This window comes from Leucopleurus acutus (genome assembly GCF_964270905.1).
Source record: "Leucopleurus acutus genome assembly, chromosome: 18".
Classification (NCBI taxonomy): domain Eukaryota; kingdom Metazoa; phylum Chordata; class Mammalia; order Artiodactyla; family Delphinidae; genus Leucopleurus; species Leucopleurus acutus.
The window spans coordinates 43,021,307-43,093,395 of NC_139160.1; positions in this window are offsets into that span (position 1 = coordinate 43,021,307).

Sequence of the window (72,089 nt, forward strand, 5' to 3'; positions counted from 1 at the left end):
ACCAGACAACTACACTGGTGAATACTATCAAACAGTTAAAGCAAAATTATTACCAATTCTCAAACTCTTCTAAAAATTAGAAAAGGAGTAAACTCTTCCAAAACTAATTTTATGAGGCCAGCATTAACCTGATACCAAAACCAGACAAGGTCACCAACAAGAAAATTAAATTGCAGACCAATATCTATGATGAACATAGATGCAAAAACTCTCAACAAAATATTAGCAAACTTAATTCAACAATACTTTAAAATAATCATGCACCTCAATCAAGTGAGATTTATTCCAGGGATGCAAGAATTTTTAAACATCCACAAATCAATGTGATATAGCATGTTAACAAAGTGAAAGATAAACATTATATGGTCATATCAATAGATGGAGAAAATGCATTTGATAAAATTCAATACCCGTTTATGATAAGAATGCTCAAAAAAGTGTGTATAGAGGAAATGTACCTCACATAATAAAGGCCATGTATAACAAGCTCACAGCTAACATAATAATTCTCAAAAGTGAAAGACTGAAGCTTTTTCTCTAAGATCAGGAACAATACAAGGATGCCCACTCACCACTTTTATTTAACACAATACCGGAATTGTAACCAGAGTAATAGGCAAGAAAAAGAAATGAAAGGTATCTACATTGGAAAAGAAGTAAAACTGTCACTATTTGTAGATGACATGATATTATATATAGAAAACCCTAAAGACTCCACCAAAAAACTGTTAAAACTAGTAAATGAATTCAGTAAAAGTATATGATAAAAAATCATATACAAAAATCTGTCACAGGGCTTTGCTGGTGGCACAGTGGTTTAGAGTCCGCCTGCTGATGCAGGGGACGCGAGTTCGTGCCCCGGTCCAGGAAGATCCCACATGCTGCAGAGCGGCTGGACCCATGAGCCATGGCCGCTAAGCCTGCACATCCGGAGCCTGTGCTCTGCAATGGAAGAGGCCACAACAGTGAGAGGCCCGTGTACCACAAAAAAAAAAAAAAAAAAAAAAAAAAACCTGTCACATTTCTATACTCTAATACAAGCTAACAGAGAAATTAAGAAAACAATCCCATTTACAATTGCATCAAAAACAATAAAATACCTAGAAATAAATTTAACCTAGGAGATAAAGACTTGTATACTAAAAACTATAGGACATTGATGAAAAAAATTGAAGACATAAATAAATGAATAGTCTTTGCTCATGAATTGGAAGGCTTCAAACTGTTAAAATCCATACCATTCAAGGCAGTCTACAAAGTCAATGCAATCCCTATCAACATTCTAATGGCATTTTTCTCAGAAATTAAAAAAAAAATCCCGAAAATTTGATAGAGAAGACTCCAAAAGACCTCAAATATCCAAGAAACCTTGAGAAAGATGAATAAACTAGAGGTGTCATGCATTTGATTTCAAACTTTATTACAAAGCTATATAATTATAGCAGTATGATATTGCCATAAAACAGACATATAGATCAATGAAACAGAATCAAAAACCCAGAAATACACCCACACATATATGGTCAATTAAATTATGAGAAATATGTTAAAAGGATAGTATCTTCAACACATGGTGTGGAAAACCTGGAGAGCCATATGCAAAGAATGTAACTGGACCAAAATGTCAGTATAGCCAATAAACAGTGTTGGGAAAACTGGACATCCATATGCAAAAGAATGAATCTGGACCACTATCTTACACCATACACCCTCAAAATGGATTAAATACTTGAACATGAGACATGAAGCACTAAAATTCTTAGACAAAAACATTGGCAGTGAGTTCCTTGACATTGGTCTTGTGATGATAATTTTTTTGATTTGACACCAAAAGCAAAGGCAACAAAAGCAAAAATCAACAAGTGAGACTACATCAAAGTAAAATGCTCCTGCACAGCAAAGAAAACCATCAACAAAATTAAAAGGCGGGCTTCCCTGGTGGCGCAGTGGTTGAGAGTCCGCCTGCCGATGCAGGGGACACAGGTTCGTGCCCCGGTCCGGGAAGATCCCACATGCCGCGGAGCGGCTGGGCCCGTGAGCCATGGCCGCTGAGCCTGCGCGTCCGGAGCCTGTGCTCCGCAATGGGAGAGGCCACAACAGTGAGAGGCCCGTGTACCGCAAAAAAAAAAAAAAAAAAAAAAAAAAAAAAAATTAAAAGGCAACATACATAATAGCAGAAAATATTTTCAAATTATATCTGATGAGGGGTTAATATCTAAAACAATAACAAAAAAAACAATTCAATTAAAAAATGGGCAGAGGATCTGAATAAACATTTTTCCTAAGAAGAGAAAGAAATGGTCAAAAGTCATATTAAAAGGTGTTCAACATAATCTAATCACCAGGAAAATGCAAATCAAAGTAATGAGATATTACCTCACACTTGTTAGAATGGCTGTTGTCCAAATGCCAGGAAATAACAAGTGCTAGTGCAGATGTGGAGAAAACAGAGTCCTTGTGCACTGTTGGTGGAAATATAAATTGGTACATCCACTGTGGAAAACAGTACTGAAGTTTCTCCAAGAATTACAAATAGAACTATCATGTAATCCAACAATTCCACTTCTGGGTATTTACTTAAAGAAAGCAAAAACACTTGAAAAGGTATCTTCATGCCCATATTCATTGCACTATTATTTGACAACAGCCAAAACATGGAAACAACCTAAGTGTCCATCAATGGATGAATGGTTAAAGATAAGGTAATATATACATATAATGGAATATTATTCAGCCATAAAAAAGAAGGAATTCCTGCTATTTGCAACAACATGCATAGAATTTGAGAGCATTATGCTAAGTGAAATAAGTCAGAAAGACAAATACTGTATGATCTCAGTTATATGAGAAATGTAAATGAACAAAGAAACAAAACAAAACAAAAAAACAAGCTAGTAATACAGAACAGATTGGTGGTTGCTAGAGGTGGGGTTGGGGTGGGAAAAATGCATGAAGGGGATCAAAGGTACAACTTTCCACTTATAAAATAAATAAGTCATGGGATGTAATGTACAGTATGGTAACTATAGTTGAATCGTACTGTATTGCATGTTTGAAAGTTACTAAGAGTGTAGATCTTAAAGTTCTCATCACAAGAAGAAAAACTTTTATAACTATGAATGTGATGGATACTAACTAGACCTATTTCAACAATCACATTCTTTATATAAGCATGCGTAGTGGTGCATTCATTCCAGTTTGAAGTTACTGTGCCACTTTTTGTACTTCCAAACTATACAGAATGTAAAAGATCTAGGCAAGCAAATATAGGCCTTTAATTGTAATATGTGTGACTATTAAAATTAGACTAAGGTTAAAAAAAATGAAAAGACTAAATCTTATCATATCTACTTATGATATTTCCAAAGAAATTGTAGAGTAACTTTAAGACTTACTTAAGTATTTAGTGTATTTATATTCATTTTATTTCACTTTGATTTGAAAAGTCTATCATGTGAGAATGGAGGCTTTTAGTTGAATGAAATGTCATGCAAGGATATGTCTATTTTGGACCTTTTGTACTGAAAATATCTTAAAACTATGGGCTTGTCAGGAGGAAAATAGCTACAGTATTAAAATTCTCTATTACATCTGATGCTGTAAAAGCTCTGAATTTCCATGTTTACTATTGATAAAATATTTTGTGAGAAAACAAAATAACTTATAAAAGCCAATTATATGCATGGTGTCTACTATATGAAATATTGATGATATAAATTAAACATGCACCATATTTTTAGCATATTTTAATTTACACAGCTTTATTTTTTGCAAGTTGATAATACTATAGGCATTTTTAGAGACATAATTGTCAGCTTTATTGAGGTATAACCTTGTCTCGTTATTTTTGGCCATGCCACATGGCATGCATGATCTCAGTCCCCCGACCAGAGATTGAACCTGGGCCATGGCAGTGAAAGCCCAGAATCCTAACCACCAGGCGACCAGGGAACTCCCTAAATTTTGTTTTTAAACTCACAGAGTGTTACTGTACTTTTTGGACTATATGTGAAATATCCCATTTAGGGAATTGCACTATTCACAGAGAGAGAAAATTTAGATCAAAACAATTAGGTCTGATTTGAATTATTCAAAACATACAAATCCATATCTAAATGGAAATGACTTAAGCTTCCTTTCTAGGAGTTTTAATATTCTAAAAACAAATGCCCACACTCTAAGATGATTAGTCTGTATGGTATGTTTCCTTTCAGAAACAGTTTAGTTAAAAGAAAATGAACAGGGCTTCCCTGGTGGTGCAGTGCTTGAGAGTCCGCCTGCCGATGCAGGGGACGCAGGTTCGTGCCCCGGTCCGGGAGGATCCCACATGCCGCAGGGCGGCTGGGCCCGTGAACCATGGCCGCTGGGCCTGCGCATCCGGAGCCTGTGCTCCGCAGCGGAAGAGGCCACAGTGGTGAGAGGTCCGCGTAACGCAAAAAAAAAAAAAAAAAAAAAAAAAAAAAAAAAAAAAGAAAATGAACAGATATATTATTAACAAACAATTTTTAATTATTCAAAGTCCACCATGTTTCTATCAAGATTTCTGGAGTTTTCATGTTGGATGCATATCTATTATCTTCCTACTCTGGACCCAAAGATACACTTCTTGAAATACTGACAGCACAGAAAAAGCACAATTAAAATACTACCATCAAGGAACTGGTGGTAGTATGATAGCTGAAACAGTAAAAACTACAAGTTGAATATTTTATTATACATTATTACATTCACAAAGAAGATTTACCACTCAGGTTCTATGTTTCTGAAAGTTTTGAAAGTTTAGTAACAACTGAAATACCCACAAGGTAGTCTTCTCTGCCATTTCTAGTTCAGGTGCATTTTATTGTGTTATATGGTACCGAATTCATCCCTGTTACTGTTCATGTGGACTTAGATTGCAGGAACTAATTGTTAGAAATTCTGTGTTACTACTCAATATATAGTTAGTTTAGTGAGAGTTACAATTTTAATGAAAAAGACACATTATTTAAAACAAGTTACAATTTAAAATTAGGTGAACTAAACAGCATTCACTTATTTAATAAACATTTAATATCTTTCATCTCTATAATATTTACTCACATAGTAGTGAATAGTGCACTGTATTCAGTGCACTATTGTAGATATCTACAGCATTACCCACAATACTCGTTTTTCATCATAATATTATAGCTATTACCTAGAATTATATAATGATAGTTTTGAATGTTTTAAATTCATGGAAAAGAGCTAAAGTGTAAGAGACAAACAAAGAAAAAAAAACATTTTGTGACAATGAAATGCTTGGAGAAAAGTAGAGAATAAAATTTTAAATTCATGGATAATGCAAAGAAGCAGATCATTTTGAATAAATTCAAGGGAATCCTTTAAGTGCAATGATGTTCCATGCTCAGTACACAGGGTGTAAGCCACAGAGCACTTGTTAGGACTGATGAGGTCTGGCCTTTCGAAGCATTTAACATCAGAGTGAGAACACTGCTGTTAGCTTTTAAAAAGATGATGAAGTAGTAAAATTTCATTGTTGTTAGTACACTTTCTCTCAAAAAGATATGGAACAAAACATTTGTCCAGAAAGCACACAAAATTACTACCTAGACTGTCTACATATATCCAAATGTCTACTGGTTACATCTTTTGGGGGGCTTTTTTAATTTTAACATTTTGTTTTTGTACTTTTAAATCAGGCTTAATTCTTGAAGTAGTACTTGAATTGACAAGATGTACAATGTCTGAAAAAAGAGACTCCCTTATTTGTGTTATTGCTTTTATTATAGGTAAGTATAAAAGACAATATAGAATCCTTCAGCTCTAGTGATTGACATATTAGTTAAGGTATGTGTTTCGTAGTGTCGAAGAGGGACTATCATTTATTTCTACAAAGGTAAGCATGTCATTTAACTACGTCAGTAAACAAGCAGATTTTATGTGAGTTACCCAAATTGTCCAACTTTAGTAGGTAAAAAATTTCAGAGTTTGTGGCTCCATCATGAAGACCACTGAAAACAATGAATTGGTCATGTCATTGTTCAGCTTGGCAGCTGCATGGAGAAATACTTGTAGTTACAATTGTCTCAGAGAGAAAAAGGTTCATTTACTTCTTGCAGAGAATGACAATCTTTGTTGTATATTTTCACTTTCCAACTTCCTTTTAGAACACTAAGTCCTTCAGATACAAAAATGAAAGGACACTGAATCAAAAAAATTAATGAGAATGAACAATTAAATCTATCAGTGAGATGTTATGGGCTGCTTTATATAGGAATAAAGGGAGTCATATGTGCTTTCAAATTCCTTCATAGTTAAAAATTTCTACTCAGGTCTCAGTTCTGAGTTACTGGGGGCAATAATTTATGTCTTTTTAACTTAATGAATATAGGGGTGAACATGTAGCCAATTAAATAATGAAGGAATTACCTAGTAAAGGAAACAAATATCTTTTTTTCAGAGCTGGAAATTGACTAATGGTTTCTTTCTAACTTTTATCTTATGAAAATATTTGTGAAGATAAAATTATCAAACAAATCTGGTGTTCATTTTAAATCCTGTACTAAAATAATAGTCTTTATATGACACATAATTAGCCAAAGGCACTGTAAAGAAGCAATTTTTTTTAACATTTTATATGGCACATAGTATAATGAAACGTGAAAATATTCCATGAAAGAAATTGTCTCTCTGTTTTTCATATGTATTAATCCATAAGCTAAAGGAAAATAAAGTTTGTTTTGTATTGATATCCTTTACTCTCTTCTTTTTGACACCATTACATTCCGGGCAACCCTAAGTAAATTATTCTGCAGAAGGATTACTTTTATATCTTTGGGTCAATAGAAAGCTTTCTGGTTCAAATATTTATTTCACAGTTACTTTATTCAAGACAGGCAATGCATTCTGTGATGCCCATGACAGCAGAAACTGGAAAGAGTGTTAGAGAAAAAAAAAAAATTGCAAACGTGAAAGTGGCTTGTCTCTAAACTAATAATTATACAATTAATCACATTAAGGCATTGTCACTACTCTAGGAATTGGTAGCACTGTTTCAGCTTAGGAGACAGGTTAGTATAATTCTTTATAACTGTTGGTATTAAAATCAGTGCTGGCTAGCAAAGAACAGTAACTTATGCTAAAAATTAATTCTTAACTTTGGGTTTAAGGTAATGTATGTATTAAGACCCCGTGTACTGGACTTGTGAGTCTCTCAGTGTATTGTCTTATTTACAGTAGTTTCCCCACTCTCTCTCACAGTGAAAAGCACATAACACATGCTAAATGTCTGTTTGAATAAGTAGAATATTAGACAACAAGAAGTTAATCAAAAATTTCAATAATCCGTTATTTAAAAAAATGATTGTATGGGTCACAATTTATTGCCTGATCAAACAGCAATACATAATGGAAGATGAAAGAAAATTGAACTTTTAATGGTTTCTTTAAAAAAATTATTCATCAGAGGTCATATAGGAACATTAAAATAAATATTGTCACTTTGGGAATAATTAAGTGATAATAATAATTAAATAAGTGAATAATTTAAATAAAATAAATACTATAAATGTGCTTAACTACTTATTGCACATGGGATAATCTATCATTTGGATAAAAGTTCTTCTCATCATTCATAACTCTGTTTAATTCCAAAATGAGAGTTAACACAAAATATGCCCATTTGGCAAAAACAGGGCATTAACAAATCTTCTAATTACCATTCCTAGAATGCTTTAGAAAAATAAACCATCTGTGGCATTTTCCTTGACTAGAGGTAATCACATTAATCCATAATTTTTTACACTTCATCCACTCGTGTTAATGAAACTCATACGCAATGTAAAATTTTATATATATGAATATGGCAAAATGTTTCATTATTTGTTTTGATCTCTGTTTAAAAATTGTTGTGGGTATCTAACACAATCACAATTGAAACAACTTTCTAAGTTAATATAGCAATACACTTTCACACACATGGAACTATTTGCCTCCTCTTAATCCTTCCAAAAGTTTCTAATTATAGTATTAGATTTTTTCCCACCAATTTAATGCACGGGTTTCCCTTTCATCTTTACCTCTAAGATTCACATTGTGAAACTATGATATATATTGCAATAGATAATATGGCAAATTCTACAAAAGATACCATATTAAAGTAATTCTATATATTCAAAGTTAAAACCTGTTATAATAAAAAAACATTTTTAAATTTAGTCAAAAATATTTGACACTTTTTGCATGAAAAAATAAAATGATTCCCTACATGTACACTGAGAAATTGAAAATTCAGTGATTTTGAAATGCTGGGACCAGCTATATAAGGAAAATCTGGGAAAATTGTAAAAATTTAACTCCTGGATTTAGTATATTGAAGTGGATCAGGGAGTCTACAAGGTTTAATGATTCTGAAATGTTCCATTTCCCAAACAGCGTTATTAATTATTGTGCTATTGATTCTCATATCTCCTTCAAATTAAAATGCTATATATAACTTTAAAATACTTCATTAAATTTCTTCAAATTTGTTTTCATGTACATTTGTGTTGTTGATGTTATTGTAAATATTATCTTTACCAAAGAAAGAATATGATTGTAACAGATTTTTGTTAATTTTTTCAATTAATTTTTTTAAATCTTATTTTATATTGAGGTATAGTTGATTTACAATGTTGTGTTAGTTTCCAGTGTACAACAAAGAGGTTCAGTTATATATATATATATATATATAATCTCCATTCTTTTTCAGATTATTTTCCCATTTAGGTTGTAACAGAATATTGAGTAGAGTTCCCTGTGCTATACACTAGGTCCTTGTTGATTATCTATTTTGTACATAGTAGTGTGTATATATCTATCCCAAGCCCCTAATTTATTCCTCCACCCCCACTTTCTCCTTTGGTAACCATAAGTTTCTTTTCAAAGTCTGTGAATCTGTTTCTGTTTGTAAATAAGTTCATTTGGATCATCTTTTTATATTACACATATAAGTGATATCATATGATATTTGTCTTTCTCTGTCTGACTTACTTCATTTAGTATGATAATCTCATGGTCCATCTATGTTACTGCAAATGGCATTATTTCATTCTGTTTTATGGCTGAGTAATAGTCCATTGTGTGCATGTACCACATGTTCTTTATCCACTTCTCTGTTGATGGATATTTAGGTTGCCTTCATGTCTCAGCTATTGTAAAGAGTGCTGCAGTGAACATTGAGGTGCATGTATCTTTTTGAACTATGTGTTTTTTTTTTTCCCACATATATGCCCAGGAATGGGATTCTTGGATCATATAGTAGCTCTATTTTAAGTTTTTTAAGGAACATCCATAATGTTATCCATAGTAGCTGTACCAAGTAACATTCCCACCAAGGTGTAAGGAGGGTTCCCTTTTTTCCACACCCTCTCCAGCATTATTTATTTGTAGACTTTTTGATGATGGCCATTCTGACTGGTGTGATGTGATACCTCATTGTAGTTTTGATGTTCATTTCTCTAATAATTAGTGATATTGAATATTTTTACATATGACTGTTAGCTATCTGTATGTATTCTTTGGAGAAATGTCTATTTAGATCTTCTACCCATTTTTTGATTGGGTTGTTTATTTATTTATGTTTGATATTGAGCTGCATGAGCTGTCTGTTAGTTTTGGAGATTAATCCCTCATCAGTAGCTTCATTTGCTAATATTTTCTCCTATCTGTGAGTTGTCTTTTCATTTTGTTTATGGTTTCATTTGCTGTGCAAAAACTTTTAAGTTTCATTAGGTCCCATTTGTTTATTTTTGTTTTTATTGACATTACTCTAGGATGTGGATCCAAAAAGATCTTGCTGTGATTTATGTCAAAGAGTGTTCTGCCTATGTTTTTCTCTAAGAGTTTTATAGTATCCAGTCTTACATTTAGGTCTTTATTCCATTTTGAGTTTATTTTTGTGTATGGTGTTAGGTAGTGTTCTAATTTAATTCTTTTACATGTAGCTGTCCAGTTTTCCCAGCACCACTTATTGAAGAGACTGTCTTTTCTCCATTGTATATCTTTGCCTCCTTTGTCCTAGATTAGTTGACCATAGGTCTGTGGGTTTGTCTCTGGGCTTTCTATCTTGTTCCATTGATCTATATTTCTCGTTTTGTACCAGTACCATACTGCCTTGATTACTGTAGCTTTGTAGTATAGTTTGAAGTCAGGGAGCATGATTCTTCCAGCTCCATTTTTCTCTCTCAAGAGGCTTTTGCTATTTGAGGCCTTTTGTGTTTACATACAAATTTAATTTTTTTGTGTGTTAGTTCTGTGAAAAATGTCATTGGTGTTTTAATAGAGCTTGCACTGAATCTGTGATTGCCTTGGGGAGTATAGTCATTTTGACAATATTGATTCTTCCAATCCAGGAACATGGTATATCTTTCCATCTGTTTGTGTTATCTTCGATTTCTTTCATCATTTTATATTTTTCAGATTACACACCTTTTACTGCCTTAGGTAGGTTTATTCCTAGATATTTTATTCTTTTGGATGCAAAGGTAAATGGGATTGTTTCCTTAATTTCTCTTTCTGATTTTTGTAGTTAGTGTGTAGAAATGCAAGAGATTTCTGTGTGTTAATTTTGTATCCTGCAACCTTAATGAATTCAGTGATGAGCTCTAGTAGTTTTCTGGTACCATCGTTAGGATTTTTCTATGTACAGTAACATGTCATCTGCAAACAGTGACAGTTTTTACTTTTTCTTTTGCAATTTGCATTCCTTTTATTTCTTTTTCTTCTCTGATTGCTGTGACTAGGACTTCCAAAACTATATTGGACATTCTTGTCTTGGTCCTGATATTAGAGGAAATGCTTTCAGCTTTTCACCATTTAGTATGATGTTAGCTGTGGGTTTGTCATATATGGCCTTTATTATGTTGAGGCAGCTTCCATGTATGTCCACTTTCTGGAGAGTTTTTATTATAAATGAGTGTTTAATTTTGTCGAAAGCTTTTTCTGCATCTATTGAGATGATCATATGGTTTTTACTCTTCAGTTTGTTAATGTGGTGTACCCCACTGATTGATTTGCTGATATTGAAAAATCCCTGCATCCCTGGGTTATATCCCATTTGATCATGGTGTGTGATCCTTTTAATGTATTGTTGGATTCGGTTCACTAGTATTTTGTTGTGGATTTTTGCCTCTCTGTTCATCAGTGATATTGGTAATTTTCTTTTTTGTGTGTGGTATCTTTGTCTGGTTTTGTAACAGGGTGATGGGGGCCACATAGAATGAGTTTGAGAGTGTTCCTTCATCTGCAATTTCTTGGAATAGTTTGAGAATGAATGGTGTTAAATCTTCTCTAAATGTGTGATAAAATTCACCTGTGAAGCCATCTGGTCCTGGTCTTTGTTTTCTTGGAAGTTTTAAAATCACAGTTTCAATTTCAATACTTGTTATTGGTATGTTCATATTTTCTTTTCTTTTTTTTTTTTCCCCTGTTTCAGTCTTGGGGTATTGTACCTTTCTAAGATTTTGTCCATTTCTTCTATGTTGTCCATTTTATTGGCATATAGTTGCTTATAGTACTCTCATGATCCTTTGTATTTCTGCAGTGTCAGTTGTAACTTCTCCTTTTTCATTTGTAATTTTATTGCTTTGAGCCCTCTCCTTTTTTTACCTTGATGAGTCTTGCTAAAGATTTAAAAATTTTGCAATCTTTTCAAAAAACAGATTTTAGTTTCATTGACCATTTCTAGTGTTTTTTAAATCTGTATTTCATTTATTTCTCTTTGATTTTTATGGATTCTTTCCTTCTACTAACTTTGGGTTTTGTTTGTTCCTCTTTCTCTAGTTGCTTTTGGTGTAAGTTTAAGTTGTTTATTTGAGGGTTTTGCTGTTTTCCTGAGGAAAGATTTTATTGCTATAAACTTCCCTCTTAAAATTTCTTTTGCTGTGCCCCAAATATTTTTGATCATTGTGCTTTCATTTTCATTTGTCTGTAGGTATTTTTTTGTTTTCCTTTTGAATTCTCCAGTGATCCATTGGTTGCTTTGTAGCATATTGTTTAGCCTCCATGTGTTTACTTTACAGTATTTTCTTGTAGTTTATTTCTAATCTCTTAGTGTTTTGGTGGGAAAAGATGCTTGATATGATTTCAATTTTCTTAAATTTACTGAGGTTTGCTTTGTCGGTCAGCATGTGATCTATCCTGGAGAATGTTTCATGTACACTTGAGAAGAATGTGCATTCTGCTGCTTTTGAATGTAATGCTGTATAAATATCAATTAAGTCCATCTGGTCTAAGGTGGCATTTAAGGCCTGTGTTTCCTTATTGATTTTCTTTCTGGATGATCTGTCCATTGATGTAAGTAAGGTGTTAAGTCCTCCACTAATATTGTGTTACTGTCAATTTCTCCTTTTATGGCTGTTAGCATTTGCCTTACATATTGAGGTGGTCCTATATTGGGTGCATATATATTTTCAGTTGTCATATCTTTCTTGGATTGATCCCTTGATGATTATGTTGTGTCCTTCTTTGTCTCTTGTAACAGTCTTTATTTTAAATTCTATTTTGCCTGATATGAGTATTGCTACTCCAGCTTTCTTTTCATTTCCATTTCCATGGAACATCTTTTTCCATGGCCTCACTTTCAATCTGCATGTGTCCCTAGATCTGAAGTGGGTCTCTTTTAGACAGCATAAATATGGCTCTGTTTTTTGTATCCATGAAGCCAGTCTGTCTTTTGGTTGGAGAATTTCATCCATTTACATTTAAGGTAATCAGCAATACATACATTCTTATTGCCATTTTGTTAATTATTTAGGATTTGTTTTTGTACGTCTTTTTTTCTTCCTTTCTGTTTTGTTTCTCTTGTCTTCTGATTTGATGACTAACTGTAGGGTTGTGTTTGGATTCTATTTTTCTTTTTTGTGTGTGTATCGAATTTTGTTTTGCAGTTACAATGAGGTTTTGGTATAGCAATCTATATATGTATACAAGATTATTTTAAGTTGCTGATCTCTTAATTTCAAATGTCTTTCTAATAGCCTGCATTTGTACTCTCTTCTTCTCAGAGTTGAGCTCAAGTCCTTCTACTCCAACATGTTGTCTCCTCCCTAGATTTTTTAAAAAATCAATCAGCACTGATTTGATCAAATATTCCTGCAAAGTGTGAACTCTGGGCCCTCACATAGGTAGAAATAATAATGCCTCTTTCCTGGTAAAATAAACACTGAATGACTCATGTGAGATTCTACTCACCACCAGTGAAAATATTTCAATATCTAATTGCTTTGTTTACTAAATTGTAAAAAATAAAGATATTACTCCTTCATATACCTGTTTTTACATATACACAACTGGGCCTACATTGGACTCTCCCTAGAAATGTTTTCTGTCCAAACCACAAAAAAAAAAAAAACAGCTGTTAAGGAATGGGTGTCAGCTGGGCGCAGTTGAATAGGTCAATATATTCTGTCTTGATGTCATCACATTTTCTGCCTTTTAAAGAAAATTTATTCGTAAGTTAATAAATGATTGTTTAATGAAATAATTTGAGATAAGTGTATATATAGTGATTAGAGGGACATGAGTCATTGTTATAAATAGTTTGGTTGTATAGTGTAATAGGGAGAACTCTGTTATTGAAGTCAATGATGTGGTTTAGGACCAATCTGCTTCTGTGAACTGGGGAAAGCTATTTAATCTTTTGTAGCCTAGTTTCCTACAACTGCATAATCTGGATCTTAATAATTCCTTAAGGGAAATTAAGTGAGACTTACATGAAAAACACACAAAGTTATCCAAAATGGGTCCTGGCTTTTGACCATAATCATCACATCATATAACAAGCATTGGTGTCAACTGCACCGAAGACAAATTCTTCAAACCTAACCCAAGAGAAAACACATGTTGTAGCTCAATATGGATGTTTCTTGTAATATATGTTTGCTGCACATCATCAGTGTCCATGTTTTGTTAAAAATATGCCTTAATATTTTATAACTATATTTGTGTCATCAGTGAGGAGAATTTAGAATTATGTTTTCATATCTTTATCAAATATTTCTAAGCATAATATTTGCCTAATGGATATAAAATTATCTAATACTGTTGGCAATAATGTGACATTTCACTTCTCATCATGCATTAGATGGTTTTAAATAAAGATATCTTGACTTATAATGCATTCAATATAGATATATTTAGAATTTATAATTTTTCCTTTAGAGAAAAATCCAGATTGGTGTATATTTTGACATTGGATTGCTACATATTTATTTTAGATTGTAACTTAATGTGTTCCAGTATTTGTTAAACAAATCTAGTTGAAATCAAATGTTTTATGTTATTTCCAAGAAACAATGTTTGTAAACTCATAAGTAATGTCATAACTGATTTGATTATGATATGTTACAATTAGAAAGAAGTAGATTGATAGAGAATTATACTTCTGCTTTGAATCAAATACGAGATTTGACTCATTCTCTATCCTAACAATATTTTATCCCTTCTTCTCTGTCATTGCAACTGAGATATTCAACTTTGTATATTATCAGAAAGACTCCAAACTAATTCTTCAGGCCATTGCCATTGAGGAAGTATTAAAATGTAAAATAAAGGTTATTCTTGTGACTAAGAGGAGTTCTGAACACTGTTAGCCATTTGGGTTTAATATTGTTAAATGAAGCCACATTACTGCTGTAACAGTTGGCTGTCTAATAGACTGGAATATCTCATCTGGAATATTATAACAAGATGTTCTTTGAACAGTCTGTTGGAAAACGATAGCTCGATATAGCTCAGTTAAGGTTCAGTGTGATCACTTTAATTTGCCTTCTTTATACTATTTACTTCTGCAAGGGTAGCAATGAAAGCTATGCATCACACCCTTATCAGTCTCTGGCACCCTGACTCAGTCAGGGTTTTGATTAGTCCCCCAAAATAGTATGTTTTACTGAAAGATATCTTGATTACCAACAAAAGGAAGCAGGATGGAAAATAAAGTTGGGATAAATTGCTCAAATACAGAATGGAAATATAAAGCCTATTAATTCAGTTACATTTCAGAGTCTATTAAGCATTGGTCACTGAAGAACTGGGTATGTTGTATTTACAGTTTTAGTGTCTATTCTCAAGGCTTATGTGTATCTAAATCTAACATTTGGATGTATCATTATTTTTTAAATTACAGAGGGTTTTTTACTATAAAAATGTATTTTCTGGTTTTGTAATTATATATTTTTATTTTACCATTTCATTTAGAATAAAAATAGTAAATAATTTTAAATTTTATTTCTTTAAATTTGTATATCAGGTTTTTTTCAGAATAAAATATATTCACTGTAAAATATGTTTTTAATGTAAAATTCTGTGTATAGAAATTACAGATTTTTACAGATTTCTGTACAGTACTAATTAGGAAAAATATAAAAATTTCAGTATCACTTAATTATGACAATACAATGGATTTTTTTAACATCAGTACCATAAATTTCATAATGAGAATCTTTTCATTGAAAAGTTACGTGTAATTTCAATGACTCATATCTACTTAAGATTTATGTTCTACTACCTCTTCCAGGTTACTCTACATAAAATCCTTCATATAATAGTAGTGGGCAAATTAAACTTTCCAGAAATCTAATACATACTGTATTTCTACTTTCAGGGATAAAGAAAATCTATGCACTAAAAATTTATGTTATTTTACTGAAATTTTAAGAAGTTATTCTTTTTTTTGGTGTTTTATCATTCCCCAAATTGCAGTGAAGATGTTTGGTTTGAGACTAATAATATCCCTTGCATTTTAAGACTAATTTAAAACTTCCTAGTGTGAAATATTCATATTTTGTTGATACATCCCTGAAAGAAAGCCAATCTGCAAAAATGAACCAAATTAATCATTTCTCACTCATTGAATCTGACTTGAAACTATTCATTCAGCAATATTTGTTGAGTGTCTACTATGCTCCAATCATGCTTAATACTGAAGATTCCAGATAAGGAGAAATGAAAACAGTTCTTTTTTCTTAGCGATCTTTGTGTTATTAGTAAAGAAGACCGTGGTAAGAATAGCACACTGAGGAATCGGTGATTGAAGACTGAGTAAACTGAAGAAAGGAAAGCAAGAATATAATTTGATGAGGTAGTATTACAAAATATTTTAAAACCTTTCTGAAGAAATGATGCTTGAGCTGACATCTAAAGGAAGAACAGCATTTAACTGGGTGAAGTGTAAAAGGGCAATGTGCAATGGGAAGCATTACAGAGGGAAAAATTAGTAAGGACAAAAATCCTGTGGTGTGAGGAAGCATGGTACCCTTGATCTACTGAAAGGAGGCTGTATGCCCTGGGAGGAGAGAAAATGGAGGGAGAACTCTTACACAACTCTTTCAAAAATGTGGTCATTAAGCTGAGATGAAAAATGAAATGACTCTGGACAAGAACTTGTAATCACGTGTTTTATGTTTCTCAAAAAATTGAAGAAACATGAACATATTTGAAGGTCAGTGGGACAGATAGTGTAGAGAAACTCTTGGAATTTATAGGACAAATATGATTGATAATATAAATTTTCCAGGAAGAAGAAAGAATAGAATCCAAAGAGCAGTTGGAAGGACATGACATTAGATAGGGAAAGGACCAATTACTCTTTCATAACAGCAGGGAAGAGGGCCTACTGGTGTCATTTCTATAGCTCTTTCTTACAGTGAGCACCAAGGCTAATGGCTTGAGGTCCTGGCCCCCCCTTCCTGGGGTGACATCAGTCTAGCCCCTGAAATCTCCTCACCTGAACTGGATGTTGGTAAACAAAGAGATTGCTATTTCATGATTTGTTTGGATATTTTCTATAGAGATAAATGTTTTTGTTCTTATAAATTATACCTCTCTTTAATTCCTAATTATGTCTAGCTTTTCATGGAAGGACGTTCCCAAGGAATTGAAACTTAATAAGATGCAACAATAAAATTCTCTGTGTTTAAAAAAAGAAAATATCTATTTGTAAAAAATTCCTCCTTGAACTAAAAATTTTAGTCATATCTCTTCTTTCTTCTTGGAGATATTAAATATCTGAGGTAATGACAAGTGCTGCTCTGTGGCAGTTTTGATTTATGCTAAGGTACTAAAAATTATGTTTCTTCAGGGAATGTCACTGAAATATAGTGCCGCTTGAAATGCATATGTAAAAATAGATTTAACTATATATTCTTTGTAAAAGTTCAAGGTGTAATTGGAGATTATAGTTAAGAATGACACAAACATGATCAGAAACTATTTAAATTAGAGGACAACTCTTAATAACATTTTCAAAGTCAAAGCTTTTAGTAATTGCAGATAGTTATGATATTGATCATTTTATAACTTATCCTCTAATAATAGTGAAATAAAATTCATAATAAAATTTAGAATATATTTGTTCCTTAGTAAAGTAAAATGGCTTTAATTCTAAATTAGTGTTTTTTTCAGAAAATGTTATTTTCTCTTTGAAACTATCAGTATAGCTTAAGAGTTATTTCATTTCTCCATTATACAAGCATCATTACACAAACTGCCAAATTTTACAGAAGCCAGAAATACAAGTTTTATATACTTTTTGTAATACATTTCTACAACTTTGACAGAGAACATCACATATTGAGCAACTCTAACACAAAGACTCTAATTCTTTCCAGGACTTTAATTGGGATGTGTAATTAAGACCAATTAAAATATTGCTTTTAAAATGACATGTTTTACCATTTCCTCCTGAATTAATTGATACCCTGCAGCCTGAACTTTTAGAAGAAGATTGGCTTCCTGTAATACCCTATTGAACCAAGTTCTTGCCCAATACCTAGACAGCTGACCCTGCAAGACTGCAAGACTTGGATTTCAGCTCCTCAATCACATTATGTTACTTCCCCAGCAATGATTGTTGATGTGGTGAATCTTCCACTGGCTTACTATATCTTATAGCTGTACAAAAGTGTTTGTATTTCAGGCCCTCCATCATGCTAAACAAAGACTGAGTACTACCCCCAACCACAAAAACTAAGCTGGCAGTGAGTTACAGTGTGGCATACTAATTCATGATCACACCAAGGCAGGGGCAAGGGCTTCCCTAGATGTGTAGCTTAAATCCTCCTCAGCTACTTGAATCTGATATCCAGCCCTTCTGGTTGCTGTGAGCCACCCCAGAGTGGAATAGCCACTGGGTGGAGGGATCACATACCTGTTCCTCATCCTGTTTCCCCAGTAAATAGTGTCCCAGCAGATCTTCTATATGTGCTGCCTCCCCATGTGCCTCATATGATTAATAGTCTCCATCAGTCATCTTTCAATTCACCAAGATATATTAATATGCTCTATGAATGAAAATATAAAAAGGGTCAAAACAGTGCAGTTATGCTGAAAGGTGAAGGTCATCTCCTATTGAAAATGTAAGAAAGTTTGCTTTCTTACACTAACAAGGCCAAACATGACTTTAGCAGAAACCTACAATTCTAACCAAGGGATTATGTATATGCTTTCAGAAAAAGGACATGAAACACGTGTTCCGATGAAAAGACTGCACAATAAACAATGTCAAGAAATACTTAAATGGTGTTCTTGTCCTCATCCCTGCTTATACAAACCAGATAATTCCCCTTCTCTGGAAGTGTTAAACAGGATGTATGAGTTACAATCATTCAATCATACAGCAATTAATAAAATATCATCAATTTGCTGTCCTCTCTCCCTTGCCTGTCTTTATATAGAAGCTTGGAAATGCAAATTCTTTCTTTCCTTATCTCCTTTGCAGAAACAATTATTGTCAACAAGATACTTCAGGACATCTGAGGATCCTCAAGATGATTTCACATTCTCAGTTAAAGAAGCATGTCACCACTCTATTCTTATCAATTTATTCTGATCCTTAGATGAATGTACTGTCTGCAGCTGGACAAGATCATGTTATCACAAAGGAAATTACTGATTCTAACTTTGTTGAACTAGAGAACTAATTGAAACATTTGCTTTCTTTAGAATTTCTTGTACAATTGGGGATGTTACTCCTATATTTTTAAGTCATTATTGGTTGTATTTTCTCTCTTTCTGTGGAACTATGTCCTGATTTGTACAATTATAGATGTAAAATTTTGTACTTTTTTGATTATCTTTGAACTTGATAAATGGCTTAATATTTGTTCTTGACAATTTATGTTTTATCCCTTTGTCAGCTACTTTCATGGCACACATATTTTACTGTTGGATTGTAAGGATGTCCACTAAAGTCTTTAAAATTTACTTTTGAAATTAATGTTTATGATATATCCTTATACACAGTTTAACAAACACACACACACACACACACACATATATATATATAATAAAATATGTATAAGTTTTACTCTGAAATTTAACAAAAAACAAATTGTCAAGTTTTAAACACTTTGACCAAAAGTAATATTAGAAAACAAAATCATTTTTGTGTTAAAAGAGGTCAAGAATATAATGGAAATTACTTTGCAACTGCTAGTTAGAGCTTTTATAACAGTACCCCAATTATACGGAGCACTCATATAAGCTGTTTTTTTTTTTTTGTAATGGGCTTACAGAATATCTCAGGCAATTGCTAGTTTTCCAAGCAGTCCATTTTCCTCACTCTATGTATGAATTTATAAAGAATTGATATGTCAATATTTTCATACTTTTATTGACTTTAAAGGTCAGCTGTGGTCAGCAGCAATTGAAATAGTGCTAAATTGAGCTGTCATATGAATTGTAAGGCATTTGATATTTATACAAGAAATGTACCTTGAAAAATATAAGTATTAAGTCATGCTTTTTTTCTTATTTGTGTAGAAGCAAACAGAAACCTTATTAATAAAATTATTCAGAATGTGATTCTGTACTAGTAGACTTTTTTCAAGGACTAAAATCACTGTAGTCCCCAAAGACAAATTTCTGTGTGAGAAAATATAACAATAACCCAAACTCACTACTAATTTGACAAATATTTACTGAGCTCCAAATATATATCAAGTACTGTGTCTCCCTTCAAAACTTCTATTGTCTTTTGGAAGATAGGCAAAAAGAAATAAGCCATTGTATACTCTTTAGAAGTAGAGATGATGTTTTGGAGGCACATAAAAGGGATACTGAATCCAGTTTTGGAAATGAAAGCTAGCAGAAGCAGGAGATAAGTGGATGAAAAGGAGTGAAAGGGATGAATAGACACTGTCGTGAGGAAACAAAAAGGTATAATACATTCTAGCAACTGTACACTATTCAATTGAATATATTACCTCACCAAAGGGAGATGGTGACAGATGAAGAAAGGGTCAGGAACAATTCATAAAAGGCTTTGTATACTATGCTAAGAGATTGTACTATGCCTATAGAGAACTAGAGGACTCTAAAAATGTTTTAAGATGAAGAATGAGAGGATCAGGTTTATATTCTTAAATACCACTTTGATCACAGTATAAAGCTTAGATTTTAGGTGGTGTGGAATTAGGAGAGAATAGACTAGTAGCACCAGTCAACAGACTGTTACATTGATTCCAGTGATAGGCAGCTGTCACCTAAATTAAATGGGTATAAACATAAAGATTTGTGAGTGGATTTGCAAGCTAAAAAAGAAAGCAAAGGGCTTCCCTTGTGGCGCAGTGTTTGACAGTCCGCCGCCAATTCAGGGGACACGGGTTCGTGACCCGGTCCGGGAAGATCCTAAATGCTGAGGAGCGGCTAGGCCCGTGAGCCATGGTCGTTGAGCCTGCGTGTCTGGAGCCTGTGCTCCGCAATGGGAGAAACCACAACAGTGAGAGGCCCGCATACCGCAAAATAAATTTTAAAAATTTTTTAAAAAAAGAAAGCAAAATATCTGAAGATTTTTATTTTCTTTGTTATATAAAGCACAAGTTTAGTATGGTGAGAGATAATAGATAAGACAGACTGAAAAATAGAAGTGTGGGAGAATGGAGAGATAATTGAGTAGTCTGGAGTGTTCTACCTCATGTCATAAAATGTGATTTTCAGATGGGACTTTCCAGTATCCTTTTCCCTAAATACTAACTGATATTAAATAGTCATTGTTTTTATTTTTGTTTGTTTGTTTTAAACATATGTCAATTTGGAGACACATTTGGTGTCAGGCATTTAGCCTTTCATGTACATTTTCTCATTTAATGTTCTTAATAACTCTGTATTATTATTATTATATGTTTCAGGTGTACAGCATTGTAGTTCAACATCTGTGTACAGTACAGAGTGATCACTACCACAAGTCTAGTTACCATTCATAACCATACTGCTGACTCCATTCACCCATTTCACACTCCCCCAACCCTCTTTTCCTTCTGGTAACCACTAATATGCTCTCTGTATCTATGGATTTTTTGCTTTATTTTATTTATTTGTTAACAACTCTGTGTATTAAGAGTTATTTTTCTACTAAAGCAGAGAAGTCTTGCCCAAGTCTGTATATGTAAGTGCCAGAGGAGAAACTTACATGCAGTTTTCTGATTCTAAATCATTTGTGTCTATAAAAACTTTGTAGGTGCTAAAGTAAAAGTTTTCTCTTCCTTTTGAACTCTCTCTCTCTCTCTCTCTCTCACACACACACACACACACACACAAGCTAAGATCCATGACAAGATGCAATAAAAATATAACAATTCTATTTACACCTGATCTGGGAGAACTCATTTTCATTCTTATCAATATCTTTCATTGGATAATATGTCAAAGAATTTTTCATTACATGAGAAATGTGTGTGGGAACCTCTACAATGCAAACATAAAACAAAAATCTGGAAATTTCTGTAGTAAGTTAGACAGCAGCATATGGTTCATAATATTTTTAAATGAATTACAGCAAATCAATGTTGTTATAACTCCATTCAGGTATTGATGTTGGATGTTATACATTTAATTTTCAAAAATGTTACCAAAATCATCGATTATGATTTGGAATAACAAAAAGATGAATTATGAGACTGCTTTCTTTTCTATAAAATGATCAACAATTTATTTAACATTCATTCTCTAAGTAAATGTGCACTGAATGTGGAAGACAAGTTTGTTGTACAAGAGAAGACTTCTGCTTTTTTTTCCAATATAGAAAGATGTATGAGGAATTTCACACATGCTGAAAGTAACTCATACGAGGTGGTGGTGCTGGGGAAGGGATTAGGCATAAGTTGAGAGGTTTCATTACCAATGCCCAGGGACTGGGTGGTTAAAAACAAGCAAAAACCAGGCCTTCCTTACTAGGATAATTTTGATCACCCAGGTTCACATGCTAATGACTAGGTCATTAGCAGTGATTAACCATCTGACTTACCTAGCACGTAAGTTCAATTTTGATTCTTGTGTTGTTAGTGTTTAAGAACATTAGAAAGGAAACATGTGGAATGATACTGTCATAGAGGTGAATCACATCTAGACAATATTGTAATTTTATAATCCTAAATTCAGGCAACAGCTCTAAGATGGCATTTAAAATCTTTCTTCTCTCTATTCCTACTTGCTATCATTTGTAATTAAGATAATTAAACTTTCTAGAAAAGAAAATTCTTGAGATTTGTTTGGATTTAGGGTGGACATGTGATCTGGTGACGGCTGGTGTTAAGCAAACATGAAGTTGTTATGCTGACTCTAACATGGTGCCAAAAACACTTTCTCTACTAGGTGCCAAAAACACCTTCTCTACTAGGTTCCAAGAGTATTTAGTATATCTGGCACTAATTTGCTAAAGCATCTATTTATGTTTCAACCAAATCACAGTTTTCCATAGTCATAGCATTAGAGGGAACTTAGAATTCATAAAATAAAACCTTATTACAGTGTAGATGGCTGATTCATAAAATTCCTTAAATATATTCACCTGGTGTCTGAACAGCTATAGCCAAAAGGACTTTCAAAAAATTATTTTCTTAATTGTGAAATATTTCTAGTGACTAGAAAAATGATCCTTGCACAGAGCCAATATTTCTCTTTCCAGTTTCCAAAAATTTATCTTGAGTCTTTTTTTATATCTACCTAAAATATTAGCATATACAGACATTAAATTTTCTCTTTTCTCTATGGAAATATGGGAAAGGGAAAAAATATTCAGTTTTAGAAGTAGAGAATACACTTGAAGGAGATATACTAATTATATCAATGAATCCACTCTCCCTGCATAAAAAGTGAGAAAAGTGTAACTCAAAGTACTAGAAAGTGAAAATCATTTTAAAAAGTACACTCGTTTATCTATTTATTTATATTTTGAGCACTTAATGTTTTTTCAGGTGAATAAATGATGAGAATATTAATTTTTCTGCATGAAACTGATCTATATTTATTAAAATAGTTAAATATTGAAGAACTCCTAAATTCACTCTCTCCAAAATCCTATAATCCCTTATAGATGTATGGAGGTTTTCAATTTCAAAAAAGTACCTCTTATGAGATGCTTTTTAAAGTGCAATTTAAATAACTTTAAGAAAATTTGATATATGATCATTTGTTCAAAAATTGATTAAATGTTTGTTTCTTGCTCTATTTGGCAATGTGATACCCAGACAAAAGATAGAAAAGTTAAGTCTTGTGTCAAAGATTTAAGAAAATGTAATGAACTGTCACTATATGTGTAAGTAAAGTGGTTAAAATCTTACTGTCTGCTTAGGAAGTGATCAATACTCTAAATATTTTACAAATATTTACTCAATTATTCCTCAAAGCAAACTTAGGAGATAGGTAATCATAGTATCATTATTTTATAGACAGAAACTAAGAGACAGAAAAATTAAATAACTTGCTCAAGACCACACAGACAGAACATAATAGAATGAGGCTTTGAACACCAGATGAATAATTGAAGACTCCAGGGCCTAATCTATTAACACTATGCTTGAAATGATACAGGTAAACATCAGATATCTATAAACACATACAGAAGGATGCTTTCATAAAGGATACTTTATATACTGGCAATCAGAGATCTTTTCTTGAGGACTGTGATAAATAAGTTGTGGTTAAAAGGACAATTAAGTAAAAAAGAAATGGAGAAAGACATTACAGACCAAGGGACATTGTGATGCAGGTCATCGGGTCTTGAAAGAACTTAGAATATCATATTGTTATTAATACTACAAAGCAGGGACAAATAAATGATAGTTTTCAGAAATGAATACTGTATTACATACTTGAAAGTTGCTAAGAGTAGATTATAGATATTCTCACCATACACATATATAAAAAGGTAATTATGTGAAGTGATGAATGTGTTAAATAACATTATTGTGGTAATCATTAAGAAATATATATGTGATTCAAATCATTAAGTTGTACACCTAAAACCTACATAATGTTACATGTTAATTGCATCTCAATAAGGCTGGAAAAAAAATGGGAAAAAAGGCAAAAAGTTCTCAATTGAATGTACTCCATTCTGAACTATGTCAATTATTTTATTTATTAGCATTTATCTAACAAAAATTTATAAATAAGATTCTATACCCACTCTAATGAATATGTTTATAAATATATCAAATTCAGAGGTCTTCTTAGTTGAATACAATAAAGAATGATGCTCATATAACAAGCATGATTCACAACCTAGAGACTAGAGTACTTACTCCATTTTTAAAAAAACATCTAGAGTATTTCCAGTTTTCTTTTCAAGAATTCAAAAATTTACATACAAATTTTGGTGTGACTCTTTGAATTTATGTCATTAAACAGAAAATATTATCAATAAAGATCAATTTATATTTTATATATTTATATTATAAATGCATATTTAAATAGAATAAAAATCATAAAATTCAATAAAACCTCCTCGGGTAAAATATGAGTTACTTTATTTCAATTATAAATGGTGTTTGGAACTGTGCAAGCTACTGTAGTGAATAAACTGTCACGTAGTTATAAGAGACTTTGCATACTGAAACCTCTTTTATAAATGACTTTGCATCTAAAACTGCATAGGTACTCATCTTTTGGCTTTACATTCATTCCTATAAAATAAATATTTGAAAATATAGCTGTTCAATTCTTGAAAGTTATTTTTCTTTAATTTAAAAAGGCTGCAATGTCATCAACTGATTATAAAAGGGTAAATGATAAAATATGTTGAATTAACTGTAAAATTTGTGGGCTAATATTTGATTCTAGATCATTTAGTACACACACACACACACACACACACACACACACACTTCAGTTCAAAGAGAACAGGTTTTTTTAAAAAATTAATTTTTGTTTTTGTTCTCCTCATTCTTCGGATTGTTGCTATAGCTTCTCTAGCTAAATAAGTATTCTTTAAAACTGGATCATTGATTCCCTGATTTCAGTGCCATTTGTTTTATCTTTATCTTTACTCTTTCATCAAGTAAACACACAAGTTTACTTGATTTTTTAGATCTTTCAGTTTATGGCTTGTATATGAGGCTATTTTTCTCTTGCTTAACTAATAAATGATGAACTAACTATCTGCTGAATCGGAATCATTTTACACTGATACATGAATGAAAAGAAATGTTCATTACCACTTATACATAAGAATATCATATGTCTGCTGAGATTTTGAGCAATATGTGACAGCTTTCTTGAAGGAAATATCTATACATAAAACGTATTTATGAATTTAGAATAATATATCTGAAAAAAACTATTTATCTTTGAACTCTGCAAGACAGCATTTTTAAGAAATATACCATGAGATTTATCTTGTTGAAATAGTAATGAAGATGGGAGAGGATCAATATAATTAGATAACTGTACCCAAAATGGAAAAATTATAAAAGAAGATATCTTGGAACATCAAGGAAGAAAAAGGAACAATGAAAATAGAATAAATGTGAGTACATACAATATGTTATCCTTTTCCTTATGAACTTATAAATCATATTTAATAATTAAAACAAAAATTATACCACCATCAGGACAATAATACTTAAAAGTGTGGAAGAAAAAAATCTAAATGAAACTGAGTTTTCCACACATCACACAAAGTGGCAAAATATTTATGTAAATTGAAATACCCAGAGCAACCACTATAGAAATATACTCAAAATCACAATAAATAAATGAAGACAGAATCATGAAAAAAAAAAAAAAGTTCAAGTAACCCTCATGAAAACAAAGCAAAAGAAACAGTTATACATACCAGAGAAAACAGATAGAAAACAAGTAAAAATGGCAGACTTAAGCAATAACACATCAATATTTATTTTAAATGTAATTGGTCATTAAAATACACCAGTCAAGAGATAGATTAGCAGAGTGGATTAAAAAGTTCGATCCAGCTTGCTACTTATAAGAATCTATGCTTAAATTCAATGGCATATATAGCTTAAAAGTAAAAAGGCAGAAAATGATATAGCATGTAAATATTAACCATAAAAAGCAAAAGTGACTATATTAATAAGTAATAAAATAGACCTTATAACAAAGAAAGTTACTACAGACAAAGAGGGACATACATAATGATAAGAGAAAGGATCAATCCATCAAAAATTCAAAGCAATCCTAAATATGTACATATCAAAAAACAGGTCCCCAAAACTTTTGAAGCAAAAGTTGATAGAACTGAAAGGAGAAATAGACAAATCCACAATTAATGCAGGGGACTTCAACAACCCCCTGTTTGCGACTGATAAAGCTACTAGACAGAAGATCAGGAAACATTTGGAAGAGTTGAACAATGTAACAAACCAACAGGATCTAATTTGTTATATATAGCACACTCCACACAATAACAACAGAACATACATTTTTTTGAAGTGCTGATGTGTTATAGATTGAATTGTGTCCCTCCAAAAAAAGATATATCGAAGTCTTAACGCCCAGCACCTCAGAATGTGATCTTATTGAGTAATAGGGTTATTGTAGATTCAATTAGTTAAGAAAAAGTCAAACTGGAGTAGGATGGGACCCTAATTCAGTAAGACTGGTGTCCTTATAAGAAGGGTCAAAACAGAGAGAAATGCAGAGAGAACATCATGTGAAGATGGAGAAGTGGAGTGATGCATCTAGAAGCCAAACTAGGTCAAAAATTGACAGCAAACCACCAGAAACTAGAAAGATATAAGGAAGGATTTCCATACAATATTTCAGAAGGAACATGGCACAGCTAAATATGTTGTTGAAATTCTAGTCTCTAGAACTGTGAGATAATACAGTTCTGTTATTTTAAGCCAAGCAATTTGTGGGACTTTGTTATGGCAGTCCTAGGAAGTTAATTCATCATGGAAGATTCAACAAGAAAGACCATATCCTAGACCCTAAATCAAACCTCATAAAACAAATTTAAAAGAATTTACATCCTAGAGAGTGTGTGTCTGATCATAATGTAATCAAGCCAGAAATCAACAGAAAGATAACAGAACATTTTTAAACATAGGAATTTAAAAAACATACTTTTTAATAATCCATGGGTAAAAGGCATTCATAAAGAAAATTTTAAAAATAGATCTTAATTAAAATTAAAATGAGACATATGAAAACATGTGAGATTCATCTAAAGTAGTGCTGAGGGGAATTTTTATCACTAAAGGCTTACATTAGCAATAAGAACAGTTCTCAAATCAATAACAAGTTTTTACTTAAAATACTAGAAAAAGAAGAGTATAATAAACCCACATTAAGCAGAAGACAAGAAGCAATAAAGAGCAGAATTCAAGGAAATTGAAAATAGGAAAGCAGTAGAGAAAACCAAGTAAACAAATGTTCAAAATAAAATTTTAAATTTGATAAAATTCCAGCAAGAATGACAAACATACAAATTGAAAAGACATGAATCATCAATATTAGGATTAAGAGACATATCACAATAGATTCTGTAGCTATTAAGAGAAAGATAAGGGGATTCTATGAATGGCTTTGAACTCATAAATTTGAAAATTTGAAGAAATGGACCAATTCCTCCAAGACCATCAACAAACAAAACTCAACCAAGATAAAATAAATAATACAACTAGTCTTATAACCATTAAAAAATGTATTTGTAATTTAGAACTTCCCCTAAAAATAAACCCCCAGGCTGACATAGTTTCACTGGAAAATTCTACCAAATATTTAGGGAAAATTGAGAACAATTTTATGTAATCTCTTTGAGAAGATACAGGAGAGACCACTTCACATCTCTTTTTATGAGGCCAATATAACCTTCATGCCAATACTAGACAAAGAGTACAAAATACAAAATTAAGGAATAATATCTCTCATAAACTTAGACACAAAAATTCTCAACAAAATATTAGCTAACTGAATCCAATAATGTATAAAAAACATTATGCACCATGATAAATTGTGATTTATCCCAGTTATGCCAGGCCAGTTGAACATGAAAATTAATGAATATAATCCATCATATCAACACTCTAAAAAGAAAAATATGATCATATTAATTAATGCAGGAAATCATTTGACAAAATCCAACACCCATTCATAAAAAAAAGCTCTCAAGAAATTAGAAATAGAGAGGGATTATCTCTTCTTGAAAAGGGAATTCTATAAAAGCCTCCAGATAAATCATACTTAATGGTGAACAAATTTTTTCTCTCTGAGATTGAGAACAAGGCAAGGTTACCTTGTTCAACTCTCACCATTCCTTTTCAAATTATTGCTGGACATTTTAACCAATTCTAACAGGCAAAGAGGAAAAAGGCGTACAGGTTATAAAATGATGAAATCATGTCATTATTTGCAAATGACATGATTGTATACGTAGATAACCATAAGAAATGTACAAAAATAAAATCAGTGAAATAATAAGTGACTTCAGAAAGGTAACAGAATATAAGATGACACTCAAAAATCAACCCCATTACTATATTACTTTATACTAATGTTTATATATATATATGCACACAAAAATACATAGTTATATATAACTATATGTTACAATACTAATATATCACAATGAGCATGCTGAAACTGAAAAAAAAAACAGAATACCATTTACATTCACTCCAAAGAAAATGAAATACTTAGATATAACTTAACAAAAGAGGTACAGGTCTGGTATGCTGAAAATTACAAAATACTGATGAAAGAAATAAAATAATACTTAAATATCAATAAAAGGAAAGAAATAATTTTCTCATGGAGGTTGGAAAACATAGTAAAGATGTTATTTTTCTTTATGATTTACTTACTTCACTCTGTTTGACAGACTCTAGGCCCATCCAAGTCTCTACAAATGACCCAATTTTGTTCCTTTTTATGACTGAGTAATATTCCATTGTATAATATGAACCACATCTTCTTTATCAACTCATCTGTTGATGGACATTTAGGTTGCTTCCATGTTCTAGCTATTGTAAATAGTGTCACAGTGAACACTGGGGTGCATGTGTCTTTCTGAATTACGGTTTTCTCAGGGTATTTGTCCAGTAGGGAGACTGCTGTGTCACATGGTAGTTCTATTTTTAGTTTTTAAAGGAGCCTCCATACTGTTCTCCATAAATGCTGTATATTAACACATATATGTGTAATCAAGCAAAATGGTGCAGATGAACCTATTTGCAGGGCAGGAACAGAGATGCAGATGTAGAGAATGGATGTGTGGCCATGGAGGGGAGGGGTAATGGGATGAATAGGGAGACTGGGATTGACATATATACACTACCATATGTAAAACTGATAGCTAGTGGGAACCTGATGTTTAACAGAGGGAGCTTGGCTCGGTGCTCTGTGGTGACCTAGATGGGTGGGATGTGGGGGGGAGTTGGGAGGGAGGTCCAAGAGGGAGTGGATCTATGTATATATATAGCAGATTCACTATGTTGTACAGCAGAAACTAACACAATATTGTAAAGCAACTATACCCCAATTTACAAAAGAGTGAAATTAATGTTATTTTTACACAAACCGATCTATACATTTAAGGCAGTTTTTATAAAAATCTCAGCAAGGGGCTTCCCTGGTGGGGAGTCCATCTGCTGACGCAGGGGACGCAGGTTTGTGCCGCGGTCTGGGAAGATCTCACATGCCGTGGAGCAGCTGGACCCGTGAGCCATGGCCGCTGAGCCTGCGCGTCTGGAGCCTGTGCTCCACAATGGGAGAGGCCACAACAGTGAGAGGCCCGTGTACCGCAAAAAAAAAAAAAAAAAAAATCTCAGAAAGGATTTTGTAATCATTGACAAGCCTATGCCAAAATCTATATGGAAATGGGAAAGGGATAAGTCCTAGAAGAGCTCAGAAGATCTTGACAGAAAAGAACAGAGTGGGAAGAATCACTCTACTTGATACACTACACTAACTGAGACAGTACGGTCTTAGCAGTGGAATAGACATATAGATCAATGAAACAGAATAGAGTACCTAGATATATCCACACAAATATGTTCAACTGATATTTTGACAAAATTACAGAAGAAATTCAGTGGAGAAAGGATAGTCTTTTCAATAAATGATGTTGGAGCAATTGAGTATCCTTGGAAAAATGGAACTTGACCTAAAATTTATATCTTATACAAAAAAATTAATTCAAAATGGATTATAGACTTAAATATACAATAGAAAACTACAGAAAATTTAGGAAAAAGTAAAAAACACTGGGGAATATCTTCAGGATCTAGGGCTAGGCAAACTGTTCTTAATATTGACACCAAAATATGATCCATTAAAGGAAAAGAAATTCAGTAAAGTAGACCTCATCATAACTAAAAATACTTGTTCAATGAAAGTCCAATGTGAAGAGAATGAAAAGACAAGCTACAGAGTTAGAGAAAATATTTATGAGTCACATATCTGACGAAGGGTTAGTTCTATAACATACGCAAAAAAGTCTCAAAACTCAATAGTAAAACAAACAACAAAAATCCAACTAAAAATGTTCAAATGACAGAACAGATGTTTTATTTAAGATGATATACAAATGGCAAACAAGCATATAGAAACGTATTCAGATTTATTAGCCATCAAGAAATGCAAATCAAAACCAAAATGAGATATTGCTATACATCTATTAGGATGGCTAAAGTGAAAAAAAAAGTGACAAGACCAAATGCTTGTGAGAATGAGGAGAAACTGGATTATCGATATATTGTTGGTGGAAATGTAAAATCATACTGCCTCTCTGGAAAAAATTTGTCAGATTCTTATAAAATTAAAATTTAATTGTCACATACCCAGCAATTGCAATCCTGGAAATTCACCCCAAGGAAATGAAAAACGTATGTGTACCAAAACACCTGTATACAAATGTTCACAGTAGCTTTATTTGTAATAGCCAAAAACTGGGTGGGGAGGGAATGTATGTTCTTCAACAGTGAATCGTTCAACTAGTACATCCATCTCATAGAATACTGCTCAGCAATAAAACGAGACAAACCACTGATACACAACACAACTTAGATATATCGCCAGGGAATTATGCTGACTACAAAATCCAGTCCCTAAAGGTTACATAATGTATAATTCCGTTTACCTAAGATTTTGAACTGATGAAATTATAAAACTGGAGGACAGATTAATGGTTACCAGTGCTTTGGGACAGAGGAAAGCAAGGGGGGTGGGAATGATAAAGGTGCACTTATACAAGCATAACAGGAGGAATCCTTGTGGTGTTGAAACTGTGTAGTACCTGACTGTTGTGCTGGATACAGAGCTCTACACAGGTGACAAATGCATGTGGAACTTAATACATACACACACGCATGCATGCATGTAAAAACACATGAGAATAAGTAGAACTGAAAAGATTTGAATAAGATTAGTGGATTGCATCATTGCCAATATCCTTCCTGTAATATTATAACCATAGTTTTGCTGTTACCATGGGGAATTGGAAAAAGTGTACAAGCGATCTCCCTGTATTATTTCTTGCAACTGTACATGAATCTACAATTATTGCAATAATTTTTTGAAGCTTTTTTAGATTATGAACCTCAGTTAGGCAAAGAAATTATCAAACTAACAAAATAACTATAAAAAATTCTATAGAATAAGATGAGATATAATATACTTCAGGCAAATTCTAATAGTTCAAATGAAAGAGAATAAATATAATTTATTGAAACAGCCACTATGGAGAACAGTATGGAGGTTCCTTAAAAAACTAAAAATAGAACTACCATACAACTCAGCAATCCCACTACTGGGCATATACCCTGAGAAAACCATAATTCAAAAAGAGTCATGTACCGCAATGTTCATTGCAGCTCTATTTACAATAGCCAAGACATGGAAGCAACCTAAGTGTCCATCGACAGATGAATGGATAAAGGAGATGTGGCACATATATACAATGAAATATCACTCAGCCATAAAAAGAAACAAAATTGAGTTATTTGTAGTGAGGTGGATGGACCTAGAATCTGTCATACAGAGTGAAGTTAGAAAGAGAAAAACAAATACCGTATGCTAACACATATATATGGAATCTAAATAATAATAATAATAATAAAAGGTTCTGAAGAACCTAGGGGCAGGACAGGAATAAAGATGCAGACATAGAGAATGGACATTTGAGGACACAGGGAGGGAAAGGGTAAGCTGGGGCGAAGTGAGAGAATGGCATGGGTATATATATACTACCAAATGTAAAATAGATAGCTAGTGGGAAGAAGCCTCATAGCACAGGGAGATCAGCTCTGTGCTTTGTGACCACCTAGACGGGTGGGATAGGGAGGATGGGAGGCAGGAGATATGGGGATATATGTATACATATAGCTGATTCACTTTGTTATAAAGCAGAAACTAACACACCGTTGTACAGAATTTATATTCCAATAAAGATGTTAAAAAAAAAAGAAAGAAAAGAAAACAGTGGGGGAACAGAGTGGTTGGGGCACAAAGAAGAATGACACTTCTCTGATTGTAGCTCTTCTTGTTGTATCATTTTATGCCAGATATTAAGGGAGTTCTTTTAACAATGTTTGGCAAATAGAAACATAGGAAACAGCTAGACGAGTCTTCCACTTGCCAAATCTGAGAAACATTTGAACACCACAATAAATTTGGACAGTAATAAACTAGAAACCATTCAAAATAAGAATTCATGACTTCAAATTAATGATAGACACACAGACAGTTGGATGGATGATAGATAGATGATAGATAGATAGGTAGATAGATCAGTAAAAAAAAATAGAGTGTGAGCTTACAGATGTTGATTGCTGATTAGTAAATGTAGTGGAATTGTAGCAATTGGGAAATCATTTTTTAAAATATCACAGTATAGGCTGGTATAAGCAAGAATCATCAGTGGCTGCTAAACTCAGTGGAAGGGATGAGCATCAGGATATTTGTATCATCTGAAAGTGTCTCTGCACTGAGAACATATTACTTTTAAGGGAAAAATGTTATCCAGTGTATACTTGGGATAACACCTTGGTCATGCGGTCAAATAAATTTTACCATTAAGGATCATATGGATATTGTGTGTCTCCCTTCAATTATCTTGCTTGGTTCAATTCTCCAAACTTCAGTGAGCATGATTAATAAAAATATTATTTGACAATATCACATTCTTCTGGTGGTTTTCATGCATTCAGAATTAGATTCAACTTCCTTAATAGGGCTTAAAAGATATTTCAAGACCTAGAATATTTCTGGACTGCTTTAGATCAATTTTCTACTTTGGTGTATTTTGCAATCAATATTGAACTTCTTTTAGTTTCTAGAATGTGTCATGTTCTTTCTACTTTACCTTTTCTCATACAGTGTTCCGTCTGCCAACAAAAATCTTCTCTATACTCCACACTTCATACGCTATTGGAGCTCTCCTTGAATCTACAATTCCTCCTTAGAATCCCAATGAGTCTCCCATTCCCCTGTTTATAGTTTCTCTGTAATGAAAAACTATGTCCTTTTCCCAGTGTATGTTTTAATCACCTCCTCTTTACCCCATTGCTGAGAGAGGGAATCCCACCCTAAGATTATGTCACTGTCTGAACACATAACATCTAACCCTGGATTGATGAAGTAGACAGAGGTTTATTAGTCATATCTCCTCACAGGTCATTGTTGGGGACATTGTACACCATGCAGAGTCACACAGAGGCTGCACTCAGGAACAGAGTGAACAACCAGGGGCTATGTGAGGCAGGCTTTGCAGTATCAAGAGGTGGAAGTGCCCCTTGATTTCCACAGGAGGATGTGATTGGTTTGAGTGAATAATTCTGCAGCATGGCAGGAAACTGAAACCTTCCACTCAGGAATAAGTAGGAACTGCACCTGGTCCATATGATAAGGAGTGCTACTCGACCAAGGGACCTTATCTATAGGAGCAGAGTGGGGATGGGAACTTGTTGTTAGGCCATTCAAATCCTCCCAATTTTTCCAGATGTAAAGGGAGTACAGCATGTTACTTATTCAATAAAAATGTATAAATTTTAGTTTTCCTTTCTCCCCAAACCATGATACCCCCTTGAAAACGCCACTTCTAATCAACTCAGCCATCCTCTGCACTCCTAAACACATGTGGCCCAAACTGTGATTTATAAAAATAATACTTTATACTTTGTGTTTCAGAAAATTTATATTGAATTTACTTATACTCTCAAATCAACTTGTAATCTATTTACCAAAATGTTTTCCAATACATATTTATGACTTATTATTTAACACAGGTTGCCTATAATTTTTGATATATATGTAAGATGCAATAATATTACAACCATCTAGGGTTTAATTTGCCAAAGCTTCCTGATGATACTAACTTGCCCTTTGTATTATACTTAGCATATTGCTGATTTTTTTCCCCAAGAGTTGAATGGATTTTGATTTACCATCATTTGAAATATTTAACTATACAACTACATAGAAGTTCTGAGTTTAAGTCAAAACTAGTTGCAATGTACATTTGCTCTATGTATCATTTACAGTGTTTGAAACCTCTGAAATGAAATGTACAGCTTCTTGCCTTATGATCACTTTTTCATAAAGACTTGAAACACTTTTGAGTTGTGCTTTGAGGAAAAACAATTTAAATATATTTTCAAGATGAGTTTACTGACATTTCAAAGATGGCATCTTAGACATTTCTTTCAAATAATTTTGTGGTACATGGGCCTCTCACTGTTGTGGCCTCTCCCATTGCAGAGCACAGGCTCCGGACGCGCAGGCTCAGCGACCATGGCTCACGGGCCCAGCCGCTCCGCGGCATGTGGGATCTTCCCGGACCGGGGCACAAACCCGTGTCCCCTGCATCGGCAGGCGGACTCTCAACCAGTGCACCACCAGGGAAGCCCTCTAATAATTTTTTAACTGACTTATTTACTTATTCCACTTGAATGTATCACTGAAACAATCACAAAATTTATTGAAATTAGGCTGACTGTGATGATAACCTGACCAATCAACTCCTCAAAAAATATCCAAACTTTATCTCTCAATCATTCACTAATACTTCATTAAATAATTATTAAAGTGTTTCTGATCTGGACATATATTCTGTTGAATGTTAGGAACAGAGTGGCAAATAAGTCAGATACGACTCATTTCCTAACAAACTCAGGTCAGTAGAAATATTAATTTAGAGAAAAATTTCTTAGGAAGATTTCATTCTACTTAGATTTTTTACAAGGACAAGCCACAATATTAAATTTATAAAAGTATATTAGCTATAGGAATCCAACACCAGACAGTGGAAGATGAATTGGATATATTCAAATATTCACAGCATTAGGATACATAGATCCCACATAAATATCCAATTGTATTCCTCCTACTCTTAGTATTAATTAATGTTCTTAAAAGAAAATATCATAAAATAATTTAATTTAGGGTAGGTCATTTTATGTCATTAGCATCTTTTGATATTTTATTAGAACATTTACGAATAAGTAGAACCCACCAAATTTTGAATAATGTTTTATTTCCTTATGTTGCCATTATAATGGTGATTATGTCCTGAAATGTTGTAAAGTATTTCCAACATTAAGCTAAGATTATAGCTGCTCTGATACTCAGCATAATACAAGTTGTTTCAAGGAATATGCAGTATTTTAAATTTCCCTAGTGAGGTCAGTCAGCAGAAAACATACTAAACAAAAGAAAGCAGCAAAAATTAAATAATAACTAATAAAATCAAAGAATATAACCAATAAAACTAAAACACCCCACATATGTCTTTAAAAGAGGACACATAAGGACATAAGCAGCCTATTTTTAAAAATGCCATCAGTTTCTGCTTATATTGGGCTTTTAACTGTTGTGGAAATTACGCTGAAAATGGTGGGACTAATCCTATTGGGATAACCAGGGAAATGGAATAGTTGGTAGATCACAGAAAAAGAATCCAATCATCTACCTAACTTCAGGGACTACTAAGGTGATTGTCTGAATGTAATTACATCATTACTTTTTACACAATTATATTAGCATATTTTAGTTTGGTTTAAAGTTACTATTTTGGTTTTCTTACAGTGGCCTAATTGAGAAAAAAACTGAATTCAAAAGACAAAGAAAGTAATTGAAAAGTGCAAAAATAATTCACAGGGTTGCAGTAATATTTTGGCAGGTTAAATTTCACTCCCACAGTGATTTGAATGAAGAGCTCCAAGAGAAATTGTCTGGGTGCAAAGCAACCCTAAACAAATTTTGTGAATGCATTAGTCAAGAAACGTACATGCAAAATGAAATTGACAAATTCAGTGCCGACCTTTTCCCCAAGTCTATTGGAAACTAGTCTGTGAGTTAGCTTTAAGCAACTTACAAGATAGGGATTCCATCTATTATTTCCTATTTTTTTTCCATTCTATGAGTTATTTTAAGGTGATTCCACAAATACCACAGATCTAAACTGTCTTTTTTTCAATACATAAATCTTACTGTTGTTTCCTCTGCTCTTAAATATGATTATGATATGATTGCTTTGGAGAAATTCACAACAGCTCTTTTACAAAATAGAATTTAAATAGGTCCTAAGAGATTGATACTGTGAGGTGGTTTCACCATTAAGATGTTTTTATGATATGTAAAATATAGGTTAAAGTGTGGTTATCAGAACCACATCGTCCTTTTTACACAGCAAATGTGGCTCTCCATTTTCACCCCCATCCTGGATATGGCTATTAGGAGTTAATAAATCCAACACCCTCCATTTTCTGCCACATCCACCTTCTTCTATTCCTCTAGTAACTCACTGCTGTAAGGCAGTACGGTTAGGCAACTACCCCCACCTGACCAATGTGGACAATGAGACCAGGGTGCCATTTTTCTACAGTGCAGAGCCCAACCAATATCTTCCTCCTCAGGGTTTGTTAGAAGTAAATGGAAAAACTAGGGTACTGCCCCCAAATAACAATATAGAAACACTGACACCGAAGAAGTGGCAACTCCTGGAATAGACCTCTACTCAACACATGCTGTGATCAGAAACACACCTGAAGGAAAATACCCTGATCCTAGAAAGTATGACTCAAATGGCCTATTACTCCGATTGTTCTAAATGGGCCCCCACCTGGGCTAGTATTTATCCACGTCACACTGCTCACTTTGAAAATTACAGCGCTGAGGACACTTGGGTAAGGAGAGATATGGTAACCACCCACAGACAGAACAATTCTAATGCACAAGCTTGTCATCAGGCCCAAGATCCCTCCCAAACTACTTTTGCAGTAGTCTGAAATCAATTAATAAGCCAAGAGCAGACTCACTCTAGAAGCTATCCAAGAATCAACGATCATGGCTGCTGCATCTTGCTCACAGTGACAGTTGTTTTATAAGATTTAAGGATTCTTTTAATGATGGGACTCAACACACTGGCACTCTGGATAAATGAAAGGCAGAACTCTATGTTACTTACAACTTTAAAAGTGAGAAGGTCACCAGGCAGAGTCACACAGGCGCTGTACCATGGAGCAGAGTACAGCAAGCTGGAATTGTAGGAAGCAGTTTATGTCTGACAAGTGGGATTGGGTTAGCTAGGTTTTGCTAGCTCCCTGTAGTTTGTCTAATTTGAATAACCATACAGGCTCAGGGACAGATTGGGCTGTCCCTAGCTCTCTGGTACCTAGTCTGGGTAGAGTTAGGGTGGGTGCATATTGACCCTGGTGTTTGAGCACCCTACTAGGGAAGTGGCTGGGTGTGGAATTAACAAGTTGTTGGAAAAGGGGAACTGACCAGCCTCTATCCAGGGCCTCAAAACTTTTTTTGTTGTTGTTTATTTATTTATAATTTATTTTATTTATTTGGCTGCATTGGGTCTTCATTGCTGCTCACAGGCTTTCTCTAGTTGTGGCGAGCAGGGCTTCTCTTCGCTGCAGTGTGCGAGCTTCTCATTGAGGTGGCTTCTCTTGTTGAGAAGCACAGGCTCTAGGCATGCTGGCTTCAGTAGTTGTGGCACATGGGCTCAGTAGTTGTAGCACATGGGCTCAGAAGTTGTGGCACACGAGCTTAGTTGCTTCATGGCATGTGGGATCTTCCTGGACCAGGGCTTGAACCCATGTCCCCTGCATTGGCAGATGGATTCTTAACCACTGTGCCATGAGGGAAGTCCCAAAACATTTTTTGTTTTAATTCCAGTGAAAGCCTGATCTTAGAGACCTCAGGATTTTACAGGGGCAAGCACCGGGATGTTCTGGGATAAAAGAAAACAGCTGAGTGCTCCTGATGCTGTAGACCTCTCCTCCCACACTCCTTCCTAGAGTCTGGCTCACACCATTTATCATGCAAATCCAGAAGGCCTAGCCAGACAACCCCATTACAGTCACAGTGCAGGGCATCTTGCCCCAGAGGCTGGGCCAGGCTGGTAGGAACTGGCTCTGGACCAAAGGCTGGGCAGGGAAGAGACCACCTGAGGCTGGAATCTGTGAGAGAAGTGCGCATACTCTGGTAACAATTTTTAAAGCCTTACAAAATCTGGAATGAGGAATGGAATATACACTTGCAGTGAGTATATAGTCTTTCCTCAAGGAACCTTAGTCTCCCTTTTAGTCAATGAGTTCTGGGCTTAAGAATTGGTTAAACTGTGGAAAGTAAAGAGGTCTGGGGCAGAGCAAATTTGTGTGGTTTTGGAGAAGGCCCTGGTACAGAATGTGGCATGACATACTCAGGTGTTATGCTTAGGTGAAAACCTGCCAGCTGTAAGGTCAACCTAACCTTTTATAGAATCACCTCCTACAGGTGTAGGTACAATCAGAGTTGAATTGAAAACATATGGTGAGGGAACTGTAAGGCTTTGCTACAAGGGCTTTCTTAGACTCATTTTTTTTTTTTTTCGCGGTACGCGGGCCTCTCACTGCTGTGGCCCCTCCCGCTGCGGAGCACAGGCTCCGGACGCACAGGCCCAGCGGCCATGGCTCACGGGCCCAGCCGCTCCGCGGCATGTGGGATCCTCCCAGACCGGGGCACGAACCCGCGTCTCCCGCACCGGCAGGCGGACTCTCAACCACTGCGCCACCAGGGAAGCCCGAGACTCATTTTAATGTGGGACAAAAGTTACAAAGAAATTTAATTGACAGATGAATTTCTTTGTCCTTTGTGAGATATTTGTATCATTTCACAAACATAGTTTTTAAAATACAACTTTCTCCGTTGAAAGTCTTTTCAGATCCACTCTGCCATGTGTCAGGGATAATGTGATGGATGGTTTTTCTGGTAATCTTATTTGAATCTCAAGATAATTATCCTAAAACATTCTCATCACTGCTAATTCATCTCCTTAATTTATTTACAGTTTGGTGTTGTTTTTATTTCCATTATTGAGGAAGTGGTTTGGGAGGTCAGGTTTCCCTCTATTAAGTGTTACAGGTATTGGTGGGGAAGAAGCCAGGAGGATTGAGGTATTGTTACAAAGTATCTGACAACTTTCCTTCGCCCTTGAGGAGAAAATAAACTATGTTTATTTATGAAATATAAGCCAAAATAGTAAACTATGAGCTTTTAATGACAATTAAATTGCTTTAAATTTTATAGTAACCCTAGATTTTCTCACAATACCTGACATGAGAGAGGCTTAAGAAGGGCATACTGGATAAATGAATGAAAAATGTCCAGTACCCTTTACACCTTTATCTAACCTTAGGTTTCAACATTGCATTCTTCGTAGCCTTGCTAACTGTACTCATTACTGACAAGGATCTCAGTGTTCCAAACTCCATTTCCCTGTGTTCAGTGTCCTTTACCATTTTCAATGTTTCCTGTTGAAAAGTTCCTTAGTTTTGAAGGTTTTGCTTAATTTTTTTTTCAGAGTCTCCTTTTCCATACATAAACCTCCACCATATACTATACATCTTTCATGGAACTTATAGGGGTGTTATACCTTTAAATTGTAGATATTTGTATAAGTATTGTACATTGCCTGTATTATTCTATTGCTGTTTTGTTTTTTTGATTAGACTCTTTCAAAGGATCTATAGAGTATTTATTTAGAAGGATGATGGTAATAACTTTAGGGAAATATTTTTTAAATATAAAAATGTCATTTCTTTGAATATGGTGAACAGGTTGCCATGCAACAAATCACTTGTTAAACATGGGGGATGCAATAGTGAGTGAGTCATACAAAATCAGTGTTCCCATAAAGCATATCTAATGAAATAACAGGTAAGAAATACACAATTATACAAGCTCTAGATGGACACCACTAAATTCTATAAGTGAAAAGTACAAGGTATTATGAAAATTTATAAATGGAGACAAGCACTTACCTGATGAACAGATATTTGAATTTGTCAGAAAACTGAGTAAAAATTGTCTTAAACCATCCTATCTGCTGTAACAAAATAAAACAACTGGGTAGCTTATAAACATCAGAAATTGATTTCTCACAGTTTTGGAGTCTGATAAGTCCAAGATCAAGGTTCTGTCAGATTCTGTGTCTGGTAAGGACTGGCTTCTTTATAAACAGCCATCTTCTTATTGTAACCTCACAGGTGAAGGGGCAAGGGAGCTGTCTAGGGCACTAATCCATCATGAGAGCTCTGCTCTCATGACTGAATCGCCTCCCAAAGACCCCAAATTCTAATACAATCACAATGGTCATTTCATTTTAACATATGAATTTGAGGGTGATACAAACATTCAGACCATAGCGGTTGCCAAGCAAAGGATTTTGTTATTGAAGTTATTTTGTTTTGAAGGAATAGTGATGACTGAGCATGTTAATAGAACATTTGGAAAGATGAAGCTTAGCCCCTTGGAAGAAAATATGTAAGAAACTTTGGCTGAGACATTGGGATCCTAGCAGAGTTGGTGCGAAGCTAATCACTGTATAAGGCATTTTGGATGATGCTACAGATATTTCACATTCTAGGGTCATTCTTCGTAAATTTTATCTATAAATATGTTTATCACAACATTAGTTCTAATATAAAAATTTGAAAAACTCTAAAATTTAAAAATTATTAAATGAGCCAATGTATGTTATTTAATATGGTAAAATACGTTTCTGCTAAAATTGTTTATAAAATATTGAATGACACAAGAAAGCACTTAAGTTCAGTTGAAAGAATTCTAGTGCACCAGTGTGTATATTATATAAATGTAACTAGATGGCAGTCCTATATGTATGGGGAAAACATGCATAGAAAATATGTGGAGCAGTAAACATTGAATATTTTTTAAACTCTGATTTCATTTTAAAATTTTCTTCTGTAAGCTTTTTCAAGTTATGTAATAAAAATAGTATATCTTACATTTTACAGAAAAACTTTCTACATGGTTGTTAATATCGTACAAGGTATTTTTGGAATATGTTGTTCAATATATTTCCTAATTAGTTAAGATATCATGATAATAACATAGATCATATAGAGCCTTGGCTGTCAAAAAGATTAACTTTATCAGAGTATATGATTAATTTACACGTAATTCATAAAAATCATACAGATGTGTATAGTAATTTCAGGGCACTGAGAGGGAAGATAATATTGAAATTTAATAAAAGTGCATTCAGTAAATATAATATAGAGAATATTACAGTAGCAGTGAGCCTCAGAAATAGTCTAAAAATCCCCATATTTTAAACAAGGAACTAAGGAGTGGAATGGCTTAATTATTTGTACAAATTATAGTGTGTGTGAGGAATAAAGTCACACCTAGAAACAGTGGGTCTTTGTTTTGTTTGGTTTTGTTTTTTTTGAGAGTTCAGGTCTGTATTTTTTTTAAAACATCTTTATTGGAGTATAATTGCTTTACAATGGTGTGTTAGTTTCTGATTTATAACAAAGTGAATCAGCTATACATATACATATATCCTCATATCTCCTCCCTCTTGTGTCTCCCTCCCACCCTCCCTATCCCATCCGCCCTAGGTGGTCACAAAGCACTGAGCTGATCTCCTGTGCTATTATTTAAGAGCCCCAATGTATTTGGTTAACACACCAGACTGGAATCAAATTGTATGTGTGAAATTTGCTCTGACCAATCATCACATTTTCTGTTTCAGGTTATGCTTGTCTAGAAATATTAGTAGAATATATGTATTTCTTATTTTTTCTTACATGTTTTCTTTAACTCTACTATACTTCCACAAATAAAATCATATTTTCCACAAAATAAACTTACACAAAACACATGCTTCTTGCCACAATAAATTCCATCATTTCAAGAGTTAAGAACACAAGTTACATATACATGTGAACTAGATTGCAGCAAAAACATCAATTCTTTTGGCTATCTTTGTTATCATTATCTGTTGTTGGGACTGAATCAATATTGAGATGATCTGCATCAATCGTTAAAACAGCTTACATGAGCAGATCAGTTATGCCATGGAACACACTTACTCTGCACATGTGACCACGGCATTAGACTAAATCTGTTAGCTTTTTAAAAGCTAATAACTATTATCTTTTCAGTGTACACGTTTCCTTTTAGAGCTGCGTAATTTTTTCATTGTTCTTTTCTTGTCCTGCCTAAACATTTTCTACCTTTTGTGTAGAGGAAGAGCAAAGACTGAGATAATATATTTAAAGTAAAATACCCTTCTTTTTCCTTTACCTTTTCAAAGAATATTTAATTTCTTTGTTAGTGTTCAACAAATTTTCTATCTCTGCAATAAGTCAAATGAAAAATTAGTTTTACATAGCTTATATAAGCACTTAACGATATAACTAAATTGAAATATATTACATAATTCTTATTTGAATAAATATTTCTACTGTACATAGCAGAATTTTTAAGCGTTAATGTTAAAATTTTGAAGTAACAGTATTGTTAGTGATCACTGCTTTAAAATACTCTTTTTTAAATATTTATGTCTTGCCAGTATAAATTCTGATCCCTTTTCTAATAGAGATGTTCAGGTCCTCTCTGTTTCCTTACTTGCACATATGTCTCCACATTATTAAACACCTTGATCATCCTTACCTTTGAAAAACAGATTATTTTGTCCAGATGGACTAATAGTTCTTGAATCCAATGATATACTTGTTATAATCCATCACAAGGTGTTGAGTTTAAAGTCAAATAAACTGACAATATAATACAATGTGAAAAGTGACTTGATAGCAGTAAAATTGCAGTGCCATGGAAGAACAAAAAATACTATGTAATCTGAAAAGTAGGGGATAAATAATACCTTTCTGGAGGAAAAGACCCTCAGTACAAGTCTTATAGAATCAGTAGAAGCTAAACAGGAAGCAGCTGTTCAGGAAGGAAGAGCAAGCAGCAAGTTTAAAGTTAGAGCTGTGAGACAGTGTCTCTGCACTTGTGACTAGTATATTTTTCTCCTATTTATTAAATTAACATTCCTCTCATTTTGGCCTCTGCCAGTTGTTCTGAGTCTACTTCCCTGGGGCCTTTAAGACTTTGATTAATTTATTTTGTCAACAACCATGCTGAAATCTGGATGAAATCTGTCTACTCACATTTCCTTCATATAAGAGTACATAAATGCTGCCAATGATAAAAATAAGCCTAGTATAGTTCAAATTGGGCCTAATTATTAGGATGTACTAATGATAAAAATAGGTGAATAGTATTTATTTAGTGAATCTGAGAAATAAATATGTAATAAAATAAATGAATGATGGAGGTTATAGTACATAATGAGGGAGATCCCTGGAGCATGTGTGCCACAGGTATACCAGTTGAAGCACCATGGTAAGGAGTAGACAAGCAAAAATGTAGGAACCATGGAATGAGAGGTCTGAAGGAAGTGTTCTTCACTAAAAAAGAAATATTTGGAAGAAGGCAAAGAGTAAGGACAAAACAAAAAAGTGGAGAGAGTTAGGGGACACGTGATTGTATAGCACATGATCTTTTTTAGTACTGTCAACATAATAATAAAGTATGATAAGACAAGATTCATCTCAAAAGGGTTAATTCTATAATATATATAGCTATTAGTGATGGATCAATTTGGTAACACTCTAATGCACTATATTTAGATCAGTGTATACCTTTGAACAGAGAAGCTGAAATGTAATGTAATGAAAACATATTTTAGGGAAAAAAGTTACTTTGAGTTAATATGTACTCTCCCTGCAAAGGGCATTTTCTCCTGTGGTTTCTTGACAGACTTGGTTTTGAGAGAATATTATCTCTTTCTACTGAGAAAATATGGAAGGAGGGCATTATTTCTTAAAATATACAGAATTTTAAAAGAATTGAAGCAGGAAAATATATTGTGAAAAAAGCATTTAAAAAGTTATTACTAACATTACTGGGCCTTCTCTTTGTAGCTGTTATAGCAGGCTTTAGTGCCCTGTGAGACAATCACATTTATATTTGATTTTTTCAATTAATATCTGAAGTCTGCATTTACCAAACCTGCCAAGAAGTTCACTTTTTTCCTTCATGAGGCTCACTTATCACCAAATCATTCTAGAAATTCAGGGTTATTTAATTCAAAAATAAGTACCTCCGCAAAAGCCAGGAAATGGTAACTGACAGAACCAACACTATTGGTACTGTTATCATTGCCACATAGCATCGATATTAAAACTGCTCACAGCACTTATTGGAAGTTTATTCAACACTTGAGACTCCACCGTGCTAGGCTTTAGAGCCTCCAGAATGGTGTTTCCTAGCTCGACTTTAAGACTATAGCTACTTTAGTTTACATATGCTCGCATGTTGTTGTCAAGACAAACATGGACCTTAAGAACTTTCAACTTCGGCAGAGTCTCCCACCTCACCTCTCCCCATTCTACCCCCTGCATCCAAACTAACAAACAAAAAAAAAACAAAACGGAATTTTGAGGAGTGTAGGTTATTATTCCAGAGTCCTGTTGCTATTACGTTGAATTACACTATGGATCATTTCATAACAATTGTGGGAACCGTTCTAGTCTGCCTAATGATACTGACCATCAAAAGAGAAGTTTTGGTATTGGTTTATTTCCCGAAGTCTTGAAACCTTTTTAAAACTTTCATCACCTCTCATTAGAAGCCACTTCTGATCTGCAAGTGTTTTGGAGGAGAGATTTTTTTTCAGGCCACATCTGTTCCTGTGCTCTTTTATCCCTACTTATGATAAATGAGTAAAATGGAACATCGAACATCATGACCAATAGGTCTAATCATAAAATCAGTTTAATTTTTGGTCATAATGTGTCTTCTTTAATTCATAGATTAAAAAATGAAACTAATTCTTCCTTTTCCTCTGTATGAATCTGGGGCAGGCCTTATAACTTTTCTGGTCTGTATGAGCCAAAATTACCGTGGACATTGCAAATTACAATGCACAGTCAATTGAGTAATTAAAACTCTTGTCCAATATTTTAAATCAGCACTTCACATCTAATCAATATGTAGTTTTCTTCCCTTCCCTAGTCAGGCATGTTTGTGGAAGCTACACTTTTCAGAATGTGTGCAGTTGCCTCTCCCTTTTTCACTCACTTCTTCCATTTGCTAACGGTTGTCTCTGACTCTTCTGGCTTCAGTGGAGTGTAGAGAAAGGAGAGAGGTCAGGTAGTCGGGGAAATTTGTACCCAATTGTCTCTCTGGACTAGGCAAATTCTTGATACTGACTCTTGCTTGGGTGATTTTGTGCATTGTCTGAGACATCAACCCTGTGTTCCTCTGGTTGTACATCCTTGTAGAAGACTCCACCTCCACTTTGGTTGGTTACTCACCCTGAGCCCCAGGTTTTTTAGTGTATATCTTCATACAGACTTTTCTGCTGTGGTACAATTTTTCCAGAATGAATGTATCTTGAAACATGCAGAGGCTTCTGTGTTAAAAATCATATAATATTTAACACTTTCTTACAAATACATACACACACACACACACAAACACACATGCATCATTAATTAAAAAAACATGACTAATAAAAAGGGTGATATTTCTCATAATGTAGAATCTGTTCTGAGATTACAGGACATCAATGACACAAAAATGATGACATGTTTGTGAAGTTCTGCCTTACTAGCTCCCTGGTGCTTAGGCTGTCTGCTTCAAGTCCTGCCCCTTACATTTAACTTTGTCAATCTGTGTTTCATTCCTTGCTATACCCTCATATCTTATAAGGGTTGCAAGTTCCAATTTTTTTTCAGTTGCTTTGTCACTCTACTCCCTCTTCTCCTTACACTGTTCCTTCAGTCCAGCAGTTTTTAATTTTCACTATACATTGGGATAGCCTGGGGAAATTTTAAAAACTTCTGTGGCTCAGGCTCTACTCCATAGATTTGTATTTAATTGTGCTGAGGTGCACTCCTGGCATAAATATATTTTTAGAAGCTCTCTATGTGATTCCAGTGTGCATCCAGGTGATTTTCTGCTTCATAATGAGCACCACCGGCTTTTAGAAAACAAATTAACCCCAAATTGCATTTCTCAAAAATTTCAGATAAACAGGAATATTATCAGGATATCTATTAATCTATCCATCTACTGAGAGAATTGTATGATAGCAATAACAATTTTGAAAAATTTCCAGATTCAAATCATTACTCCACCTTCCCCTAATTTCCCCCATTCACTTAAATACTTATTATATTAATTCCTTTCCATATGTTATGAGCTGAATTGTGTCCCCTTCCAAAATTTGTGTTGAAGGTCTAATCCCCAGTTCCTCAGAATGTGACTACGTTCGGAGATAAGGTCTTTAAAGAGATAGTTAAGGTTAAGTGAGGTCATTGCGTGGGCCGTAATTCACTGTGATTGGTGTCCTTATGGGAAAAGGTGCATAAGACATGGACACACACAGGAGAAAACTGTGTGAAGACACCAGAAAATTACCAACTACAAGCCAAGGAGAGAGGTCTCAGTGTGAAACCAATCTTGGCAACACTTGATCTTGGACTTCTAGCCTCCAGAACTGTGAAAAAAATAAATTTCCATTGTTTGAGCCACCCAGTCGGTAGTGCTTTTTTATGTAGTGCTTTGTTAAATTGCTAGTCTTAGTCCTAGCAAATTAATATACCTTACATCTCAAATACTATTGACTTAAGTCAGGCCTTGATAATTTCAAACAAAGACTATTATATTTATCTCCTAATTCTTCTAGTTTCATGCATGCTTCCAATCCATTCTCCAAAATGCAGTCAGAGTGATGTATCTAAAATACCATTATGACAATGCTATTTCTACTTAAACTTCTTAAGTGACCTTTCTCCTAGTCCCTGTATTGGTGTCTTGACTTTGAGATTTTCTAGTACCAGATGTTTATATGTGATATGTTTATATGTCTATCTTGTTGTAAGGATTATAAAATTCTTAAGGGACCAACTATTACTTATTCCACTTTGTAGTTCCCAGATCTAATGCAATATTTGGAGTAAAATCACTTGGTATTTGTTGAAAAAATGTTGCACTCATTGTTGGGTCTAGGTTCAATAAATAATAGCAGATTACCTGCATCCCTGACCCTGACAGAAAATGCAAGCCCAAGATGACTGCTTAAAAACTCTCATTAAATTTTACTTTGAAAGCACATGCTCTTTCTGGAGGAGTGCTTCAAAGTGCAATTTATTCCTTCTATTGCATCTTGACTTCATCAAGTGAAAGAAGATCATGGATGTATATTGCATTGTGTGGAAACCTTCTAAAATAGCCTGAAAACTTAGCAAGCAGTGCATTTGGGTATGTGATTTTAGTGAGGAAAAGATCCATAGTTTTCATCTAGTGGTCAGGTTTCTTGACTCCAAAATGTTACAAGCTGTAGATTATATATTTATAGAACTTATATTTACATCAAGCCAGACAATAGTAACTACTGATATAAATCACATTATCTTGAATTTTCCTGAAATACTTTGGTTTTTATTCCTCCACTTTCACTGAAGATTACTATCTTCGAAGAAAACAAAGAAACAAAACAAAACTACAAGAGCACAATCTTTTTTACTTTTTTTTTGCGGTACGCGGGCCTCTCACTGTTGTGGCTTCTCCCGTTGCAGAGCACAGGCTCCGGACACGCAGGCTCAGCGGCCATGGCTCACGGGCCCAGCCGCTCCGGGGCATGTGGGATCTTCCTGGACCGGGGCATGAACAAGTGTCCCCTGCATCGGCAGGCGGACTCTCAACTACTGCGCCACCAGGGAAGCCCAAGCACAATCTTTTTGAAAGCATTTTTTTCTGAGAGAGTTTTAGTTAAATGTTGCTCATTATATCAGTGCTCCCATGATGTTTCCCATATGAAAAATGCCTTGTACAGACTCCACTATTCAGCAAATATTTATTTCCTAGAGACCAAGACATTTTGCTTTACACCAGAAATATACTGGTAAATAAGATAAACTGAGTTTCTGCTCTTTTGAAGCCAAAAATCTAGAGAAAGAAGGCATGCGAACTAGTGACAACATGTAAGGGGATAACATGCAAACATTTAAAGTAAGAAGAGATAGCAACTAATACCCAATAATGGGTATCAAAGACAGTATTTCTAAATAGATGTCATTTATACTAAGACCTGAATAGTATGAAGTAGACACAAAAATACTAGAGAAAGATCATTATAGGCAAATGGAGCTGCTAGTGAAAAGTCACTAAAATGGAAAGTGATTTGTCATATCCTAGAACCAAATAGAAGACCAGATGTCTGGAGCTTAGTAGGAAGAGGGAAAAGTGGCACATGATAAAATCTTGGAGGTCATTGAAAGAGGATCAAGTTGGACAATGTAAGCTTTGAAAAAGAGTTTAGAAGCTATTCTAAATGAGATGGGAAACCAACAGAAGATTTTCAGCAGAATGCATGAAAAAATATGATTTTTACTTTTAATAGAACTCATTATTTTTTCTGTAACAGATTTTATACAAGCAAAGGTACAAGAAAAGAGAGCACCAAGGAAGCTATTGAAGCATATTAGGATAGAGATGATAGTGATTTGATGGCCAGGAGTAGGTCTACCACAAGTGTAGACATCCAAGTGAAAATGTAAAAGCAGCCATTTGCACATATGGGACTTGAACCTAGTGGAGTTATATAGATGGCAAGAAACCAAAAATCTTGATACTATTTGTAAGAAAAACATGTTCACAGAGAAGAAAAGAGATGTGTGAAAGAGTTATGAATTACTCCAAAGTTTAGAGGCCAAGGAGAAGAGAAGGAACTTACCAAGGACACTGGATGGAGCAGAGAGGGAGGTAGGAGAGTGTGGTGTCACTAAAAACAGAGGAAACAATCATCAGATTTAGAAACATAGAGGTCACGTGTCTCCTCTTTTAGAAAAATATTTTTAAAAAGTGATTTTTTTCTCAGATTTGATTAAAAGATTAGAAAAATATTCTTGTACTGAAAGGAAACAATTTTCTTATAACTAAAATTGTTCAAGCATATAGATAGTGTGTTGTAAAATACTTTTCTTAGAGGTCATTTTTAAAAAGTAATAAATGTAGTGCTACTGAACCAAAGAAGCAACTTGATAAGTGGATTAATCAAAAGAAAAATACTTTCAATCATAAAAGGCACATTTCTGGGACTTCCCTGGTTAAGACTTTGCCTTCCAATGCAGGGGGTGTGGGTTTGATCCCTGGTTGGGGAGCTAAAATCCCATATGCCTCACTGCCAAAAAACCAAAACATAAAACATAAGCAATATTTTAACAAATTCAATAAAAACTTTAAAAATGGTCCACATCAAAAAAATAAATAAAGGGCACATTTCCTCTGTTTGGTCATCCTTCCATTCATTGTAAAAGACAACCTTCATGTTTCACTATTGAGACTACCTTTAAGCATTGAATACTTTTAGCTTCTAAGTTTATGTTTATTTTTTAATTAATAAATGTTATTTTTAAGAGCACTTTTATATTCACACTAGAATTGAATGGAAAGTACAGAGAGTTTCCACATATCCCTGTCCCCACACATGCACAACCTCCTCCACTCTCAATTTCCTGCATTACAGTTGTACATTTGTTACAATTGGCGAGTCTACATTGATACCTCATTATCACCTATAGCCCATAATTTACATTAGTATTCACTTTTGGTGTTGTGTAATCTATGAGTATTAACAAATATATATTAACAACGGTGGACATGCATCCACCGTTGTAGTATCATACAGAATAGTTTCACTGCCCTAAAAATCTTTTGTGCCCTGTCTATTCAGCTCTCCTTTGCCCCATAATCCCTGGCAACCACTAATCTTTCTACTGTCTCCATAATTTCACTTTCTCCAGACTGTCACATAATTGGAATCATACAGTATGCAGCCTTTTCAGATTGGCTTCCTTCACTTAGTAATATTCAGTTAGGTTTCTTCCATGTCTTTTCACGGCTTGATAGTTCTTTTTCTTTTTAGTGCTGATTCATATTCCATTGTCTGGATGTATCAGAATTTATTTATTCATTCCTCTACTAAAGAATATCTTGGTTGCTTCCAAGTTTGGGCAATTGTTAATAAAGCTGATATATACGTCTGTGTGCAGGTTGTAGTATGCTACTTCAAAGTTCAAATTCCCATGGAATGGTTAGACTGAGTACTCATTCAGTGCTTGTTTTCAATTGCTATACTCCTGTTGTTTTTCCTATAATAAAGAGACTATCAAGTCTAAGATTGTTCAGTACTACAGCATAAACTGAAGTCCATAGTGATTTCATGAAGAAATACTAGAAAACCATTTATGTGTTGCTGGGATTCAAATATATTTAGTGATATTAAATAGTGTACCAAATTTTCTCATTGGCATATTTTTCTACCTAATAAAATATAGATTTTTTCCTTGAGACAAAAAGCTAATTTATCACAAAAATAACCTTCATAAAAAAGTAACCAAACGGCAACATATTTATTTATCTTAAATTAACACTCATGAAAAAACAATTGCCACCAAGTTTTTAGAAATTCATTGAAATCAGCCACAGTGCAGTTTTTTTGTTTGTTTTATTTATTTATTTATTTATTTTTGGCTGTGTTGGGTCTTTGTTTCTGTGCGAGGGCTTTCTCCAGTTGCGGCGAGCCGGGGCCACTCTTCATCGCGGTGCGCAGGCCTCTCACTGTCACAGCCTCTCCCATTGCGGAGCACAGCCTCCAGACGCTCAGGCTCAGCAGTTGTGGCTCACGGGCTTAGTTGCTCCGTGGCATGTGGGATCTTCCCAGACCAGGGCTCGAACCCGTGTCCCCTGCATTGGCAGGCGGATTCTTAACCACTGCGCCACCAGGGAAGCCCCACAGTGCAGTTTTGATGAGCAAGAATGAACATGTGTAGGAGAAAAAGTGATCAAAGAACATTTTAAGGCACATAATATTGTAGTAAGAGGATGACTGTGAACCTTTCAATTGGAAATTTTGAGAAGCCAGAGAAAGGCAAAATGTCATCAGGCCCTTAGTACCTATATCATGTATTTCAAAATGTTATGTAAGGTCAGTTCTGCCTGCTAATCCTCCATTGCTAATATATGAAAACCATTAAAAAGTAGAACATGAATTTACCATATTTATAGACCCCAGTGTAAATAACTTCTACTTCTGAACCTTAGCTCAAACTCCAGTAATGTTGAATCATCTACTCCTGCTGATGTAGTCCTTTGTTTGTATCCAATGTGTACACTTAAACAATAGACTAATTTGTTGAAACATCATTTTATTTCTGTCAAAGGAAATGAAGAACAGAAATCAACATTTTCTTTCTTAATATTTTAATTCAAGAAAATTTTTTCTGCTTCCTGATTTGTGAACTATTCCTGGTTAGTGAGGGTTTTAAAAAGAAAAGTCCTGTAATGGATTTGGCCATTTGACCTTCAATCAGGCAGCTTTATTTTCAGATAAGTCTTCTTAAAATATAAGAATTTCTCTAAACAAGCATTTTTTGATTGAATATTTTATAAGGTACCACCAGTTCCTATATTAGGATATAATTATAACTCCTTTTTGAACTTGTTAAGTTTCCTCATATTTGGATAAGACCTCTAGATTTTCAGATCTAAATGTCCTGTTATGAACAAAACAATAAACAAATTTCTTTGTAATGGTATGCTATTAAAAATGTACAAATCAGCCTCAAGGCATCATTAGGAACTGCAAGAGTCCTTCTTAATGCTATAGATAGAAGAGTTGTCAAATAGTATTTCCAATTGCTCTACTCCCATTTTTTCTGAAGAAACCTGAGCCAGAATGTTATCCTTACTGGGCCACTGAAATGGCTCTGTCAAGTATGCAAGTGACTTATATTGCAATAACCATTGGTCATGTCTTAGTCCTAATCTTATTTGAGTGGTCACTGTCCAAATGCTTACTCTTATTGACAATTTCCTTGGAAATCTGATAAGAATTATAAACTTAACCTATCTAAAACTTAAATTTTGAACTTTTCCCCAAACCTCCTTTTTCTTCAGATATTCTTACAAATCAGACAATGGCAACACTATTCCTCTAATCCCTCTCATGCAAAAATTCTTGGGAGTCAGTCTTTCTCTTTCTTGACACAGCTGTTCATCAAAAATTCTCTTGTCACTATTTTAAAACATATGCATAATTTTATCACATCTTATCCCCTCCAGGGTTATTCTCTAGTGCAAACCATCTATGTCCCTTGCCTAGATTATTGTAAGTGTGTTAAAAAGTTCTCCCACTTCTGTCACTGCCAAATTCCTGCATGACTTGCTATCTTTCTTTAGTTCTTTGCTCAAAATTTATTCTGATCATGTCTTTCCTGGTAACTTTATTTAAAAATTCATCAAGGTACTCCATATCAGACAAATATACACAGATAACACTTTCTTTTTTTAATTTAATTTTTATTTCATATTGAGGTATAGTTGATTTACAATGTTGTGATAGTTTCAGGTGTACAGCATAGTGGTTCAGTTATATAGCACTTTCTATCACTTTTATCAGCATTGTTTCCCATAATACTAATTAGAATCAACAGACAGAGGATGAGAGATCTGTTGCACACCTGCCTGCAAAGGAGGAGGGATAAGATCCCAAATTCTATATTAATTGTTGTCTGCTACTAAATATGATATTTGGTACCAAATAAAATATTGGTTTAATTTTTGGATCACTGCATACATGGAACAACCCAACAGAGCCTCATCCACATCTAATCACATTTAAATGAAAAGTACCTGGACTTTGAGACTAAACTTTGTATTGTAATGAGAAGAGACTAGTATGGTTTGGGGGAAAACTGAATATATTTCACATGTGAGATGAACATAAATAAATAATTTGTAACATGAGAGTGGACTGTGTTCCATTAGAGATGACTAGAAATTCTTTGCTTCTTCCTCATTGAAATGTGGGGCCTATTTTCCCTTCCCTTGAATCTGGCTTTGCCCACTGTTGTTTTTTTTCTTTTTTTGGTATGCGGACCCCTCACTGTTGTGGCCTCTCCCATTGCGGAGCACAGGCTCCAGATGCGCAGGCCCAGTGGCCGTGGCTCACGGGCCCAGCCGCTCCGCGGCATGTGGGATCCTCCCGGACTGGGGCGTGAACCCATGTCCCCTGCATCGGCAGGCGGACTCTCAACCACTGCACCACCAGGGAAGCCCCCCACTGATTTATTTTAACAAAATAAGAAGCACAATGTTTAAATGATGAGATAGGGCCTTAAGTGTTCTGTAGGTTCTGTCTTTGACATTTGAAACTCTTCTTTTTAGCTCAAACACTAATGCTACAAGGAACTCTAAGCATCCATATGCAAAGGCTGTTGTGGAGCAGAACTGAGGCTCGTGGCCTCCAGGCCCATGTGAGGTCCTAGCTAGCAGTCTGTGAATAAAGATATTTTGGAATGTTTAGCCATGCTAGTCCTTCAACTAACACCAGATAAAGCAAAAGGACTGTCAAGTCAACCCACAGGAATACAAGCTATAATAAATTGCTCCTATTTTAAGGCACTTTTTGAAATTAATATTTAACACACATCAATACATGACCAGAAAAAAAGAAAAAAAATGTTACTTCAGGAACTCTTGCCTCCTTCCAATTTGTTGCTCTGCTCTCTTCCATAAACATGGTGTACTTTTAAGGATTCTCTATACCTTATTAGGAGATGAGGAATAGAAATATGGAAAATCATAAGGGAGATATTTTAAGAATCACACACAAATGTAACATATCTCTTTTGCCCATATATCATTGGCCAGAAATTGGTTAATAAGGCCACATTCAACTTACTAAGAATCTCAGAAATTTAGTCTAGCAGTGCACTTGAAGAAGAGAATAAACACTAACACTTTCCACAATAAGATAGGAACACAAACACTATACTACTTTTTTTCCATAATATAGGAAGCAAAAGGATCTGTAAAGTATGATGGTATAGATATCAAAGTAGGAGGTTTAGGAAAAGGATTATTAATTTGAAATAAATCTTTGGTATAATGAATGAGAACTAACTTTGGAGGCTTTTCTGGAATTCAGTTGTGATTGTAGATCATAATTTTATAATGGCACAAATATGAGTAGTTCTCTCAATCAATATTCTATGCAAGTCATGGGCAATTTAAGAAAAAGTAAGATTATGTCATTGAAGTAAAGTTGAGTTTTTGGAAAATTATGTGCAATATTCAAGGAACAATGAGAGAACTGCATCAGCTAGAGAGTTGGCAGATCTTGTCTATGATGACCTGTCATAGAAAAGTTAATGAAGACAGAGACCCAGAGACTAGTAACATGGAATAACAAAGTTGTGAAACTACCAGTGAGGTAAAATATCATACCCAGTGGGATTAGTCAAGTGGAAAAAAGTCAAAGAGATAAGTATTTGAGGTCACAAAATTAATGATTTTAGAAGTAGTAAAATTATAGATGATGACAAGTTCTTCCAACTATCTGTATCAATAGGTGAGTGAATGGGACTGAAGTGGAGTGCAGAGAAAGATTATATATACATAGTTTAAGACTGTATAGGTCATAGCTATACATATTGAAATAATTCAAGTTTATTTCAAAGCTTGGATAAAAATTTTCATTACATATATCAATAGAATGTCAAATTTTAACAGAGGTAGGAAAGGGTGAGAATAAAAGTACATCTTTTTAATGATGTGAAATAGTGATTAAGAAACAGATAATATGAGCCTCAAAAGAAGAAATTGTTTATCTTTAAGTGGATCAGTGAGGATCTATGAATTATAGTGGAAAATCAGAGAATGGTGACCTAATAAAAAATGTCCACTTCCAAAGCCTGAAAAAAATGCAGCTGTGGAATTGAAAATTATATGTGTGTTTCTGCATTGTTAGGGATTTCTGAAAGATACATACTGAGTCTTGGGACCAGAACTAAAAGAATAAGCTGTGGAATGAACTTTATTGACTGATTAAGCAGAAAGAAAACTCTACAGAGATTTACCTCTCAGAGATATATTTTACATTTCAAAGGGAATAGGGCTTACACTCAAGACTTACCTTTACGCTGGAAATATTTTTTTACATTCTAAATTAGAGCAAGAACTTGGGATTCTTCCTTTGGTTGAAAGCTTTTTCTTCTTTCTTTCAGGAGGGGAGGGAGGAGTATGTATATAGGCAGGTAACATTCTATTCCTTTGGTCCTCATTTATACTAAAGACCCTAATATGTGTATGATAGCATATGGTTCTTAGCATATTGCCTCTGGAACAAGAACTGAGGTAAAGGAAAGATGGCACAATTTTTATGTAAGTATTAATAATTCAAACTGTCCAATACAGAAACTTCATGTGTGCATTCAGGATAATATTAACAAAGTAGATATTAAAAATCTATAGCACTATAGCAGGGGAATGCCAGGTTTTACTTGAGACCTGTAGGACATTGGGAGAACAATATAAAGGTAAAGATATACAAGAACTTAACGATGGAATAAGGACTCTGAAGGTCAGTGTAAAATTTTTGGATAAGGATAGAGGAAACACAAAAGAGTATGGGAGTGAGACTGTAAGATGGAATAAATGATCTTGGGGGTTTTAAATGTAGATGGTTACTGAAAGTGCCCCAGATGTGAGATGTCATCAAATAAGCTATATTCAAATTTTCAACAGGAACTGATATATAAAGTTTCCATGATATAAACAATCATAGCAAACTGAATATCATTGAGAAATTACTGTGCCCTTAAATATGTTTCAGACAGTTGTACAAAGAGTTTCCTTTCTGTCTGAATCCTGACCTTGTAGTGAAAACAAGCACAAATTTCTAGGGTGGACACAAGTCAGAATTGGTCTTGCCTAGACTTGTCTATAATTCAAAGGAAATCTTAGCCAGAGAAAATGAGATTGATGTTCAAGATTGGATGATCAGATTTTGCCATAGTGAAGAAGGGTGAGAGCAATAATCTAGACAGGAAACCTGATGGATAAAGACATGTCTTGTTTTACTATGTACATAACTCAGAGAACCTAATTTCTATTGTATACACAGGAAAGAATTTCAGAGCCACAACACATGAGTTATTTTCAGAAAATTATCTTTCTGAAGAGAGATTTCTTCATGTGATTTTCACTTAACCAGAACACCAAATCCCTCTACTCAGGCAATAAAGTAAGTACATACTAATCTCAAACCACAGAAAGCTGAAGAAAATTGTTTCTTCAACCTTGGTTCTGTCTGCATTATGATCATTGAGAAACATGAGTGGATTCTTTAAAAATGAACAAAAAGTACATTTTATTAAAAAAATTTTCTCTAATTGTCTACAAATTTGTCATAAGGATTAATGATCTAAATTGCTGAGGTGCTTATAACCATGTGTGATCCAATGTCAGTGGTATTAAGTGTTTGTTGAGTGAATACAGTGTGAGAAGCCTTTTACATTTCATCTGAAATACAAAGAAGCAGCTATTTAGTTCACAACCTGTGGTTTGGGAAGGAAGCATTCTTAAGGTTTCATATTTGGAATTCTGAGTTTTCTATGACAGCAATTGTGTGTGTGTGTGTATGTGTTTGCATGTGTGTTTTTTTGTTCCTTCAGACTTGATTTTTCCACATGAATTTTTCTAGATTTTTAGTTTAATACCAAAATCTTGTCTCATTCTTAAAAATAATATATCAGAGAATGCCTTCATATTTCTGGGATTCCTACCTGAATTCAATGGTCACAAACCATTAGCATCTATGATAAATTTTATATACTATCATTTTAAAATACCTGGAATTCTATATCAATACCCTGTTATACATATTTGAGAGGTTTCTATTAAGAATTGTTTTAAATTTTCAATTGGTCATACACATACTATTTATTTTGAAGAAACAAAGGGAACCTGTTTAGGATGTTTTGCATATTTTGGGCTAATTAAATGAAGAAGTCAAAATTTAAGCTAACTTTAGCTTTTTCCTGGTGAAGAGATGTTATTTTTATTAATTAAATTTAGTAAATGTCAGTTTGGGTTTTAAATATGAGTTTCAAATAAAGGTAACTGATGTTTCTTAGGTGGGAAAAAAGAAGTCTTTAATAAACTTTATATGTCCTTCAACAACAAGCATTAAGTCAGTAAGAAACCCAATGAGTCAATTTTCAGGGTAGTCCATCATGGTTTAACTCCATAATTTTCATTATGGCTAATTGGCATCAGACAGTTAAACTTGCTATACTACAATAAAAATGAGACAAATACTTATCAAGCTGTGCATATACTTCAAATATGTTTAATATCTTATTGCTATACTTACATTTTACTCACCAGGACAAGCTTCACTGAAGTTGCAGTTCTCTAAACAGGAAGAAGAAAATCACTTTGAACTTTCTACTTGGAGCAATAAATACCAGCAGAGGAAAATAGGCTGTGTGGACAAATGACTTGTTGTCTTTGCTTATTAGTCACCCACACATAAATGCAGTATTATTTTTCTATTGCTGTGTAACAAATTATCATAAACTTAACAGTTTAGCAATGCACAATTATCTTGTTTTCCATGGTTTAGAAGTCCAGGAATGACTTTACTAAGTCTGCCACCCAGGGTCTCACAAAGCAGAAATTAAGGTTTCAGGACCTGGAAGGGTGCAGACAGCTTCCACCACTAGGAATTCCACCAGCAGGCCACAGGGTCTGCCAAAGTTTTCCCAGAAGGATGTGGAGAGCTTCCTTGACTAGGAAATCAATCAGTGGGTGCCAGTAACTTTCCTGCTGTTCTGGGAGGGCTCAGAGAGATTCCCCACTAGGAATTCTGCTAGCAGAGCACAAGACTCACCCCCACTATCCCAGGAGGGCACGTAAATCTGCCAGTGGGTGCCAGTACCCACCCCACTGTCTCAGGAGGTGGCAGAGAGCTCTACCCATTAGGAAATCTGCCCAGAAAAGGGGATGAAACCACAGCTGACCCCCCAGGGGTTGGGTGACTCAGGAATAAGAGCTGGAATCTCTCCTTGCAGCTGCGGAAACTACAGAGTCACACCTCCATTGACAGCTTCCTAAATTTAGCACCTGCAAAACATCTGAAGGGACAAAAAGTACTCCTGTAGCTGGGACGGGTCTGGCTTTAACAGCTGTGGGATTTGTGAACATGTACACTTGAGGGTTCGGAGAGGACAAAGTCTGAGCTGCCTCCATAGCACTCACAGTGGGTCCAGGTGCATGACGACTGCAGTCCTGGAACCTGACCTCAGTAGATCTACAATGGTGCCCTGGTGAAAACAACATTTAAGAGTCACCAGGGCCAATTACCAGCATAGCCACAGTTAAGGTGGGAATGAGAGCAGTGCCAAAAACAGTGTACTTCGTGAGCCAATACAACAGGCAAAAGGGACACAGCAGAGAATATTCAAAGGTGAACACCTCGAGAGGAGGAATACTCAGTGTCTTCTCTACCAATGGGAGTCCCCAATCCTGCCTACCTTGCACCACAGATCAGAAACAGAACTCAGAAACAGATCTGGGCACCTCTACTCCAAAAACTAGGGAACAGACCCTGTCTCTGACAGGGATGTGACAACCACAGAGCAAAGGGGAGGCCCTGCTCAATATCTAGGGCAAGCTCTGGTCACCACAACAAAAATCAAACTCCCTAAGGAGGGCATAACAGCACTAGCCTCTGGACCAAACTCACCCACCAAGGGGCAGATACCAGAAACAAGAAAAACTATGATCCTGTAGCCTGCAGAAAGGAGACCACAAATGCAGTAATTCTGACAAAAATGAGAAGACAGAAATATGTTGCAGAAGAAGGAGCAAGATAAAAACCTACAGGAACAACTAAAGGAAGAGGAGATAGGCAATCTACCTGAAAAAGAATTCAGGGTAATGATAGTAAAGATGATCCAAGATCTCAGAAAAAGAATGGAGGCATGGATTGAGAAGATACAGGAAAAGTTTACCAAAGAACTAGAAGACCTAAAGAACAGAGATGAACAATACAATAACAGAAATGAAAAATACACTAGAAGGAATCAATAGAAGAATAACTGAAGCAGAAGAACAAATAAGTGATGTGGAAGACAGAATGGTGGAAATCTCTGCCACAGAACAGAATAAAGAATGAAAAGAAATGAGGACAGTCTCAGAGAACTCTGGGACAACATTAAAGCACCACATTTAAATTATAGGGGGCCCAGAAGAAGAAGAAAGAGAGAAAGTATCTGAGAAAATATTTTTAAGAGATTATAGTTGAAAAAAAAAAGTCTCTAACATGGGAAAGGAAATAGTCCCCCAAATCCAGGAAGTGCAGATAGTCCAAAACAGGATAAACCCAAGGAGGAACATGCTGAGACACATATTAATCAAACTAACAAAAATTAAATACAAAGAAAAAATATTAAAAGAAACAAGGGAGAAGCAACAAATAACATACAAGGGAATACCCATAAAGTTATCAGTCGATTTTCCAGCAAAAACTCTGCAGGGCAGAAGAGAGTGGCATGATAAATTTAAAGTGATTAAAGGGCAAAACCTACAACCAAGAATACTCTACCCAGCAAGGAACATTAAGACTCAACAGAGAAATCAAAAGCTTTACAGACAAGCAAAAGCTAAAAGAATTCAGCACCACAAAACCAGCTTTACAACAATTGCTAAAGGAAATTCTCTAGGCAGGAAACATAAAAGAATAGAAAGAAAGAGGAGGGGGAAGAAAAAAGACTTACAAAAAAAAAACCCAGAACAATTAAGAATATGGCAATAGGAACATACATATTGATAATTACCTTAAATGTAAATAGATTAAATGCTCCAGCCAAAAGACATAGACTGGATGAATGGATACCAAAAAAAGACCTGTATATATGCTGTCTACAAGAGACCCACTTCACACCTAGGGACACATACAGATTAAAAATGAGGGGATGGAAAAAGATATTCCATGAAAATGGAAATCAAAAGAAAGCTGGAGTAGCAATACTCATATCAGACAAAATAGACTTTAAAATAAAGACTGTCAGAAGAGACAAGGAATGACACTACATAATGATCAAAGGATCAATTCAAGAAGCAGACATAATTTTAAAGATACATGGACTCAACATAGGAGAACCTCAATGTATAATGCAAATGGTAACAGCCATACAAGGGGAAATCAACAGTAACCGAATAATAGTGGGGGACTTTAACACCCACATACACCAATGGACAGTTCATCCAGACAGAAAGTTAATATGGAAACACAAGCCTCAAATGACACATTAGGGGCTTCCCTGGTGGTGCAGTGGTTGAGAGTCCGCCTGCTGATGCAGGGTACACGGGTTCGTGCCCCAGTCTGGGAAGATCCCACATGCCGCAGAGCAGCTAGGCCCATGAGCCATGGCTGCTGAGCCTGTGCGTCCAAAGCCTGTGCTCCACAACAGGAGAGGCCACAACAGTGAGAGACCCATGTACCACAAAAAAAAAAAAATGACACATTAGACCAGAGAGACTTAATTGATATTTATAAGACATTCCATCTTAAAGCAACAGAATACACTTTCTTCTCAATTGCACATGGAACATTATCCAGGACAGAACATATCTTGGGTCACAAATCAAGGCTCAGTAACCTTAAGAAAATTGAAATCATATCAATCGTTTTTTTCCATCACAACACTATGAGATTAGAAATCAAACACAGGACACACTGTAAAAGACACAAAGATATGAAGGCTAAACAATATGTTACTAAATAACCAATGGATCCCTGAAGAAATCAAAGAGGAAATCAAAAAAATACCTAGAGACAACTGACAATGAAAACATGACAATCCACAACCTATAGGATGCAGAAAAGGCAGTTCTCAGTGGAAAGTTTACACCAAACAATCTTACCTCAAGAAACAATAAAAATCTCAAATAAACAACTGAACCTTACACCAAAAGCAACTACAGAAAGAACAGACAAAACCTAAAGTCAGTAGTAGGAAAGAAATCATAAATATCAGAGCAGAAATAAATGAAATAGAAATGAAGAGAACAATAACAAAGACCAATGAAACTAAAAACATGTTCTTTGAAAAGATAAACAAAATTGATAAACCTTTAGCTGGATCCTTCAAGAAAAAAAGGGAGAATACTTAAATCAATAAAATTAGATATGAAAAAGGGGAAGTTACAACGGACACCACAGAAACACAAAGGATCATAAGAGACTACTACAAGCAACTATATGCCAATGAAATGGACAACCTGGAAGAAATGGACAAATTCTTAGAAAGGTACAACCTTCCAGTCTGAATGAGGAAAAAATAGAAAATATGAACAGACCAATCACAAGTAATGAAATTGAAACTGTGATTAAAAATCTTGCAACAAGCAAAAGTCCAGGGCCAAATGACTTCACAGGTGAATTCTATCAAGGATTTAGTTCTTTCTGGAACTATTCCAAACAATTGCAGAGGAAGTAACACTCCCAGCTCATTCTATGAGACCACCATCACCCTGATACCAAATCCAGACAAAGATATCACACACAAAATAATTACAGACTAATATCACTGATGAACATAGATGCAAAAATTCTCAACAAAATACTAGCAAACAGAATCCAACAATGTTAAAATGATCATGCACCATGATCAAGTGGGATTTATCCCAGGGATGCAAGGATTCTTCAATATATGCAAATCAATCCATGTGATACACCCTATTAACAAATTAAAGAATAAAATCCATATAATCATCTCAATAGATGCAGAAAAAGCTTCTGACAAAATTCAACACATATTTATGATAAAAACTCTCCAGAAGTGGGCATACAGGTAACCTACCTCAACATAATAATGGTCGTAAATGAAAAACTCATAGCAAAGAACATTCTCAATGGTGAAAAACTGAAAGCACTTCCTCTAGGATCAGGAAGAAGACAAGGATGTACACATTCACCACTATTATTCAACATAGTTTTGGAAGTCCGAGCCATGGCAATAAGGGAAAAAAAAAGAAATAATAGGAATCCAACTTGGAAAAGAAAAATAAAACTGTCACTGTTTGCAGATGATATGATAGTATATATAGAAAATCCTAAAGATGCCACTAGAAAATTACTAGAGCTCATCAGTGTATTTGGTAAAGCTGTAGGATACAAAATTAATACACAGAAATCTCTTGCATTCTTATACACTAACAACAAAAGATCAGAAAGAGAAATTAAGGAAACAATCCCCTTTACCATCACAATAAAAAGAATAAAATACCTAGGAATAACCCTACCTAAGGAGGCAAAAGACCTGTACTCAGAAAACTATACGATACTGATGAAAGAAATAAAAGATGACACAAACAGATGGAGAGATATACCATGTTCTTGGATTGGAGGAATCAATATTGTGAAAATGACTATTCTACCCAAAATAATCTACAGATTGAATGCAATCCCTATCAAATTACCAATGGTATTTTTACAGAAATAAGAGAAAAATTTTACAGTTTGTATGAAAGCACAAGAGACTCCAAATAGCCAAAGCACTCTTGAGAATAAAAACAGAGCTTGAGGAATCAGGTTCTCTGACCTCAGACTATACTACCAAGATACAGTAACCAAACAGTATGGTACTGTTACAAAAACAAAAATATAGGTCAATGAAACAGGACAGAAAGTCCAGAGATAAACCTACACACCTATGGTCACCTAATCTATGACAAAGGAAGCAAAAATATACAATGGAGAAAAGACAGTCTCTTCAATAAGTGGTGCTGGGAAAACTGGACAGCTACATGAAAAAGAATGAAAATAGAACACTCCCTAAAAATAAGCTCAAAATGTATTAAAGACCTAAATGTAAGGCTGGACACTATAAAACTCTTAGAAGAAAACAGAAGCAGAACACTCTGACATAAATCACAACAAGATCTTTTTTGATCCACCTCCTATAGTAAAGAAAATAAAACCAAAAATGAACAAATGGGATACTATTAAACTTAAAAGCTTCTGCACAGCAAAGGAATCCATAAATAAAACAAAAAGACAACCCTTAGAAAGGGCGAAATTATTTGCAAACAAAGTGGCCAACAATGGATGAATCTCTAAAATATACAAACAGCTCATGCAGCTCAATATCAAAAAAAAACGAAAACAAACAACCCAATCAAAAATGGGCAGAAGATCTAAATACACATTTCTCCAAAGAAGACATACAGATGGCAAAGAGGTATATGAAAAGCTGCTCAATATCACTAATTATTAGAGACATGCAAATCAAAACTCCAATGAGGTATCACCTCACACCGGCAGAATGGCCATCATTAAAAAATCTAGAAACAATGTATGCTGGAGAGGGTGTGGAAAAAGGGAACCCCCTTACACTTTGGTGGCAATGTAAATTGGTACAGACGTTATGGAGAACTGTATGGAGATTCCTTAAATAAATAAAAATAGAACTACCATATAATCCAGCAATCCCACTCCTGGGCATATATCCAGAGAAAACCATAATTCAAAAAGATACATGTACCCCAATCCCAATGTTCATTGCTCCACTACTTATAGTAACCAGGACATGGAAGCAACATAAATATCCAGCAATGGAGGAACTAATAAAGAAGATGTGGTACATATATACAATGGACTCTACTCAGTCATATAAAAGAATGAAATAATGCTAGTTGCAGTGGCATGGATGGACCTAGTGATACAAATATCATATGGTATCACTTATATGTGGAATCTAAAAGAAATGGTACAAAGGAATCTATTTACACAACAGAAATACAGCCACAGATGTAGAAAACAAACTTATGGTTACCAAAGGAGAGAATGGGGTGAGGGATAAACTGGGTGATTGGGATTGACATATACACACTATTATATATAAAATCCATAACCAGTAAGAACCTACTGTATAGCACAGGGAACTCTACTTAATACTCTGTAATGACATATATGGGAATAGAATCTAAAAATGAGTGGATTTATGTACATTTATAACTGATTAATTTTGCTGTACAGCAGAATCTAACACAACATTGTAAATCAATTATAATCAAATAAAAATTAATTTTAAAAATATATGTATCAGCTTCCTTCATTTTTCTTACCTATAAAATTAAGGTAAGAGACTGAAATGTTTTTTTCCAGATTTGTGTCCATCAACATATTAATAGATATTACCTTCACAAAGTGTTCTGTGGTCAAATAAAGTTTGTGAATTATTATTTAAATCAAGTTAAACACATTTCCTTTCAAGTTTTTTTAAATTATAATTGCACTGTGAATAAGGTTGCCCAATTTAGCAAAATAAAAATACAGAATATTCAGTTAATTTCAAATAAAAAATGAGTAATTATGTGTCCTATTGTAAGTCTTGTACAATATTAGGGATGTTCTTTTACTAACATTTTCTTCTTTATCTGAAATTCAAATTTAGTTGGGCATATTTTATCTGTGAACATCGAAAGTTAACTGGGCATATTTCATCTGGCAATCCTAATGTGAATATCCACTGCAGTGATGTAATTTTCCTAATCAGAAGCTTGTTTTTGCAGAATATTTGATGAGGGTGAGTTTCAGAGCACCTCTAGTTTGGAAATAGCTGTAATCATCATTAACTTATCAGCTGAAAAGATTTTGAATGGAAGTTAATTCAAGAAAAGAAAAAATAATATTAACAGCTAATATTTATACAGTTCATACTGAGGAGAAGAAACTTATATGGATTTCATCACTAACTCCATGAAATAACTGTTATACTTCTTATTTTTTTAATTGCACTTTGGTGCCTCAGGATGCTGCATAAATCTCTCAAGATTTCACAGTTTGTAAGTGGTGAGGCTGAGATTTGAACATTAACTCTTTTGACAGAGTCCAGAGTCCTACCACTACCATCACTTGACCACTACCATATGCTTTCTTTTTATTGTATATTTCAATAATTATAATAAATATTTTCAAATATAACTGAGTAGACTATTTTTTATAGAGAGAATTATTACTGTTTTGATTTTAGATTTGAGAGTTTTTTTGTTAGGTTTTCAAGACTGAATTTATAAGAAACATAATTGTGTTTTGTTAGCAAATCTCGGCAGCAATCATCATGTGAATGTGCATTGATAAAGCATTAAGAAAATAACCAATTAATATTTTCTCTAACAATGGGAAAAGAAAAATTACAAATCATCCTAAAATTGTGTTACTTTTAAAAATTAAGCAATCTTTGCCTTTATAGCACTTTACATGGATATTTATTTAAAGTTGTAAAATACAGAGGTAATAAAAAGGTTCATGCATGTACTTTGTGTTGTAAAATTGATGTTGAGTTGTAAAACTGGAATACATGAATTTGGGGTTGGGAGCCCTTTAATTCTAATTTCTTATTTTTTTTATGGTAACAGAAATATATGGTGCTATTATTATACATAATTTTTTGCAAGAAGAAATTGCAAATATACCTTTTAAATTTATTGTCAATTAGTCATTTCAAACTGTTTTACAGAAAGAAAAGAACAAATGTTGACTTGCTGTATCCCTGAAGTTTGGATGCCTAGGTCTGGGTCATCACTTACCAGATGCAATTGGACTCAGAGACATTGCTACAGACATTTTGTAGATATAGGGATATAATGGTGGATGTGACGAGCATAATAAAGAGGTCTGCAGGCTACTTCTTAAATTACAAGAAATGAGAAGCCAGGAATAGTTAGCATTACTGAAATAGGGCTTTTTATAGCTGGATTGTCCTTAAGCCTAAACACACTGTGCATCTATGGTCAAATTAACATTGGTATCTAGTCATTGCAGAGAATTTTAATTAATATAAATTCAAAAACTGTGGGAAAACTAACCAGGCTGATTTTTTTCCTTAATGATATTCAGGAACTGAAGGGAGAAATAGACTATAATTATGCTGGTATTTTTTTTCACACATTCCCATTGACAGAACTTTTAGTAGTAATAAGGTTGATATTTTAATCAAGGAAGTAAATATTTAAAAATTAAATAATTTATGCTTTTTGTATGGTATAATTTACATGATTTATTGAATGTCAGGAAGAGTTAGAATGAAATGCTCTGTTTAATAAAGAATAAACATAAATAAATGGATGATTCTAGATTTTTTAAATGCTTTTAAACTACAGAGCACAAGTATGACTTAAAGTCACCATAAAATTACACATATCAACAGTATATCAATAATCCAAATAAATAAATAAATATATATATATATATTCACAAGTGACTTGGTAATATGATAGTAAAATTATTACATGAATACCATATAAATAATAGACCATATGCACCTAAATAAGCAGGTATATAAATTATGTGTAGCAAATAGCAAGTCCTAAATAAGCCACCTATAATCCTTCCTGTAAGTCTAGATCCCATTCCTAAAAATAACATATATTACTTGAATTATTTTCCTAATTTCCTTTTCCTCAATAATATTAATAATCATGATAATAATATATAAGTAACCATATTTTGATGATGTTTTCTTTTTTTTTAACATCTTTATTGAGGTATAATTGTTTTACAATGGTGTGTTAGTTTCTGCTTTATTGATGGTGTTTTATTTAGTTACATTTCCCCCCCATGGAGTGTTTGGAAGGTAGTTTGAGAAAATTGTGAATGGTCAAAAGAAGGTACCAGCACTGTATAATTAGTAGTGCAATTTAATCTAGAAAATTGACATGGCTAGATGGTTCACATATCACAAAAGAAACTTTGAAAAGGATCATATTATTGGGATGAGCTTGTGTCAAATTATAAATGAAGAAAATATGCAAAAAATAAGTGTTGCTTGATTTTTTTCCCCACATACTGCAGAATCAAAGAAATAAATAATAGTTCAATTTGGTAATGGTCCTCCTGTTGACAAAGGATGAACTGTTTATATCATTAGGTCTTAGCTGTATTTCTGCAGTTAACATAAAATAGCTGTATTTCTGCAGTTAGCATAAAACCCTTTACAATAGCATAAATAAGTTAAACATTTATTTATCTAATGCTTGGATAAGTTTTGGGTAGTAAAGCAGTAGGAAATTTTGGGATATGCTGCCCAGGATTCAAGTGGATAAGCACAAGAACAACTTTTTTCATCTTCCTGGTTCACTTTTGTCTTTCAAACCATAGAGAGAAGACAGCCATTGTAACTCCAACTTTGGGTCTGAGTTCAAGGCACAAAAAAAGGAAAAAGGAGAAATAAAAGGGAAAGGCATTCTCTCCTAATAAAAATATACCTTTTATTATTATTTTTTAAAAATTTAAGAAAGCCCTATCCAAGGACTTTATTTCACCTTTTCATCATTGGCTAGATTTGTTTTAAATGATCACCACATAAGCATGGAATGTGGAAAGGCAGATATATTAGTTTTTCAGGCATAATGGTAAGAAAAAAATGAAAAGAGGGAGAAACGTAAACGTTTCTTTAAAGTAACAAATTCATACCATCTTCCAAACAGATACTGTCAGAATTACATTAAACTCATCCTTTTCTGTCACTACTGTCATTTAATACCATTTAAAGGTAAATATTGCCTATAGATTTGCTTTTTCTCATTTTAGACAGAATAATAGATGATAAATGTATCAAGGATTTCTTTTTTGTTTTCTACATTTTCAGAGCCATCATTATTAACCTTCTCCTTGGATGAGAAGAGAGACAATAGTTCTTAGCTAAAATGATGAAAATGGTGGTAACTTAAGGGAGTTATGGTATGTATGTGTGTGTGTGCATGTGTGTACTTGTAGGATTTTAAATTATTGTTTTCCTGAAAAAAAGCCTGGTCAATGAAAATTTGTTATGAGATAAAATTTGCTACTGACTGCTTATACAACTTGTACATCTTATTATTTGTTTCCAATTAAAAGTGTATGCACATAGAATCCAGAGTTTGTATTAAAAATATTAAGGTTTCATCATTCAAGTGAGTCTACATTGAGCTTTTTTACATATATATAAGAAATCAAATACTCCTTTTCAAGTAGTTTGAATTTCTTGAACTTGGCTTTATAATTTATAGATGAAAGAGAATCCTTCGCCTATTCCCCTATTTGATTTTTTGGGGGGAAATGTGTTTGCTTACAGACTCTGGGCTATATTTCATCCTTAATGAAATCAATAGTCTTGTGCAGAGATGAAGGATGGGCTGAGCCCTACCTACATATTTAAGTTGTGAACATTTTTTTTTGTTTTTTGCACAGACCTGTGATCACTGTAGCCACCTGGTATGTAAAAGATTTCCATGCAAGTTCTTAAACATGATTCTTTTTCATCCTGCTGAGACATTTCCTGAATATTAGCAGAAATAACTCACTTGCTCACTTGTAATAGAAATGTCAAGGTAAGTACTGTCAAGAAAAAGAGTGATGTTAGCACTGTTCCAATTGCTTTGAAACTGCCTCTCAAAATATGTGCAATTGACCAAAAAGAGGCAAATATCTTCATTATTCTATAGACTTAAAATTAATGTTAACTCAAGACTGAATTCAATTAGAAATATCTGGTATTCATCTCTTTATCATATTTATTCAAGGGGTGACTGGCCGACATTTTCTTTGATAGGTCAAAGTAAGGTATGTTTTTAGTTACCCATATTGTGTATTTAAGAACAGAGAAAGTGCACTGGATATTTACTGAGCAAAGAAGTATTTGGCTATGGGTTCAACTTTAAAAGATAAGAACTATCCTGCCAACACCCTTTGATGATGGTATTATGGATTGGGTTCCAGGAGCATTGTATTTGAATCTCTTTCAGGCAAAAAAATTTTACACTTGCACAATAAGAGAGTAAATAAAGATTTTCTTCTAGATTAAAAATAAATAACTGCTCACTTATAGCTGGAAAACCAATCACTAAAGAGTGGGGGGGTTGGCTAATGTGCCTTTGATTACATTTGAGATTTATTTTATAAAAATAAAGCCCTTTCATTTTTATTTATCAGCACGTAGATAGAGCTCTATAGAAAACAAACAATAATTGACATTTTCAGGAAAAGATTATAAGGAAACTTGAAGATCTTTGTTAAAAGAGTAGTTAGATTTCTGACTGGCCAAATATTATGCACACTTCAAAAACAAGTTGAAATTTAATTTCATTTCATATTGTAATTCAAAAGATAGCATTTGATTGCTTCAGAAATTGATCAGACATTAGTTCCTGCTCTTAAAGTCTTGCTGGTCATGCTTATTTCAATCCACTAAATCTTCTTCTTGACTTAAATAGAATATTTCAGTCTAACTGCTCCCTTTGTCATGCTTAATATCTGCATACCTTTTAAATAAAATGACCAGAATTTAAATGAATCTGACTTTACTTTGAGAGCACTACTACCTTCTTTTGCTAGAAGCCCTGTGACTAGGTGTGGATGGGTCAAGTTGGGAGGCACGGCCTCAGGGATCCAGTTCTCTTAAATGCTCCAGTGCAAGTTCTTGCTCTGGCTTTAGCTTATTGAAATAATACTACAGATAGATAGATAGATGATAGAAAATAGATAGATCGATAGATAGATAATCTACTTTGGGGTTTATGCCGTCAGACTATATTATCATCTACTTATGATTTCATGTTTCAATACTGTATGCTAACACATATATATGGGATCTAAAAAGAGAAAACGTTCTGACGAACCTAGGAGCAGGACAGGAATAAAGACGCAGATGTAGAAAATGGACTTGAGGACACGGGGAGGAGGAAGGGTAAGCTGGGAAGAAGTGAGAGAGTGGCACTGACATATATGCAGTACTAAATGTAAAATAGATAGCTAGTGGGAAGCAGCTACACAGCACAGGGAGATCAGCTCGGTGCTTTGTGACAACCTAGAGAGGTGGGTTAGGGAGCGTGGGAGGGAGACGCGCGCGAGAGGGGATATGGGGATATATGTATACGTATAGCTGATTCACTTTGTTATACAGCAGAAACTAACACAACATTGTAAAGCAATTATACTCCAATAAAGATGTTAAAATTTTTTTTCATGTTTTCATATACAGGTTTCTGGGCTGTTTTTTACATTTGTGCAAAACTTTATATACCAAGTGTGAACTAAATTCTCTTCACTCACAGTCACAAAGACAAGCATCATACTCATTCTTTCTTCTTTCTGTATTTTTAGTGAGATGTAGCTCCACCTATCCAAAGCGATTTCCTACAACTTTCTCTGAATTTCTCCTATTAATCTACCACAGACCTTCAAGGCAACTTAAGTGTCATCTCCCTGGTGAAGTTAATTCTTACTAAATGAGGCTTAAATTGGTATCATTTATATTGTTTTACTTCTTTGTATTCTCATCTCTCTCTGTTCACCTCTATTTTAGTATTAATCACTCTACATTGTAATATTTATTTTTTCCTAGTATCATTAATATAACTTGGACTACTTAAGAGCAGGGAATGGACCTTACTCAACCATTTTCCCTCAGATGCAGCAAAATATCTATTCAGTAAATACTTATAGAATGTTAGAGAAAAATAAGCAAATAAATGTTCCAAATGACTGATTAATGTCCTTTTTATTGATGAACTGATAATATATAAACTCTCTATGATAAAATGCAACAAATAGAATATGCACATCTAAAAAAATTAAAATTATTTACTTATTTTCATTGAAAAAAATTCTTATTTGTAACACAAAGTATAAGAATTTACAAAACTGTATAGAAACTCTAAAAGTTAACAAGTTTGGCCAGAATACTTCTTCATCCATACAGGAAGATCTGTAATAAGCCTGTTGACTGAAATTTTATTTCCAATTCTTGAAAATTGTCTATAACATTAGCCTCAAAATCCAAATATCCTAAAACACACCTTGTCTCATTTATAAGAAAATGATAAATTAACAAATGAAGAATATAAACTGTATCTACTGATATTTCAGCCTTATCTATTAATAGAGTTACCATTCATTGCCTAAACTTTAAATTTTTCTACTAAAAAAACATTATATTGTTGTTGTTTTTTTTAACATCTTTATTGGGGTATAATTGCTTTACAATGGTGTGATCGTTTCTGCTTTATAACAAAGTGAATCAGTTATACATATACATATGTTCCCATATCTCTTCCCTCTTGTGTCTCCCTCCCTGCCACCCTCCCTATCCCACCCCTCCAAGCTGTCACAAAGCACCGAGCCAATATCCCTGTGCCATGCGGCTGCTTCCCACTAGCTATCTACCTTACGTTTGTTAGTGTATATATGTCCATGACTCTCTCTCGCCCTGTCACAGCTCACCTGTCCCCCTCCACATATCCTCAAGTCCGTTCTCCACTAGGTCTGTGTCTTTATTCTTGTCTTACCCCTAGGTTCTTCATGACATTTTTTTTCTTAAATTCCATATATATGTGTTAGCATACAGTATTTGTCTTTTTCTTTCTGACTTACTTCACTCTGTATGACAGACTCTAGGTCTATCCACCTCATTAAAAATAGCTCAATTTCATTTCTTTTTATGGCTGAGTAATATTCCATTGTATATATGTGCCACATCTTTATCCATTCATCCGATGATGGGCACTTAGGTTGTTTCCATCTCCGGGCTATTGTAAATAGAGCTGCAATGAACATTTTGGTACATAACTCTTTTTGAATTTTGGTTTTCTCAGGGTATATGCCCAGTAGTGGGATTGCTGGG